General features: G+C 39.1%; 3 protein-coding genes and 1 long non-coding RNA gene across 7 annotated transcripts in view; all 4 read left to right on the top strand.

Annotated features, from left to right (window-relative positions):
- LOC118707933 (mucin-2-like) overlaps positions 1-10,254 on the top strand; it is a 10,920-nt gene extending 666 nt beyond the window's left edge. Inside the window, 2 exon segments of the mRNA XM_045574627.1 lie at positions 3,514-8,642; positions 8,784-10,254. Coding sequence (XP_045430583.1) covers positions 3,514-8,642; positions 8,784-10,254 — 6,600 coding nt within the window.
- Positions 10,255-24,561: 14,307 nt separating this feature from the next.
- Positions 24,562-32,541, top strand: LOC118707932 (dynactin-associated protein-like). Its single transcript, XM_036418780.2, has 3 exons — positions 24,562-24,849; positions 28,066-28,230; positions 32,096-32,541. Exons 1-3 carry the CDS (start codon positions 24,793-24,795, stop codon positions 32,510-32,512), a joined length of 639 nt encoding a protein of 212 aa, XP_036274673.1. The 5' UTR covers positions 24,562-24,792; the 3' UTR covers positions 32,513-32,541.
- Positions 32,542-52,420: 19,879 nt separating this feature from the next.
- On the top strand, positions 52,421-57,535 carry LOC118708112 (vegetative cell wall protein gp1). Of its 4 annotated transcripts, XM_036419129.2 has the most exons (4): positions 52,503-52,894; positions 55,341-55,455; positions 56,293-56,848; positions 56,888-57,535. In XM_036419129.2, exons 1-4 carry the CDS (start codon positions 52,842-52,844, stop codon positions 56,905-56,907), a joined length of 744 nt encoding a protein of 247 aa, XP_036275022.1. In that variant the 5' UTR covers positions 52,503-52,841; the 3' UTR covers positions 56,908-57,535. The 4 variants fall into 4 exon arrangements, with proteins under 4 accessions (XP_045430525.1, XP_036275022.1, XP_045430523.1 ...); XM_045574567.1 differs by having other exon boundaries at positions 52,504-52,894; positions 56,293-57,535; XM_045574568.1 differs by having other exon boundaries at positions 52,520-52,894; positions 55,375-55,455; positions 56,293-57,535.
- A 221-nt stretch (positions 57,536-57,756) lies between these two features.
- On the top strand, positions 57,757-58,789 carry LOC123651525. The gene is made up of 2 exons (XR_006740307.1): positions 57,757-58,239; positions 58,426-58,789. It is a non-coding gene; the product is annotated as an uncharacterized LOC123651525 (long non-coding RNA).
- Positions 58,790-72,089: the final 13,300 nt, after the last annotated feature.

Below are 72,089 nucleotides of genomic sequence, written 5' to 3'. Positions count from 1 at the left end.
CCTCTGAGCCAACTGTAGGCTTTCTGTTAGCCTCCTGGTTCTGACCTCATGTGTTTTCAACCTTGACTTAGAACTATTTAGCTCTATTGGTTTGGTACCCTGAAGCAGATTTCCCGTATTCATTGACCCTTTTTCTTATTATTCTATTTTCTTCACCTTAAGGTCTGATCTCTGAGTCCCTTCCGCTTCCACACCAAGATGAAAACTTGACTCTGATTGATGATGATGCTTGCCAGTTTGGTTCAGTGCTTCAAGCTCTGGACTACACCCCTCCTCCAGTTAATCTTACTAGAGAGACAGGTTGGAGAGACTCTGACAAAATAAAAGAGGATACACTCTCTGTCAGGAGACATTGTGGAAGAATGCTTTTGATAGATAACAGTTATTTAGAGAACACGTCTCTGATAACCTCAAACAAACCAGACCAATCAGAGAGCTGAGAGTTATTTTAGATGCATTTAAGTGACAGGTGGAAAAAAATGTGGTCTGGAAGTGTAGAATGTTTTAAGAATTCACACAGCTAGTTAGCAGCTGTAATAGCATGGACACACATGTCTCAGGTCAGTTTAATGTAAGTTTCTATTAATCTTGCCCTTCTTTTTAAAGATTCAAATAAAAAATGAGGGTAATTATCTCCCTTACATGAGATGTGACTTTGGCCCTTCCTCTCCTACCCCTCTGACTTCCTTCCTAAGACCTGGATGCCCTGGGGCCATTTGTCTTTGGGCTTTCTCAGTTGGTGCCCTAAATCCTTGGCCTTATTGGACTGCTTCTAGTCTCCTAGGGGGACCTCCTTTCAGCACCCACACTGAGGATTACTATCTGAGACCGTTTCTCGTATTTTGTGATTTTTAAGAGCTATTCTATATGCTCCAAAGACATCTGCTTTGTTTTTGTTTCCTTTAGTGATCTGCTCTCAGTTATAGGGAAAGGGATAATAATGAAGTAATTAGTGAATGCAACTGTTTTTTTTGTTTGTTTGTTTTGTTTTTAATACTTAGCAAGTGCAGGGAAATATTACCCATATTGTTTTCTTGTTTACTCTTAACAGAAATCCTGTGCAATAAGTGATAGGACCCACGTGAGGGAATTGCGGCTTTGAAATATAATCCAAATTTCCAAATAGCATTGTGACAGAATTTACCAGGTGACGGAAAAATACATAGGAGTACCGGAGAAACAGGAGAAACCCATTTATTTTCACATGTTTCGCATGAACTAGTAGTGGCTTCAGGGGAGACTTCCTCTCAAATCCTGAACAAACCAATATGGAGGAAGCTCTCCCTTTACACCCTTTGGTTTCTTTGTCCCCTACATATGGAAGGGACTCGTGGACCTTTCGCAGGCTTTGCAAAAAGCCCTGTGTATTGGGATGGGAGCCATAAAACCACACTTAAAGGCATGGCCTGGTGCCAACGCTGATAACCCCATCTGGGGGTTGTGGTTTATGGCCTCTGTAAAATGGGAGTAGTTAGGTAAACCTGTCTTGTAAGACCAGATTGTGGAGAAAGGGGCAGGGACTTAATTGTAGGCTATCAATAAACATTAGGTTACTGGTACAGATTCAGATTGCTAGCAACCCCTCCCCCCCAAATGTCTTATTTTCCCCATCAGCATCATCCATGTAGTGAATGGTGGAATTTAAATTTAAACCTAAATCTGTTAGACTTCATGCTTGTGCTCCTAATTTCTACATGAACTGTCTTCTGCAAGAATAAAAGGAGGATATTTTTTATTTTAATTTTCTCAGCAACACTTTGAGGTAGATATAATTATCCCCACTTTTGATATAAGGCAAATTGAGAATTAGACAAGTTAATAAACTTGCTTAGAATATTAATGGTATGGGACTAAATTCAAGACTTCTGATCTGAAGACTTACATGTTCTACACTATGCAGTGTTTCCTGTATAATAACAAATTATATATATATGTAAGTCTATATATTATATATATTAAATTACATATATATTTATATATACAGTCAAACCTTGGTTCTCAAATGTCTCCCATCTCAAACAATTTGGTTCTCCAAGTTGTTCACCAAACAAATATCTTGGTCTTTGGACAAAACTTGCATGCTAGTACTTTAGCATGACAAAAAGTGCCTCATTGCCACAAACAAAAGAGAGAATTCTGGTCTGTTTACCTAGAAACTTAGGGTTTGTGAACATCTCAGGAAATCATGCTGTGGATATTTTTGTGGGTTTTCTTTTCTCTTGTTGCTGACAAATGGGTGATTAGCCCAACTTTACTACCGTGTTTCCCCGAAAATAAGACATCCTCCGAAAATTAGACCTAGTGCATGGAAAGATAAGACATCCCCTGAAAATAAGACCTAGTGCAATTTTGGGAGCAAAAATTAATATAAGACACTGTCTTATTTTCGGGGAATCAGGGTAGTAAACACTAAAGAGGCCATCAACAGTGCTTATGTTGCTGTGGGATGTGAAAAGAAACAATGATCACAGAGGCAGAAAAACTGCTATTGATTTGGATAAAGGAAAAAGCAGTTAGCCCGTGACAGTGTCAGCATTTTGGAGGCAGTGATATGTGAAAAAACAAAATGCCCCAAGCTGACTTCCTAAAATACACCCCTGGAAGGAGTGCTGAAAGAGATTCCTTTAAGGCTAGTAATGGGATTTGATAAATTTAAGAAAAGAAGTGTTTGCTTATAGATTACATTAGACTTGTACTGTATATAAGAAAGGTTAAAACAGGTAATCCTTTTGGGGGGTTTGGAACTAATTAATGCAATTCACATGATGTCTTATGCAAAAAAAAAAGTTTGGTTTTCGAAGAAATCGCTTCTCGAACAGCTTACTGGAATGAATGAAGTTCAAGAACCGAGGTTCCACTGTAATTTGTTATATATAAGTAGTATTTTAAAATTTATAAAGTAATTTTATGGACATTAATTCTTATTCTAATTTTATCACATCCATTTTTATGGATGAAAGGATTCCATCAAAGGGATAAGTATCTTACCCAATGGAAATAACTGGTGGCAACAGATGTGGGATTTCAACAAATGTTTCAGATTTTAAATTTCATCCTGCCAAATGCTAATTTGTATGAAAAATTAGCTAGGAAATTTGACAAGCCATTAATCAATGCACCTAAAATCAAAGACTTCAAAGTAGCTAAATTTCTGATAGATGACAAGCCAGAAGGGGAGAAGATTTAATCAGGTGATCTTTTGGGGCCCTCAAATCACTGTGAACAGGCATGTATAGAAACTTTTGATAGTGGCAGGAATATAAAGTTTCCAAGAAGACATTAATAACCTTTAAAAAAAAAGTTTGATATACAGATATATGAAAAAAAATCATGAGAAATTGGGAGAAGTTTATTTGTTCTTATGAGTCATTCTTTATTATTAGAAGCTATTAATAGTGTTTTATGTATATATCATCTTTCAGTAAGGTAATATATAAAAAAGGATTTTCAATGGTATTAATTTTTTGGATCATTCGATTTGATCTTCATTAATTTTGTATGCATCTTTTCCAGGTGACACGAAATTTCTTTAGGGATTGGTCTCTGTGGAAAATCTTCCTGGTTTGTCTCTTAGCCTGTGCGATAACAACAGCAATTGGAGTACTCATAATGTCTTTGGTGTATAATGGGAAAAAGAATAATGCCTCCATTGTTATCCACTTTCCTTCAAACCATGAGACAACTTCATCTGCAACTGAAACTAGTTCTGAGCCTATAATTCCCACTACCGTAATAGATTCTACCACACCATCCACTTCAACTACCATCACTAGAACCACTGGTCGTTCTTCAACAGAATCTACTAGTACAGCAACCATTGCTCAAACAGAAACAACAACAGAAGGCAACACTTTATCTGAAACCACTACAACAATGACTTCAGGCACTGCAACTGAGGCTACAACCATAAAAATCACTACTGCTTCTATAGAATCTAGAACTACCACAACAGCAGACACAACTTCAGCTAAATCGACTATTACCACGGCAGCCATTACTTCAACAGAACTACCTACCACAGCTGCCAGCACTACCACGAAGGTTAAAACCACATCTGTCACCACTACTGCTTCTACTGAACCTACAACCACGAAAGCAACAGATACCACTTCAACTCAACCTACAACTGAAGCAACAACCACAACTACTGCCAGTACTACTACAGAGGCTATAACCACACCAGCCACCAGTACCACTTCCATCACATCTATAACCACCAAAAAAGCAGAAACCTCTTCAAGTGAACCAACTACCATAATTATTGCTAGCACTACTGACACTACAACAAGATCAGACACCACTACAGCTTCTACTGAACCTATAACCACCACAGCAACAGATACCCCTTCAACTGAAACAACAACTGAAGCAATGAACACTGAGGCTACCACCACAAGAGCCACCACTACAACTTCTATTGAACCGGCAACCACAACAACAGCCACCTTCTCAAGTGAATCAACTGCCACCAAGACTTCAAGCACAACTCCTGACGCTACAACAACATCAGACACCAACACTGCTTCTGTAAAACCCATGACCACCACAGCAACCGATGCTACTTCAACTAAACATACAACTCCAACAGAAGTCCCTACTACAACTAAAAAGACTAACACAACTACTGCGAGCAGTATCCCTGTGGCTACAACCACACAGGCCACCAGTACCACTTCTACCACATCTGCAACAACGATGGCAACAGAAACCACTTCAAGTGAACCAACTACCACAAACACGGCCAGCACTGCCACTGAGTCTGCCTCCATATCTGACACCACTGCTACTTCTACTGAACCTACAACCACCACAGCAATACCTACCACTTCAACTGAACCTACAACCGAAGCAACCACCCCGATTGCAACCACAACAGCCACCACCACCAGTTCTACAGAATCTACAACCACCACAGTAGCAGACACCACTTCAGCTGAGCCTCCTGCCACTACATCTGCCACCACATCAATAGAACCACCTACAACCACTGCCAGCAGTACCACTGCAGCTATCACTACAACAGCCACCACGACGGCTTCTACTGCACCAGCAGCCACCACAACAGCTACCACTTCAACTGAACCAGCTCTCTCAACCACTGCCAGCACTACTGAGGCTACAAGCACCACTATCTCTACTGCTTCTACAGAACCTACAGCTGCCACATCAGTAGAAACCACTTCAACTCACGCTACAAGCAGCACAGCTGCCACTACTTCAACAGGACCAACTACCAGTACTGCCAGTGCTACCACTGAGGCTGCAACCACAACTGCCACCACTACAACTTCTACTGAACCTGCAACCACAACAACAGCCACCTCCTCAAGTGAACCAACTGCCACCACAACTTCCAGCACTACCCCTGAGGCTACAACCACATCAGACACCACCTCTGCTTCTACAGAACCTATGACCAGCACACCAACCGATGCTACTTCAACTGAACCTACAACTGCAACAGCAGCCCCCACTACAACTGAAACAACTACCACAACTACTGCTAGTAGCACCCCTGTGGCTACAACCACACAGGCCACCAGTACCACTTCTACCACATCTGCAACCACGATGGCAACAGAAACCACTTCAAGTGAACCAACTACCACAAACACGGCCAGCACTGCCACTGAGTCTGCCTCCATATCTGACACCACTGCTACTTCTACTGAACCTACAACCACCACAGCAATACCTACCACTTCAACTGAACCTACAACCGAAGCAACCACCCCAACGACTGCCAGCACTACCCCTGAGGATGCAACCACAACAGCCACCACCACCACTTCTACAGAATCTACAACCACCACAGTAGCAGACACCACTTCAGCTGAGCCTCCTGCCACTACATCTGCCACCACATCAATAGAACCACCTACAACAACTGCCAGCAGTACCACTGCAGCTATCACTACAACAGCCACCACGACGGCTTCTACTGCACCAACAGCCACAACAGCTACCACTTCAACTGAACCAGCTCTCTCAACCACTGCCAGCACTACTGAGGCTACAAGCACCACTATCTCTACTGCTTCTACAGAACCTACAGCTGCCACATCAGTAGAAACTACTTCAACTCATGCTACAAGCAGCACAGCTGCCACTACTTCAACAGGACCAACTACCAGTACTGCCAGTGCTACCACTGAGGCTGCAACCACAACTGCCACCACTACAACTTCTACTGAACCTGCAACTACAACAACAGCCACCTCCTCAAGTGAACCAACTGCCACCACAACTTCCAGCACTACCCCTGAGGCTACAACCACATCAGACACCACCTCTGCTTCTACAGAACCTATGACCAGCACACCAACCGATGCTACTTCAACTGAACCTACAACTGCAACAGCAGCCCCCACTACAACTGAAACTACTACCTCAACTACTGCTAGTAGCACCCCTGTGGCTACAACCACACAGGCCACCAGTACCACTTCTACCACATCTGCAACCACGATGGCAACAGAAACCACTTCAAGTGAACCAACTACCACAAACACGGCCAGCACTGGCACTGAGTCTGCCTCCATATCTGACACCACTGTTACTTCTACTGAACCTACAACCACCACAGCAATACCTACCACTTCAACTAAACCTACAACTGAAGCAACCAGCCTGACAACTGCCAGCACTACCCCTGAGGATGCAACCACAACAGCCACCACCACCACTTCTACAGAATCTACAACCACCACAGTAGCAGACACCACTTCAGCTGAGCCTCCTGCCACTACATCTGCCACCACATCAATAGAACCACCTACAACCACTGCCAGCAGTACCACTGCAGCTATCACTACAACAGCCACCACGACGGCTTCTACTGCACCAGCAGCCACCACAACAGCTACCACTTCAACTGAACCAGCTCTCTCAACCACTGCCAGCACTACTGAGGCTACAAGCACCACTATCTCTACTGCTTCTACAGAACCTACAGCTGCCACATCAGTAGAATCCACTTCAACTCACGCTACAAGCAGCACAGCTGCCACTACTTCAACAGGACCAACTACCAGTACTGCCAGTGCTACCACTGAGGCTGCAACCACAACTGCCACCACTACAACTTCTACTGAACCTGCAACCACAACAACAGCCACCTCCTCAAGTGCACCAACTGACACTACAACTTCCAGCACTACCCCTGAGGCTACAACCACATCAGACACCACCTCTGCTTCTACAGAACCTATGACCAGCACACCAACCGATGCTACTTCAACTGAACCTACAACTGCAACAGCAGCCCCCTCTACAACTGAAACAACTACCACAACTACTGCTAGTAGCACCCCTGTGGCTACAACCACACAGGCCACCAGTACCACCTCTACCACATCTGCAACCACGATGGCAACAGAAACCACTTCAAGTGAACCAACTACCACAAACACGGCCAGCACTGCCACTGAGTCTGCCTCCATATCTGACACCACTGCTACTTCTACTGAACCTACAACCACCACAGCAATACCTACCACTTCAACTGAACCTACAACCGAAGCAACCACCCCAACGACTGCCAGCACTACCCCTGAGGATGCAACCACAACAGCCACCACCACCACTTCTACAGAATCTACAGCCACCACAGTAGCAGACACCACTTCAGCTGAGCCTCCTGCCACTACATCTGCCACCACATCAATAGAACCACCTACAACAACTGCCAGCAGTACCACTGCAGCTATCACTACAACAGCCACCATGACGGCTTCTACTGCACCAACAGACACCACAACAGCTACCACTTCAACTGAACCAGCTCTCTCAACCACTGCCAGCACTACTGAGGCTACAAGCACCACTATCTCTACTGCTTCTACAGAATCTACAGCTGCCACATCAGTAGAAACCACTTCAACTCAAGCTACAAGCAGCACAGCTGCCACTACTTCAACAGGTCCAACTAGCAGTACTGCCAGTGCTACCACTGAGGCTGCAACCACAACTGCCACCACTACAACTTCTACTGAACCTGCAACCACAACAACAGCCACCTCCTCAAGTGCACCAACTTCCACCACAACTTCCAGCACTACCCCTGAGGCTACAACCACATCAGACACCACCTCTGCTTCTACAGAACCTATGACCAGCACAGCAACCGATGCTACTTCAACTGAACCTACAACTGCAACAGCAGTCCCCTCTACAACTGAAACAACTACCACAACTACTGCTAGTAGCACCCCTGTGGCTACAACCACACAGGCCACCAGTACCACCTCTACCACATCTGCAACCACGATGGCAACAGAAACCACTTCAAGTGAACCAACTACCACAAACACGGCCAGCACTGCCACTGAGTCTGCCTCCATATCTGACACCACTGCTACTTCTACTGAACCTACAACCACCACAGCAATACCTACCACTTCAACTGAACCTACAACCGAAGCAACCACCCCAACGACTGCCAGCACTACCCCTGAGGATGCAACCACAACAGCCACCACCACCACTTCTACAGAATCTACAACCACCACAGTAGCAGACACCACTTCAGCTGAGCCTCCTGCCACTACATCTGCCACCACATCAATAGAACCACCTACAACAACTGCCAGCAGTACCACTGCAGCTATCACTACAACAGCCACCACGACGGCTTCTACTGCACCAACAGCCACAACAGTTACCACTTCAACTGAACCAGCTCTCTCAACCACTGCCAGCACTACTGAGGCTACAAGCACCACTATCTCTACTGCTTCTACAGAACCTACAGCTGCCACATCAGTAGAATCCACTTCAACTCACGCTACAAGCAGCACAGCTGCCACTACTTCAACAGGACCAACTACCAGTACTGCCAGTGCTACCACTGAGGCTGCAACCACAACTGCCACCACTACAACTTCTACTGAACCTGCAACCACAACAACAGCCACCTCCTCAAGTGAACCAACTGCCACCACAACTTCCAGCACTACCCCTGAGGCTACAACCACATCAGACACCACCTCTGCTTCTACAGAACCTATGACCAGCACAGCAACTGATGCTACTTCAACTGAACCTACAACTGCAACAGCAGCCCCCTCTACAACTGAAACAACTACCACAACTACTGCTAGTAGCACCCCTGTGGCTACAACCACACAGGCCACCAGTACCACCTCTACCACATCGGCAACCACGATGGCAACAGAAACCACTTCAAGTGAACCAACTACCACAAACACGGCCAGCACTGCCACTGAGTCTGCCTCCATATCTGACACCACTGCTACTTCTACTGAACCTACAACCACCACAGCAATACCTACCACTTCAACTAAACCTACAACTGAAGCAACCAGCCTGACAACTGCCAGCACTACCCCTGAGGATGCAACCACAACAGCCACCACCACCGCTTCTACAGAATCTACAACCACCACAGTAGCAGACACCACTTCAGCTGAGCCTCCTGCCACTACATCTGCCACCACATCAATAGAACCACCTACAACCACTGCCAGCAGTACCACTGCAGCTATCACTACAACAGCCACCACGACGGCTTCTACTGCACCAGCAGCCACCACAACAGCTACCACTTCAACTGAACCAGCTCTCTCAACCACTGCCAGCACTACTGAGGCTACAAGCACCACTATCTCTACTGCTTCTACAGAACCTACAGCTGCCACATCAGTAGAATCCACTTCAACTCACGCTACAAGCAGCACAGCTGCCACTACTTCAACAGGACCAACTAGCAGTACTGCCAGTGCTACCACTGAGGCTGCAACCACAACTGCCACCACTACAACTTCTACTGAACCTGCAACCACAACAACAGCCACCTCCTCAAGTGAACCAACTGCCACCACAACTTCCAGTACTACCCCTGAGGCTACAACCACATCAGACACCACCTCTGCTTCTACAGAACCTATGACCAGCACACCAACCGATGCTACTTCAACTGAACCTACAACTGCAACAGCAGCCCCCTCTACAACTGAAACTACTACCTCAACTACTGCTAGTAGCACCCCTGTGGCTACAACCACACAGGCCACCAGTACCACTTCTACCACATCTGCAACCACGATGGCAACAGAAACCACTTCAAGTGAACCAACTACCACAAACGCGGCCAGCACTGCCACTGAGTCTGCCTCCATATCTGACACCACTGCTACTTCTACTGAACTTGTAACCACACCAGTAGCCACCTCATCAAATGAACCACCTGCCACCACAACTTCCAGCACTACCCCTGAGGGTACATACCCGTAAGACACCACTACTGCTTCTACAGAACTTATGACCATCACAGCAACAGGTACCTCTTCAACTGAACTTATAGTCACAATGGCAGTCCATGTTACAACTGAAAGAATTACTGAAACTACTGCCAGCACTACTATTGAGGCTACAACCACCGCAGCTAAGGTACTGCTTCTATTCCATCTACAACCACTTTATCAGCAGAAATCACTTCAAGTAAATCAAAGACCATACCCACTTCCAGCACTTCTACTGAGGCTACAAACACAATAGCCATCAGTTGGTCTTCTACTGAACCTTCAGCCACCATTTCAAGTTAATCAACTGTCACAATAATTTCCAGTAAGACTGCAAGATGTGGGACAATACTACTGCTTCTACTAAATGTATATCCACTAGTCAATGATATCATTTCCAATAAATCCACACTACAGCAGCAGCCCCAGTTCAACAACTTATTTCCACAAAGACTGCCAGTGCTACCACTGTGGCCATAATCACAATTACCCTTAGCTCCTCTATTGAACTTATAATCACCGCAGTAGGCACCTACCACAACAACTACCCACACCACTACTCAGACCACCACCCAATGGTTACCACTACTTCTATCTAATCTACAGCCACTATGCAGCCACCACCTTGTCACAAGTATGAGTACCCTGTTTTAATTTGAACCTATTGCCATAATTGCAAGCATTTGTTCCTTCAACTGAATGCACTATAAGTACAATTATCTTTTCTATTGCACCTATAGACATGAGTACCAGGTGTTTATTAACTAGGCCTGTGATCACAACTTTTACTGAATCTACTGTTATAAGATTACTGTACCATTTCAACGTTTTCTTATCCATTCTGATAACCTCTGTCACTCCAGGTTAAGGTATAACTATAGACCTTTCTACAAATTCAACTCAAATATGAAAAATTTCCATTTCAATGAACCTGTAATTAGCATCAGTTTAACAGAATATCCAGGCACCAATACTTGTTCTTCAACTGAATGTACATTGCCCACAGTAGGTATGTGAATCTAGTGACTCAGTTACTGAATCTAGTTTGCTTTCTTATTCAACTAAAACATAATTTTCTATCTCCACTGCCACAACTTTAATAAGAATAAAATCAACGCAAATGCTACTAACTCAATTGACTTTACAAACACAATAGCATGATTTCAGCTGAATTTATAATCTCCATAACCAATATTACCTGTTAATAGAAAATGATCGTCACATTCTAAGTAACCTATTACAGTTTAATTAGCAACTCCACTGCCCCTTCAAATGAATGTATAGTATGACAACATTAACAAAATATGCTAGTACCAAAACTTCCCATATTTCGCAGTAGGTATCACCACATTTATTGATCACACTGTCATGCTACCATTTCTATGCACCATCATTTCTATTTTACTTATTACTACAATAACTACCACTAAATCCTTCACCTGAATTTATAAGCACTGTAACTTCTGTTGACATGTTATTCAAAGCCATCCATTACTTATTCATCAGAACCAAACATTGCCCCTATTAACAATAAATACAGTAGGTCACATTATTACTCCCACTTGACAAAAATGACAAATTCATAATGACATTTTAATCGCAGCTATAGTTAGGATGCCTGCGAATTGAGTCTTAACATCCACTCTCATCACTTCCATAGCAGAACCTATATCTACTATTGTTAATTATAGATTATTCCATGGCCACCAACCACCAACATATAACCACAAATATCTGCTCTAAAGTAGAATTTACTTAATGACCGGTTCAACTGTCATCATAATGATAATGAATTTCACCCCTAAAACAGCATTAAGATTTAACAATAACATTAATTTGACCTAACCATTTAATATGAAGAGTCTATTTTGTGAAGTTTTAAATAATGCATTTTCATACAAAATAAATCCAATCAATTTATTATGTTGGAAACTTGTTAGGTTTTAATAAAATGTTTCCAATGAAATAGGAATACAATCATTTATTATTCTAAAGTTTTAGTCTTTAATATACAAATTCCATATGTAATAGGAAATGGATATTCTATTTGGTGAGAGTATGTTAAAGACATGTATGTACTACCACAATTTTTAAAGATTGTGTAAATTTATTTTTATTTCATTTTCTCTTTAAATAATTTTTAATTTGAAGTAATATTTATAGGTGTGTTATTTTCAAGTTAATAAACTTATTTTCTATTTTTTTATAGTGATCTTAAAAACCTACTCAATTAAATACATTGATTAAATGTTTATGTGTACCTGCTATCTGCTGAAATGGTAGAGACTATTCAGAAAAAGAAACTAGCAATGCAGATAGTAATAAACTTACCAATTTCTATTATTTAGAATTTTTGACAATTGACAAGTTTAAGTTAGTGTTATAGTAGGTACTTGTCTTCCACTGAAGTGAAAAGCAGTCCCAGTGAATCAGAATCATTGAGGATAAGCCATAAATCGATATTTTTCAAAAAGTATGCAGATGGGACTGATAACCAATAGTTGAAGCAGTAAACCCAGGTGGGCATTGTGACTTGTTACATCTCTTGGGTGGGGTTAATGAGGTTGATAGAAATCATAAAGTATTTTTTTTTAAATCAATCTTTATTGTTCATATTGTTACAAAGGTTCCTCATTTCTTCCCCCCTCCACCAGGTTCCCACCCCACCCTCTGCCCCCTCCCCATCCCCCATTGTCCTCATCCATAGGTGCAGTTTATGTTCAGTCTCTTCCTCTCTCCCTTTCCCCGAAAGTAAATCCCTTTTCAGATAGTAAATCAGTTACTTAGCATTTTCTCATATCAATAATACCACCACATGCCCAATGATACATTTCACACAAAAGACATTTCCAAATAGGTCAACCAGCCTCATCCAGGCCATACCCAAGGCACTCACAGATCAACACCCCAGCCCTATACTAACTCAACACATCCAGATCTAAGCCTTCATCACTTGATTCAGCAAACCCTCAAGTTCCCACAAAAGTTTCCAGCCATGTCTGAGAGGCAGCCGTGGGGCAGGGGCAGGCGAGGAGCGAGCTGTTCCGGGCCTGGCTGCTCCGGGCCTGGCATCTGTTGCTCTGGTTTGTTCCACAACCAGCTGTTCCGGGTCTGGTCACCGTCGCTCCCGACCTAGTTGCTCTGGGCCTGGCTGCTGCTGCTCCGGGCCTGGCCGCACCCGACCTGGCTGCTCTGGGCCCGGCTGCTTTGGGCCCGGCTGCTCCAGGCCTGGCCGCTCCCAGCCTGGCAGCTGCTGCTCTGGGCCTGGCTGCACCAGACCCGAGAAAGTATTTTTTTAAGCATTAACAAAAGTCAGTTGCCATATGTTGGTGTTAATTGTACCTAAAACAAAGAATGGCTGTATAGTGTATGGGCACATGAGCACATGGTGGGGAGTCAGCAGAAAGTGCTTTTCTTACTTAAAAGGAAACATGTATTTTCAGCAACTTAAAACAAATATTTTAATAGTCATATGCTAATTAGAAATAATTTTTAGCTTTTCCTTCAAGTCAGTTCTATAGAGGTACTGTCCTTCTATTTTGGTAGATTACTTAACTGTAATTACATGAAATTAATATATTAACATTTTATTAAGATTGTTTAATTTTATATTTTTCACCCATTATTTTTTCCAATTAAGGATACTTTATATTTTTTATTAAATATATCACTGCTGGACTATTATTTTTTTTGTTATAGAAGACAAAACTTTCTATTTTCTAGTTCCACATCTGTACAGAGATGTGGCTTCTGCTTAACCAGGGAGTGTATCTGGCAACTAGAAGATAACAAACATTTGTTCAATAAATGAAAATAGCAACAATTACAAGAATTTATTACCAAGTACTATTTTTAGAGTTAAATAATCTTTCAATATACTTTAAAAAAATGTAAACATATTCTAATTAGCATTTTTCTAAAAGTTTTTAGTTGAGTACAACATATGTACAGAAAATGCACCAAATTTATACTCAATGAATTATCACCAAGTGTACATACTCACACCCAAATTAAAAAAAAGGGAACATTACCAGCATTCCCTATGTCCACACCTCCTTTTTGTCCCCCAAAGTGAAACTATTCTGATCTTCAACAGCATGAATTACTCTGATTGTGAACATAGTAGAAATTGAATGGCACTCCTTTGTGTCAGATATCTTTAGCTCAGACTTTTATTAGTGACTAGAGGCCTGGTGCATGAATTCATGCACCAGTGGGGTCCCTCGGCTTGGCCTGCGGGATTGGGCTGAAACCGACGCTCCAACATCCCTCATGGGGTCCTGGATTATGAGAGGGTGCAGGCCAGCCCAAGGGACACCACCAGTGCATGATTGGGGCTGGGGAGGGACAAGGGAGAGGATGAGAGAGGGCTCCAGGGCTTGTCTGGCCCATCTAGCTCATTCCTGATTGGCCAGACCCCAGCAGCAAGGTAACCTACTGGTTGGAGCATCTGTCCCCCTAGTGGTCAGTGCACCTCATAGCAAGCAGTTGAGTGGCCTTAGCATATCATAAGCATATTACACTTTGATTGGTTGAATGGATGACTGGACACTTAGCATATTAGGCTTTTATTATATAGGATAGTCATGAATATTTTACTCCTAATGATTGCTTTACTATCATTGTGACATACTAATTTATTGTATTACCACTGCCATGATTTATTTATCTATTATTTTGTTGGTAGACACTCAGGTTATTTCTGGTTTTGTATACTACTACAGTGCTCTGTGAAAAAATTGTTGTATATATATCTTTTGGTATGCACAATCTGCTTCAGGCTTTTACTAGAAAATAATAGCTGAGACATAGAGTAAGAAATTGTTCAATGTTAGAAGATACTTCCAAACAGTTTCTCAAATGAATTGTAAACTACCTATTTTCTCATGGGCATTATATGGAGTTCTGATTATAGCACATTCTCACCAACGTGACTTTGGCAGCCTTTTAAACTAGCCATTCTGGTGCATGTGTAGCAATGTGTATTCATTTGGGTGTTCATACCCTCTGAGGAGGCTGCAGTGACATTTGTTAGCATAGATGGTCCTACAGTGCTATTCTCTCTCCTTTTTCTTTTTTTAAATCTCACCCATTAAAAATAATTACTAGACTTAATTAAAAGTCTAATGACTAACTTTTGTCTTTTAAGAAGTGGATTTAAAAATAAATAAATAATGAAGAACATGATAGTGGTGCCAAAAATAATTATTGTAAGACTTATTTGATTTATTTTTGTGTATCTCTCTAGAAAACAGAATCAGGTCAAAATTACTGAGAGGAAAACTTTGATTCAATATAGAGAAGAATGACTTAGCAGAGAGTCAACCCAGAGAGGAATGTTAGACCCTAGAAAATGGATGAACTCCTGCTCACTGTAAGTGTACACACAGGATGGAGTAAAGAGAGTTCACTTTTATTTATTGGAGTTTGACCTAAATGTATACGATCCTTTGAGTTTGAATGTAATAATATCCATTAATAAAAGCAGAATATTATCCACAATAAAACACAATTATTATTTAAATGAATTTTGAAGTACGTAATCAATAGTCAAATAGTACATGTACTACAAATTACAATAAACTAGATGCCTGATGCACAAAATTCTGCAAGGGCTTGGCCCTCACAGCCCCAGCTGCCTTGTCCAGACCTCACAGCCCCTCGCAGCCCTGGCCAGCTCTCACAGCTTTGGCTGGCCCTTGCAGCCCTGGCTTCATCCAGAAGGTCATCAGGACATTCTGCTGTTCAGTCTAATAAGTATATTAGCACTTTATTATATAGGATTAGAATGTAAACTCCAATAAAACAAATGCTTGTCTGTTTTATGTATTGCTGTATAAATCCTCATTGCCCAGAAAAATGTGTGGCATATATTGTATTCTCTATAAATGAATTAAAAAAATTCTATCAATAAAAAAACATTTGACATTTTAAAATAACTCAGAATGGAATCTAGTGCAATTGAAATTAGAAAAAAAATCACTGAGTCTTGGCTGGTTTGGTCCAGTGGATAAAGCGTTGGCCTGTGGACTGAAGGGTCCCGGGTTTGATTCTGGTCAGGGGCACATACTTGGGCTGCGGGTTTGATCCTCAGCATGGGGCATGCGGGAGGCGGCCAATCAGTGATAATTTATCATCATTGATGTTTCTATCTCTCCCTCCCCTTTCCTCTCTGAAATTAATAAAAACATATTTTTAAAAAATCACTGATATGGGTCAAACAGTGGCTTTTTTCCCATTTTGAGTTTTAATGTTGGTCCAAAATATTATCTAAACAATCTTTCATTAATTCTAAATATTCTTCAATTTTAATAATTCTTTATTAATTTTAATTTTTGAAATGACATCTTTTATAGATACTAGGGATTAAATTGGGTAAAAAAAAAACTTAACTTTTATGATAAATATAAGAGATTGTGTGAAATTTTCCTAGTTTTAAACTTCTGCACTTAATGATTTTATGCAAAACACTAAGTGAATTAATACCAATTATGATGGAGTTTTGAAATATTTGCACCTTCTGTGTATTTTTAATGATTTTTATACATATAAATTAATTGGAATAATATTAGAAGAAATATAATCATCACTAACTGCATTATATTTTTTAATTTCTTGTCTTGTTAGTTACTATGTCAATGAAACAATAAAAATACCTTTGCCTAAGAATTGCTAAAAAACAAAGGAGGGACGCTCAATTAGTAATTATACTGAGTAATTATACTGAGCTCAGTCAATTAGTGAACTATGGCTACTTTAATCGTCATCAGACCATAGTAAAATTTAAGTCATGGAGGTTTTTGTTTATTGGGGAGGGAGGAGGAAGAGTGGGGAGTTAAAAATAAAGCGGTTTGGGCACGTGCCTGACTCAGGACCCACTTCTTCAGACCAGGCAGCACACGAGGCACTGTACACACCTGCCCCTATACAACTGACCTGCCCAAACTGTCAAACACACAGTCTTCACGGAGACCACTTTTTCAAGACTGGGAGAAAGAGCTATTTCATCTAACTAACAGAAATGAACACAGAGAGTTAAGCAAAATGGAGAGACAGAAGATTACGCTTTGAATGAAGGAACAAGAAAAAACCCTGGATAAGAACCATATAAAAATGAAATAAGTAGCCGAAACTGGTTTGGCTCAGTGGCAGAGTGTCGGTCTGTGGACTGAAAGGTCCCGGGCTCGATTCCGGTCAAGGGCATGTATCTTGGTTGCGGGCACATATCCGATAGGGGGTGTGCAAGAGGCAGCTGGTTGATGTTTCTCTCTCATCGACGTTTCTAGCTCTCTATCTCTCTCCCTTCCTCTCTGTAAAAAATCAATAAAATATATTTTAAAAAAAATGAAATAAGTAATCCTATATAATAAAAGCATAATATGCAAACCAACCAAATGGCAGAACAACGGGTCAGTGGGGGCGGAGCAGGTGAGCAGGTAGTTCCAGGCCAGCCAAGGCACATGCCAGTGAGTAGAGGGAGGGGACAGCACTGGGGGGAGGGAAGGGTGGGGACCAGCCAGTGGCAGAGGGGTGATGGGGGTGTGGAGCAAGCTGATCACCATCTGCTGATTGGCCTGCCACTTGCCTCCCACAGAGGGAGGCCAGACTGCAGCTTAGGCCTGCTCTAAGCCATTAGTGGGACATCACCGGAGAGCTCCCAGACTGTGAGAAGGCAAAGGCCAGGCTGAGGGACCCCTAAGTGCATGCATTTTTGTGCACTGGGCCTCTAGTTGCATAATAAAGATTCAAGGAGACAGTATGAAGGATGCTGAACAACTTGAGAGTAGAATAGAGGAACTCAGAGAGCACTGCAACAAATAAATAGAAAATGTAATAAAAAACAGTGATAGCCCTAATCGGTTTGGCTTAGTGGACAGAACATCGGCCTGCAAACTGAAGGGTCCCAGGTTCAATTCTGGTCAAGGAAGGGCATGTACTTTGGTTGCGGGCACATCACCAGTAGGAGGTGTGCAGGAGGTAGCTTGATCAATGTTTCTAACTCTCCATCCTTATCCCTTCTTCTCTGTAAAAATTCAATAAAATCTATTTAAAAAAAAAACCCGTGATAAAGAGTATAATAATTGAAATGAAGAATGTATTAAAAGGAATTGACACTGGATTAGTTAATATAGAAGAACAGATTAGTGTGACCTAAAAAGAAGAATAGCTAAAAGACCCGACACAATAGCAAAATGAAAAAAAAAATATGTTTTTTAAATGAGGATAGAATAAGAGATATCTGGGATAACATTAGACACTCTAACACAGTGTTTCCCAACCTTCTCTCATGATGAGAATCATCTGGTGGAGTTGTTAAAACACAGATTCCCGGATCCCAACTAAGAAGTGCTAAACTAGAATTTTTGGGAACATATAGGTAAAATTGTATACTTAACTAGTGCTCTAAGACAGATTTTATATACAGAGCACTAAGTTAGGTATACAATTTTACCTATATGTTCTCAAAAATTCTAGTTTAGCACTTCTTCGTTGGGATCCGGGAATCTGTGTTTTAACAACTCCACCAGGTGATTCTCATCATGAGAGAAGGTTGGGAAACACTGCTCTAACATTTGCATTGTAGGGTTACAGAAGAAGAGAGAGAAAGGGACAGAAAGAATATTTGATGAAATAATGACTGAGAACTTTTCTAATTTGAGGTAGAAAACATATCCAGGTTTAGGAAGTGCAGAGAAATTCAATAAAATGAATCCAATGGGGCCCATACCAACACATATTATAGCCCTAACTGGTTTGGCTCAGTGGATAGAGCATTGGTCTGTGGATTGAAGGGTCCCAAGTTCAATTTTGGTCAAGGGCATGTACCTTGGTTGTAGGCATATCATCAGTAGGGATTGTACAGGAGGCAGCTTATTGATGCTTCTAATCTCTATCCCTCTCCCTTCCTCTCTGTAAAAAAAATCAATAATATATTATTGATATAAAAAGACATATTCTAATTAAAATGGCAAAAGTTAAGGATAAAGAGACAATCTATAAGGCAGCAAGAATGAAACAGCAAGCCACATAAAAGGGATATCCCATAACTCTATCAGCTGATTTCTCAGAAGCAACTTTACAGACCAGAAGAAAGTGGCAGGAATTACTTAAAGTGCTACAAACTTTATCTATTATCTGGCAAAGTTATTGTTCACAATTGAAGGAGAGACAAAGTGTTTTTCAGACAAGCAAGAAATGTGAAAGGGTTTTTATGCAGAAAAAAATGGGCCATAACCAGAAATAAGAATATACAGGAAAGAAAATAATCTTACTGGTAAAGGCAAATGTACAATAAACATTGACTCAACCACTTATAAATATAATATGAAGATTAAAAGACAAAGGTAACAAAATTAGCTATAATTATAATAAATAAACAGGTGATGCACAAATCAAAAATATGTAATACATGTCAAAATATGATCTAAGAATGAATTAAATTTAAATGCCTATCAGCTAGAAATAGACTGTTATAAAGATGAATATATAAGAAATTGTAACCATAAAGCAAAACATACAAAAATACATAAAAAATAAAGAGAAAGGTACCCAATCAAAATATTAAATAAAATAAAAAATTAAGAGGTCAAGAGAAGGAAGGAATAAAAAAGAATGAGGCAACCAAAAAACAAAAAAACAAAAAAAGAAGAAAATAGCATTAAACACCTATCAATAATAATTTAAATGCAAGTTGACTAAATGCTGGAATCAAAACACATAGGGTGACAAAATGGATAAAAAGCAAGATTCATCTATAGACTGCCTACAAGAGACTCATATTAGAGCAAAAGACACATACCCTGAAAGGGGAGCAATAGAAAAAACAGAAACAAAAAAAGTTGGAGTAGCCAATACTCTTAGGCAAAATAGACTTTAAAATAAAGAATGTAGAAAGAGACAAAGAAAAATATTACATAGTTTTAAAGGGATTAATCCAAGAAGAGGATATGACAGTTGTAAATATCTATGCACCCAACATAGATTTTAATACTATTAACTCAATGGATAGATCATCCACACAGAAAACTGATAAGGAAATAATGTCTTTAAATGCCACATTAGGTCATTTTGACTTAGTAGACATTTATAGAGCATTTCATCCAAAAACTGAAGATTACATAATTTTTCAAGTGCACATGAAACATTTTCCAGGATACCCTGTTTCCCCGAAAATATTAATTTTCGCTTCTTTCGTGTCTTATATTAATTTTTGCTCCCAAAGATGCGCAAGGTCTTATTTTCAAGGGATGTCTTATTTTTCCATGAAGAAGAATACGGTTCACATTTATTGTTAAATGAAAATAAAGGAAATTTATTACCTGTATACGGTACGGTAGTATGGTAGTTGTCAACACAAACCAGACAAACTGTGAATCCTACAGTATCAAGAATTTACTCATTTATTCAATGACAATCATGTCATCATCTTCTGGAACATCATCATAACAATCCAATTTCTGAATTTCCTGGTGAATATCTTGTGACTCCATTTCTTTCAGAATCAGTGGACCAAATCTCTCATGTTTAGCCAAGGGGGGCCTTATTTTCGGGGGGATGCCTTATATTTCACTCAGAAGGAAACCTGTAAGTAGGTCTTATTTTCGGGAAACATGGTAGAAACATATTAGGCCACAAAATAAGCCTCAGTACATTCAAGAAGATTGAAATTGTTTCAAGCATATTTGACCACAATGGCATGAAACTAGAAATCAACTATAGGAAGAAAACTGGAAATAATACAAATATGTGGAGATTAAACACATGCTTCTAGACAACCAATGGATCAAAGAGGATATCAAATAGAAAAAAACACACACACAAACTACTTTGAGACAAATGAAAACACAACTTTACAAATATATGGAATGCAGCAAAAGCAGTTTTTAGAGGAAAGTTCATAGCTGTACAGGCTTACCACAAGAAACAGCAAAATCCCAAATAAACAATCTATGTTTACTCAAAAAGGAACTAGAAAAAAAGAGGAGCAAACAAAACCCAAAGTAAGTAAAAGGAATGGATTAATAGAGTGGAAATAAGCAAAATAGAGAATAGAAAATGTCCATGGGAATAAGAGCAGGTTCTTTGAAAGGATAAATAAGCCTGAAGCAAGACTAATGAGGGGGGCCTCCCGTGTGTGTGTGTGTGTGTGTGTGTGTGTGTGTGTGTGTGTGAGAGAGAGAGAGAGAGAGAGAGAGAGAGAGAGAGAGAGAGAGATCAACCAAAGGACTTGTATGCAAATGTCCTTTGGTTGATATAACCATAACCTGTGGACACAGCCAGTAAAGGGGTGGGTGTGTGTGAGCGCATGTGCTGAGGTATTGAGTGGGGAAGAGATCAATGGGGGGGGGGGGGGGAGGGAAGAAGGATTTCATATAAACAATAAAGAATTTACAAAAATAATTGTAAAAATGATTTCACTGATATGTGGAATCTAATAAACAAAATAGAAACAGATTCATAGATACAGAGGACAGAGTGACAGCCGTCAGAGGGTCGAGGGGAAGGGGGAGGGTGATGACCAGAGGGGAAGGGTGGTGGGAGCAGGTAGAAGAAGGCAAGGGAGGGATAAACGGTGATGGAAGGAGACTAGACTGTGGGTGGTCTAGGCCTAGAGCTTTCCAGGGATTGTGCTGCTGCCCTCGTGGATCCTATTTTTCACTACACGATGAAGGGCTTGTCCTCTGGATCCTATAATGGGATTGGCAAGAAACACATGACAAATTCAGTGCTACACCTCCATTCCTAAGCCTTGAATTTTTAATTTATTCATTAAAAAAAAAAGTTCTTTATTGTTGAAAGTATCACATTTGTCCTTCTGCCCCCCACCCCCTTGATCCCCTCCAGCCCACCCCATCCTCCCACCCCTAGGCCTTCAGCACCTTATTGTCTGTGTCCATGGATTATGCATATATACATACAATGTCTTTGGTTGATTACTTCCCACCCACTCCCCCCTCCCCCCTTTCCTCTGAGATTCCACACTCTGTTCCCTGCTTCCATGAAGTTGTGTCTTTTCAGTTTCATTAAACACCACCCCCCACTGTTCTTGTTTTATGCAACCAAATGAACAAACTATTAGTGCTTCCAAGTCTCCCAAGCAAGCATGTTGAATCCAGAACCTAGGATGGGTATACCTGTATCATTACATTTGTGACCCTCTCTCTCTGGACCATCGCCCTCTGAATATATTCACTCGTGTATTTCATGACCTTCTGTCAGCATTATTCAGCTTTGTAATCCCACTTTCTGGGCATTGGTCCCTAGAAAATAGCTTGAGATATAGATAATAACACCTTCCAGTATTACTCATAATTGAAGACACACAACAACTTAAGCGGTAGCTCAGGTAATTCACACCTGACCTAATTTCACACCTGTCATTGACATTAAATGTAATTTTTAAAAAGGATTTTAAATTAGTGGGGCAAATGCATCTGCTAAAATGTTAAATGAGGAAAAGATACTGTATATGTGTATATGCATAATGTGATCACAATTCAAAATATGTGTGACAAAAAAGAAGCTTTTTAATTCCTATAGCATGCAAACAGCCGATTAGTTCTGAATCTCTCCACATTTATTTCTAAAAGAAAATAAAAGTAAACATCTCAAAACATTTTTAATAAATGTTCCCAAGAAGGTATATTCTAGAGCAGGGATGGGGAACATCCAGTCTGCGGGCTGTATAAGGCCCGTGAAACCATTTGGTCTGGCCCTGCCAAGGCATTAGGGGTGAGTTTGACCAAATATAGCAGGCTAATTTTTAAGTTGGTAGTTTTATGATGTTATAAATATCCAAATGGCCCTTGGCAGAGGAAAAGTTCCCCACCTCTGTACTAGAACATTATAGTAAAAAATGGTACCAAATTCAACTTCTATCAACAGAATAGATTAATTTTTGCTCCCAAAAATTAATTGATTGTGATGTAGACAATCAATGGAAATGAATAAAATAGAATTACAGTTGTGAGTGTAGTTGAAATGTAATATGGGCCCTCAAAAAAACCTATATTATGTATAATAGTCTTTATATAAGTTTTAAAACATGCACACAATTTTGTATATTTTTGGAACGTATTAAAATTACATGAGAAATATAAACATCAAAGGAGAGGGAGGAGAATATGATTAGGAATAAGGATAGAGGTGGCTCTTTTGCATGTGAAAATACTTTATCTCTGTGATATCATAGAAAGATATTTGGTCTTTTTCTCCAGTCCCTGACGTGGAGCTGCTAAATCCCTAGTAGTTCCCTGAGTGACAGTTTTGACAGAATGTCTTTTGCTTTAATAAGGAGATTCTTGGCAGGCTCCTACCTAACTTCAGGATGGAGGCCGGTCATCAGAAAGACCAAACCTTGATCAGAAGCCTGAAACTATCATCCCCACACCCCAAACTCCAGGGAGGTAAGATGGGTTGGAGATTGAGCTAATAACCAATCATGCCTATGTGATGAAATCTCCATAAAATGGGGTTTAGATAACTTCTGAGTTGGTGACCACATCTCATGTGCTGGGAGAGTGGCACACCCTGCTCCAGAGGACAGACCTCCTGCACTTGTGTCTTTCACACCCCTCCTTCCACCCAATACGAAGTTGATGAACTAAGCGAAGTCCCACCTTTGGACTAGGATTGCTGGCTCCCGCACTGTCCACTGTACCCCTAGCAGGGCTACGACGTTCCACGCTGAGCACTTGAGTTTTATTCTAATCCCATATTTAGGATTGACCCCAATTCCCCATAAGGCCCCCTTTCTGATGACGTAGTTATGATTCTGGACCGCATAAGCCCTGATTTCTCTCTTTGCCCCATGTTGTAGGCCTGAGGCTTTCTTAAATTTCCATTCTGAGTTCCCATTCTAGTAGCCAGTCTATTTTCTTCAAGTTCTTAATGAAGCCTGGAGCCCTGGCTCTTTTTGCGCCCACCCCTGTGGACTGTGGTCCCTTCAATGAATCTGAGCTTCCAGACCCAGGGCTGTGCTGTTCTCAGGGAGAGAGAGAGACATAGGCTGCCCGATTCACTGTTGTTGCATGCTCTGTGACCCTCTCAGAGGCGCTGGCCAACCATTTGCCTGATATGCGGGATCAGCAAGGATGATGAAACAGACTCCACCCTGGGAGCCGCCAGGTCCGTGCTCTTACTTGGAGCCTGACTTCTGGCAGTCTCTGTCCTTGGGGGCAAGCCTAATTCTAGGTGCTAGCCCCACCCAGTCTCGCCGAAGGATTGGAAAGAAAACTTATATAAGATTTTCAGAGTTCCTTTCTGTTGAGGGTGGTAGTCATAGGACCTCTCAGAGGAAGTATGGGTTTTCTTGTGTCTTTCTGTAATTAATTCATTTCCTTCTCTAAGGTGGATCCTGTTTTATTGGGTAATTATTTGTTATTTTTTTAATCCACACCTGCCCTGATGCATCAGAGTTGATTTTTCATCAGTCATTTTAATTATTTCTCAGGGTTATAAAGGCATAAGGGGCAATGCATGTGTTGAAAAACATTCTTGGAGTTAAGCTTGTAGTATTGCAAACTCAAAAATGGACAGGAAACATGGAAAATACGTAGTAAATGTTGAACAGTCTGAAAATCAACCGGTGAGTATTGTTGCTCTATTTTAAAAGTTTGCTTATGTGACAGTATTGTTTTCAGCATTTAAGAGCAATCTAGTCTCTTTACTACTATGCAGTCAATGTCATAATTTTGCATTCTTCTCTGAAAGGAAGAGTAGCCATGTATTATATATATTTGCCTCAACTTTTCATGCTATATCCTACTATTTATACTTTAGAAATTATTTTATATAGTTACTGATATAAAGCATTAGAAATATTTCTATGATCACACAATATGTGAATAAGTCTATTTAACTTTCTATATTTATCCTCTTCATTCAACAACTTTGGTTTCGTTTTGAGATTGTATTTTATGTATAATTTATAAATCCGTCAGAACTCAGATTTGTAGGTGTGTTGGAAATCCTGCTATGAATCCTGGATATTGTCTTTAGACCTAAGAAAGAAATCCTCTAAACATTTCTACTTTGTACAAAAGTATAATCTTTTGTCTGTTTTAAAATGTCTTCCACCTGGAATCGAGCCTTCACTATACTATAGTTAAGTGCTTTTTATGTAGCTGGTTATGTCTCAACCAATAATCTTCGATGTATATTTGCTAAAAATTAAAATGGAAAGTTAAAATTCACTGCCTGAAGCATAAGTGAAATGTTTTGCCTTTGTAATTTGGAGCGGTGTCTCTCAGCCTGTATTCATGGCCTGCAATATAAGCCAAAGAAGAAAGTGCTGTTGCTCAGTGTTAAGGGACTAAAAGGATTCCCATAGTGATTCCTGGCTCACCAGAAGAGAAGGGATTTGTCTTGAATCATTGAACAAAGATTGTTCTCTTTGTCTCTTCTGAGTTTGAGATACTAAGATTGGGTCTTCAGGATGCTGGAACATGCAAATGGAAAAAAAATCCCTTTAGCCAAATATTCATCATTTTCTTAATAGTTTCTCTAGATAGCAACAAACTTGAAGATCTTTATAGATATTTTCTTAAGTTGTTTTTATAGTATGTATCTGGACAGCTGACTTTCACTTTACTATGGACATTTAGAGCATAGCTATAAATATATTTTTCTCTGAAGACTAAATTTAATAATGAACTTTAAGGATTATTTGAAGATTATAAATCAAAAGAAAATAAACTTTGGTGTTTTGTTTCTCTGTTGGGATGTAGGAGATCATAAATTAATCCTTATAAAGTTACTGGAAAAACATATAGAACATTCTTTGGTAACTACAGCTAATGCACTTCAGTTGCCTCTGGCTATTATTAACGAAGGCTGAATATTGGATTAAATGTTATTCCCAGTTCTCCAACTATTCCAATTTTGTATAGAAACTCTACCTGTACTAAGACTCAGAGAAACCTAACACAGTAAAAATATTACTCAGAAGCCAAGCCTAGATTATAGGTTCTGCACCCTTAGTGTATATGTGCTGCCAAAGCGAGTACCACTTATCATCTTCCTTTTCTGAAAGGGATGGGATTTTAACAGGGCCAGTACATTCTAGAAAACGGGCCTGGTGAGTGAGTTTTACTTTGTTTACAAAGTGTGCTAAAATATCACCAGCCTTTGGCAAATTGGGTAATAACTAAAGCAACAGAACCAGCACTTAGGCAAGGTTGTTATTAAAGGAAAGTCCAACTTTGCTCAAATTTACGTAGTGAATAACATGGGCTTGGTTAAATCTTAATAAAGCATAGAGCTGTTTTCTTTATTTCCTTGATATATAGCATTTAGAAAAAGCTAACCTAGCAAACACTACTGCCGAGAGCACCTCATCTTATCTGTATTAAATAACAATGATTTTTTTTTGCATTGTTCATGACAGCTCCTAATAGACAAATGGCCACATACAATCCAGTTTGACAATATTATGAAACTTACTGGTGGTTGGAGTAGCCATTTTATAGCTATCTAGTAATGTTCAAATCAACATGATTGAAGACAAGTAGTAGTCGTAACAGTAGGAATGAAAACATGAATACTAATACTAACAACAGCAATAGCTAACAGTTATTGAGTGCATACTCTATGTCTGACTGCTTTAACCCTTTGGAAGTTATTTACTCATAAATCCTCACAGCAAATCTCTGAGTGGGTATGTTAGTGTCCTCCGTTTGCAGACAGGCCAGGAGAGGTAAAGATGCCTTTGACTTATAGCTAGAAAGTGTTATTATTCCATGAGTTGAAGAGCCCCGGATGATTCCACAGTATTTTTGAGATGTAACAAAACTTTTGATCAAAATCCATAAATTCCTGAACCTATTTCTCTCTCATTTTCACTTTATCTTGTTCTTCTGCTTCTTTTAGCACACCTCTTCCCCCAAATATTTGCCACTGAACTCACCCATGTTTAACTTGTATCACACCTTTTTCTCAACAACATTTTGCATTTATTGTATTATTTGTTAATGATGCACAAATCTCTTTTCTCTCCCTGTTATAGGAGCATATAAATTCCCAGAGTAGAGACCTTTTTACCCTTTATGCCCAAGGGGAAGCCAGCAAAGCCATATTACAAACTGGACAAATGGTTTGTCATCTGTGTCCCTGTCCTGGGCTTGCAAGTTCTATTGTGTAGAGCATGGCATGGGTCATGCAAAGTTTCTTTGTATGATCATTTTTATTAGTATAGTGTAGTATAGAACATGTTATATTAATCTATTATCATACTTTAGTAAAACAATATACTATATGTAGTTAGTGGAATGAAAAGTACACTGACCTTAACCCTTGGAGGCATGGACCCCAGTGCTTGCTATTATGTTTATTATGGGGTAATAATAATAATAATAATAACAACAATAATAAATTCAACACTTTTTGCTTCAAAATCTCATTACCAAAAATGACCATTAATAGGTTTTACCTGATAAGCTTCAAGCAGTTCTTTTTTTAAATTCTAACATTTATTCCTTGTATAAAGAGAAGCTTCCTCATATATGCTCCACCTACAGTAACTTGCAACATGAGGGTATCTAACACATGCTTGTAATATGACGGAGAAGAGGAGATGATACACATTTCTGATGTAGAACATCAGTCGCTTACAAAAATTGGCTAAAATGTGATGTTTAGTAATCTGTCTAGATTTTTTTATTTTCATAGAATAATAAGAAAAAGTTTATTTATTTTGGAAGTCTTTATTCCCTTTAAAAGTCACATTATTGTTTATTTTTAATATAGTTTAATTTGATAAATATATCACCATATCTTCATATTCACTTATGCTTTATCTCCACAGTCAATCACATGTCCAAATGACCAAGAGGTTCATAACTCTGCATGCTGGCATCCACATTCAAGTGACATAACCTGTGATATCTCTCCCAACTCAACTGGGGTCTGTGTGGGCCCAGGAGTCGTTGGACATTCAGGATACCAACACACAGAATCAGCCCAAACTCAGGTAATGTTGTATGTGTTTCAGCTTTTACTCAGGTTGGGACGTGCCCTATATGGGAATGTATTTGTTTTATTCTTTCCCAGGAAATGTATTTAATCATTTAATTCACCCACATTCATGGTAAGCCTTTACTATATTAGCTGTAAAAATTATAAGTCATTGTTAGGCAGATCATAAGAAGGAAAATACCTTGTAGTCACTGTTTTCAAAAGGCCAGTGTCCTAGTTGGGGACTGAAGTATTCCCATATATAGAGAATATATGTGAAATTCAAAGGAATAAATATAAAGTACAAATGCAGGGTTGAGGAGGAGAAGAGGAGCACATATGTTGGCAGTGTGCAGCTTAATTCACCAAGTAGTCTTCGATGGGAGAGTGGTTCATGGTTAAAGCGTCAAGGGTCCTACTCTATTGGTGAGTGCTCACTTTTCTTACATTGTTACAGCTTCTGAACATGTTGGTGGCACTTTCTTTTTGTCTCCTTTCTCTGGCACGTATGACCTTGATATAGAAACCTGGCTCTGTTCTGCAGATTTTTTCCACTATTTTTGGAAACTGGACTCAGCTCTCCTTGGTATGTGACCCTATTGGTTGGCTGAATGAACTCCACCTCAGGACTATACCAGTATCTCTCAATCTTCACCCCTAGCTTAGAAACTTGACCTTCACTATAAATTGCTTATTCTGCTTGGAAGTTTGGCTGGGTTCCCCTGACTCTAGAATTCCTACCCTCTGTTGCTTAATCTTGTTGTAAATGAGCAGTAGAAGGAGTCTGAATCTTGTTTGTCGATCTTAGGTTTAGAGTGAAAAGAGACAAGGGCCTGAGAATGTCAACAATAAAGCCCCTAAGAGCCTTCAAAAGAAACCGAGAAGAAGATTCTAGGGGTTTCGGAGGAAATCAATGAGAATGGAATATCACAGAAGCAAAGGAAAGAGACTATTCAATAGAGAGAAAGAGAAATGGCCTCCAGTGGCAAATGTTACTGAGGGTGTAAATAAGAGAAGAGCTAAAATAGATACTTCTATTTTAATGAATGGATGTCCCTGATGACTTTATTAGGAAGCATTTCATGGCATGACAGAAGCAGAAGCCAGACTGACTTGGATTGAAGAGTATGCAGACGGAGACATTGCATTTAGACAACTGTTAGGAAATTTCATTTTCCAGAGAAAGAGAAGTAGCTAGATAGAATTTGGAATCAAATGATGCATTTTTTGTTTGTTTAAGATGGGGAGAGATTTGAGTGTGTTTAAATGTTAAAAAGAAGAATCCAACGAAGAGGAAAGTGGTGAAGTAGTCGGTCCAATAGAAAGGGGGAATCAAAAGAAAAGCAAGCGTAGAGCGGGTGGGACCGAATGACAGATTGGCAGATCTGTGTAAGGCAGGAGGAGGGGTTGCTACTCTTGTGTAAATCAGGGAAGAAAGAGAGGTGGAGCCCAGGCATGTTTGGGTTTGCAGGTTTGGGACTTAAGGGGTTTTGAAAGACTTTCAGTTTGAGGCCCTGGCTGGGAAGTTCAGTTGGTTAGAGCAATGTCCCAACAAGTGAAGGTTATGGGTTTGATCTCCAGTCAGTGCACATGACAAGGAGCAACCAATAAATTCATAAATAAAAGTATAACAGCAAATCAATGTTTCTTTCTCTTTCTCCCTTCCTCTTTCTAAAATGAATCAATTTAAAAAAGGTTTTCATTTGGTAGTTTCAAGTTTCCTAATGAAGTAGGAAGGATGTGAAGTCATTTCATGGGAATGAGAAGGGAAAATATTGATAACCAGAATGGTGAGCCGAAAAGTTTCCCAAGGGTCGTGCCTTGTAACACCAAAAAAATGAGCTCTAGGGACCAGAAGATTTAAGCAAAAGTGTGGAAAATTTATTACAAGCAGATTCAGACTCCCCTCATGGGAGTGGGGAACAATAATGGGCTGCCCCCCCCCCTCAAGCCTTGTAGTCCAGGAGTATATATTTGCAACAAGCCTACTCTATGTCTATCTATGTTAATTCCCTCAATTGTTCTTGTCCAGCAATGGACCTGAACTCTCTCTGTTTATGTGTGCCAGTTTACTTTATTGTTGCAGACCCTCCCTTGGTTTTCCAAGCCTCCCTCTTTGAGTCCAGAAATATTTTATTATTTCTTCTTGGTTGGTTTCTGTGATTAGGCTTGCTCAAACTGCCATGTCTGTCCCTGCCTGTGTTCCCCCTGTCTTTGTTTCCCACTGGACCCCTGCCCTGTCTGCCTGCATTTCAAGTTAACCCTCTCAAAGTATGTGTGAAGGCTGGAGGGTGAAGATTACAAGTTTGAGGAGAAAGAAGATTGAGAAATATAATCTGAGAACTACACAGTGTATATCCTATATAATAAAAGGATAATATGTAAATTGTCCCCTCCACTAGGAATTTGGCCAGCAGGCAGGCTGGCCAACTGCCCATCTCCTCTCCTCCTGGCCAGGCTGGCTGGACCCCACCCATGCACGAATTCATGCATCAAGCCTCTAATATATATACACTGAGTGGCCAGATTATTATGATCTCTGAACACTGGGTTGAAATTTAAAAAATGAAAAGAAGAAGCTGTGTAAATATATATACTGAGTGGCCAGATTATTATGTGTTCAGAGATCATAATAATCTAGCCACTCAGTGTATATATATATATTAGTAAAGCAGCCTATATATATATATATATATATATATATATATATATATATATATATATATAGGCCCAGTGCATGAATTTGTGCATGAGTGGAGTCTGGACAGCTTGGCCAGGGGGAGGAGACATGGGCGGTTGGCTGGCCTGCCTGCTGGCTGAACTCCTGGTGGAGGGGACAATTTGCATATTAGCCTTTTATTATATAGGCTATACACTGAGTGGCCAGATTATTATGCATTCAGAGATCATAATAATCTGGCCATACAGAGTATAATAGGATGGCAGAGCAGTATAGAAAATCCATTCAAGAATGGTGATCATACATTTATCCTGACTCTGCCCAGCCCAGGTGCTTGACTTTCCCCAAAGTGTGACTGCTCAAGGGCAGGTCCAGAGAAAGTAGAATGTCACGTGCTTGCCAGATAAAAGAAATGAAAAGAAGAAGCTGTGGGAGGTTTTGGGGAATTAGTAAGTGCTATTGAAATAATGGAACATAGAACAAAAGGTGGATAAGGAGGGATATAAGTGAAGCAAGGGCTGCTGAGCTGAAATTAAAAAAACACACCACACAATCTTTATTGTTGAAGGTATTACATATGTTCCCTTTTGTCTCCCACTGACCTCCTATAGCTCACCCTCACCCCTTGCTCCTCACCCCTTATCTCTCACCCCTCACCCCAGGCTTCCACCACTCTATTATCTATGTCCATGAGTTATGCTTATATGCATACAAATCCTTTGGTTGATCTCTTCCTACCCATCCTGGGCTGAATATTTTAATAAAAGTAAAGAAAGGTTATTATACGAATAACTGAACAAACAAGATAGAAGGAGAGGAGATGGTGGTTAGATTCTTGAGGAAATGATGTTGGAAATGGAGCAGTCGGGGTAATGACAATGTCCAGTGGAGAATCAGGAGTATGGCAGAGAATTTCTTAAAATGCCATTCTGCTTACATGAAAAGGTGAAGAACCCCCTACCCATTAATGAAAAATAGAATAAGAGAAGATGAGATATTAGCAGATTTTGATTTCTTCCAAAGTTAGAGAATGCATGCAATTAATTCCACCTGGATAAAACTTGGACTTTAAGCCTAAATATCTTCAGAGACTATAAGGATTCAAATAATGTTAAAGCATTGAATTGTATTCAATACAAAGGGGATGATAAATCAAAAGACTTTTTGCTTTTATTACTAATATTTTCATTGACACTCTTAGGTGAAAGAAAATTGCTGCTGTAATTGGACTCTGTGGAACATCTTTTTGGCTTGTTTCTTAGCCTGTGTGATAACAACAGCAATTGGAGTACTCATAATCTGCCTGGTGAATAACAGAGGAAATGATAACTCTTCCATTATTATCAAGCTGTCCCCAGACAATGGAGAGCCTGTAACTGCTATCCATGGAAAAACCTCTGCTGGTCCTCAACCTATAGTGACCACCATGTCAACTGAATCTACAACTGTAGCCACTTCAACAGACTCTACAACCATTTCAACATCTACTGAATCTACAGCCACAATAGCCACAACCCCCACTTCAACTGCACCCACAACCTCCACACATTTAACTGAACTTTCTACTACAACAGCCATCACTCCTACTTCCACTAAAACCACAGGTACCTCCATTTAAATGGAATCTACAACAGTTGCAATTGTAACATAAAATTAAAAAAATATATACATATACATACATATATATATATATATGTATGTATATTGATTTCAGAGAAGAAGGGAGAGGGAGAGACAGAAACATCAATGATGAGAGGGAATTATTGATCAGCTGCCTCCTGCATGCCCCCTACTGGGGTTTGAGCCCGCAACCCAGGCATGTGCCCTTGACCAGAATCAAACCTGGAACCCTTCAGTCTGCAGGCCAACATTCTATCTACTGAGCCAAACCAGCTAAGGCTGTAACATAAAATTTTGATAAAACTTTATCTTGGCAGACAACCAAAACTATCATCACTTTCACCATCTCTTTTAATGTACAACTATATTTACTTTAGTTGAATCTACAACCACTACCATGTCCATTCAACCTACAATGACTGTAATTTCTACTTAGCCTACAATAACAGTAGTCATTAGTCTCCTTCATCAACCTGTAACCTACAACTATAAATGCCATATGATCACTTTACATAATAGAACTACCATCAGGCATCAAAATGTTCTCTTTTGTGGCAAGTTAACCTTTAGTTATCTTTACAGATTAACCTACAACTGTCTTCTCCCACTAGCTTTTCCCTCAAACTGTAGCTACTGCTTCTGCAATTGCTGAGTAGATATTTACTGCTATTTATATACCTCCAGTAACTTAAAGACATCATGGTAGCTACAATATTCACAAGACACTTGAAGACATCATGGTAGCTACATTATTCACAAGAATGTAGACAGTGAATAATAGAATAATTACTTCAATCTTCACCAAATCAACACTGAGGATTTCTAAATGTATTAAAACTGTTTTTAAAGAACTGCTATTGGTGCTATCATTCAAAATAACATAATTTCATATAGAAAAACTAACCCAAATTGTTCATCTAAGAAATATTAAAGAAGTTTTATAAAAAACCTTATGATAAAATTATCCATTTAGATTTTAATATGTATTATTTTTAGTTCAGAACATTGCTCTGTACACAAATTATATACATAATAAACATTATGTTACAAGAAATTCACCAGGAAATTCAGGAATTGGATTGTTATGATGATGTTCCAGAAGATGATGACATGATTGTCATTAATTAAATTAGTAAATTCTTGATACTGTAGGATTCACAGTTTGTCTGGTTTGTGTTGACAACTATCGTACTACCGTACTACCGTACCGTATACAGGTAATAAATTTCCTTTATTTTCATTTAACAATAAATGTGAACCGTATTCTTCTTCATGGAAAAATAAGACATCCCCTGAAAATAAGACCTTGCGCATCTTTGGGAGCAAAAATTAATATAAGACACTGTCTTATTTTCGGGGAAACAGGATAGGTGCAAAATAAATCTACTTAACTGATTACATATATGATCAAGACCAGAATGTTTCATTTATCAAATAGTAAACAATATTTCCAAGAAGAACTTTAAAATTAAAGCTTCTGCACAAATTTTAAATCATTTAAAATCTTTGAAAGTTGAACCTAAAAGGATACTCATTGTTAATTTTAACTAGCTGAGTTATTTTAATTACTAGAGGCCTGGTGCATGGATTCATGCACTGGCGGGGACCCTTGGTTTGGCCTGCAGAGATTGGGCTGAAACTGGCTGTCTGACATCCCCTGAAGGGTCCCAGAGGGTGATAGGTCACTCTGTAAAGTTGCTGTTGCTCAGCAGCTCCTGCATAGAGCTTCTGCCCCTAGTGGTCAGTGCACATCATAGCTACCAGGTGATCTGTGGGTCAGCTGGTTGCCTAAGCTTTTACATATTAGATATGTACTTAGAAGTGGTGACATTTTAGTACATACGTTGCTAATTTAGATTTCTTATAATGAAAATTGATCTTCACTTCCCTCCTTGTTGCTCTGGTTAAGAATATTTTATGAGATGTTTAAAAAACATCACTGATTAGACCATTACATTTCTGATTTTGAGTTATCATTTTCCAATTCTTTCAGAGATCAATTAATCATCAGAATGATAAATGATCTGAAGCTTACTTGTAAATAAATACATATACTACTTATTTTATAAAGATTAAGATTTCCTCAGCCTGTAACAAAATTAGTCTTTAAAAATATACATTGAGGTGGCGGTCACTCACGGATCGTTTCATTGCGTCTGAGGCTTGTGGAACGGTGGGCCCAGAAGGCCCCACTGGCACCGGGGAGGTGCCGAAGTCCCAGTTTCCGCCGGGGAAATGCGGGGGGTGAGGCCAGCGGCTCCTCTGGGGACTGACCGAGACCGAGGCTGCCCATCCGGGCCGCCCCCCACCCGTAGAGCCCTATGGGGGCAGCCGCTTTGCCAAGGCGCCCGGTTGAGAACTATAGTAATCAGAGAAAGGATCCAAGATGGCTGCACAGGTAAACATCTAACCGCAGCTGCACACAACAATTTCAATAAAATACAACTAAAATATAAAATGGACATTGCCCAGAGCTACAGGAAGTCGACTGACTGAAAATTCTACAACAAGAAGGAAAGAGAAAACCAGAAGGAAAAGCAGAGGAGCTGTGAAAGCCTAAGGTACAGAGACATGCTGCATGCGTACGGAGAGGACAGAGCTGGAGAGGAGGGGGAGGCTGAGTACCTTGCTGGCGTTCCCTAGCAGGAAGGAAATAAAAGTCACGGACTGGTCTGAACCCCAGAACCGACAGCGCTGAACCCCAGTTCTAGGCCAGACTCTGGGGACCCAGACTCAAACAGAGGGAGACAGGGCTGTGAGGCGGAATCCCAGGGGAGTGGTGAAAAGCAGAGCCCCCAGAGTAGTGCACATTGCGCACAGAGGACGGAATGTTGTCTCTGATGCTAGACTGCCCTAGCGGGAAGGAGACAAAAGCTCCAGTCTGGGAAGAACGCGATGAGGAGCGGGAGCTGCTGCCGGGCACCAGCAAGCTGGGTGCCAGCAAGGAGCCGGGCGACATGCCCCCGGGGGGGGGGGGGGGGAATGCCTCTGGGCCCTCGACCGCTGATCGTGGGCCATGGAGCCAAGGCCTGAGGGCTGCTTTCTGGGAGGTGCTGACCCCGGCAACAGGCTGAAGCCACGCAGGAGGCTGCTGAGAACAAAGGGGCACCACAGGCCAGCCTGCTGAGCTTCCAGGACGAGGAGGAAGAAACCGAAAAAGTTTTCAATGTGAAGAAATCAAGTTATAGCAAAAGATAGTAAAATTACTTAAGAAAGAATACAAAGAAGATCTTGAAAAATCAAAGATTAAGACAGAACTCAACTCAGCAGCCAACATTGCAACATAAATGTGTTTTTTTTTTAAAAGGACAGAATGTTGGAAAGGCGGCGGCCAGGCCTAGAATGGCCAGGCCCAGGGCAGTGGCAGCCTGGCCCGGAGCAGCAGCAGCCAGGCCTGGGGCAGTGGCAGCCAGGACTGGGGCGGAGGCGGCCAAGCCCTGGGTGGCCAGGCCCAGAGCAGCCAGACCCGGAGCAGCTGGGCCCAGAGCAGCTGGGTCGGGAGCAGCCAGGCCCAGAGAGGCAATAGCTGGGCCAGGAACAGCCATGTTCGAAGCAGCAGCTGCCAGGCCCAGAGCAGCCGGGCCCAGAGCAGCCAGGTCTGGAGCAGCCCGGCACGGAACAACCAGGTTGGGAGCAGCCAGGCTCAGAGCAGCAGCATCCAGGCCTGGAGCGGCAGCGGCCAGAACTGGAGCAGCTGGTTGTGGAGCGGACCAGAGCAACAGAGGCCAGGCCCGAAGCAGTCGGACCCTCACTTGCCCATGCCCCAGGGCTGTTTCTCAGACATAGCTGGAAACTTTTGGGGGAAACTTGAAGGTCTGCTGAATCAAGTGATGAAGGCTTAGATCTGGATGTGTTGAGTTATTATAGCGCTGGGGTGTTGATCTGTGAGTGCCTTGTGTGGGGTCTGGATGAGGTTGGTTGATCTATTTGGAAATGTCTTTTGTGTGAAGTGTATCCTTGGGCATGTGGAGGTATTATTGATATGAGAAAATGCTAAGTAACTGATTTACTACCTGAAAAATGTAAAGTTCTGAAAGTTTGAGGTCTCTTGCCAAAAAGAGGTTTTAAAGCTAACACCTTAATTTCAATGGAGAAAGGGAAGGACAAGCCCTTCCCACCCAGAACAGATAATCCAATTCCAACCAGCAGCTATGTTTAAACACTGTGTCCATTTACACTTGAATGGCTACACCTTTTGATAGCCTAAGGGCAAGTTTACATGTAAACAAGTTTGCTTCTCAGTTCCCAGGGCAGAAAAAACAAGGTTTAATATTATTAGATTTTAAAATTTATTCTTAAAAATATAAAAGTTTATTAATTCAAAAAACACAAGGAAATTAAAAAACCTGATGAACAATATTAACTGTTGATTATAATAGAATCAGAGATACGGGAGGGGAGTGGACTGACAATTCTCGGGGAAAAGCTGAGTGAGGGTTCGGGAAGAGACTGAACCTAAACTGTGCACCTATGGATGAGGACAATGGGGGGTGGGGAAAGGGCAGAGGGTCGGGTGGGAACCTGGTGAAGGGGGGAAGAAATGAGGAACCTTTGTAATAATATGAACAATAAAGATTGATTAAAAAAAATATACATTGAACAAATGAGTAAGTGGTAGCTGATTTGTGTTATGTAAGATCCATGACAATAGACCTTCTGTATTACCTATTATTGTATCCACCTGGCATATAGTGGACTCCAATAAAATTTTATTTGAAATGTTTATATTTGAAGATAATTTTTAAGGCATGAATCTGCAAGAAAAGAACATTTAACCCTAAAAATGTTACTATTAAGAAAATACTTTAGACAATTTTTGTTTAAATTGAGTCGTTTTGATTCTTTTAATTTTTTTATAAGACTTATTTCCTACCCTTAAATAATGTACTTAATTATTTTCTGAATGCTTAAAGTTTCCATAAATCTGGAGTTCATAAATTCTCTTACTTCCTAGTGAAGATTTTAGGTCACTGTTGATCATTGGAAGAGGAGTGTTAGTGGTGGCAGGTGGGGAAAACAGCACTAATTTTTAATAAATAAAAGCACAATATGTTAATTAGACTGGAGGTTCTTCTGGAAAACCTTCTGGATGAAGCCAGGGCTACAAGGGCAGAGGCAAGCCACTGTGGCTGCGAGGGCCGACCTTCTTGCATGAATTTCATGCATCAGGCCTCTAGTTTTTAATAAATTCTTAGCAATTTCTTCCCTAGAAGGCAGATGTAGTTCCTAGCCTAAGCATCCTTTTGGAATGTTCTCTCACTCTACCTGCTGAAATTTTATACACCTTACTTGCTCTCTGTATTTCTTAATTTTTTTTTGTCACTTATTTTCAGATCTCAGCATTTGCTACTTTGAAACATTATAGTATTATATACTAGAGGCCCAGTGCATGAAATTCAATGTGGGGAGGGGGTGTCCCTCAGCCTGGCCTGCATCCTCTCCAATCTGGAACCCCTTAGGGGATGATAGACTGCCTGTGGGATCGGTCCTAAATTGGCAGCGGGACATCCCTCTCACAACCTGGGACTACTGGCTCCTAACCACTCCTCTGCCAGCCTGATTGATGCCTAACTGCTCCCCTGCTGGCCTGATCACACCCAACTGCCTTCCCCTTGGTCTGGTCACATCCAATTGCCCTCCCCTGCAGGCCTTGTTGCCCCCATCTTCTCCCCCACCCCCAACCGACCTGGACCTGGTCACTCCCAACTGCCTCCCCTTCCGGCCTGGTCACCCCACAGAGCGTGCTGTTCAATTGCTTGTTCCTCTTTCACTAACCGCCCCTGCCGGCCTGGTTGCCCCACATAGCCTGCTGTTCAGTCATTTGGTCCTCCCTCACTAACTCCCCTGCCAGCCTGGTCGTCCCATGCAGCCTGCTGTTCAGTCGTTTGGTTGTCACTCACTAACCCCCCTGCTGGCTTGGTCTCCCCAAGCAGCCTGCTGTTTGGTCATTACTGTTTCTGTGATGGCATCCCGGACAATTTGCGTATTCCTCTGTTATTAGTATAGATTTTCCCTTCCTAACAATATCATCAAAATTTTTAAACTGCTGAAACTGGTTTGGCTCAGTGGTAGAGCGTCGGTCTGAGGACTGAAAGGTCCCAGGTTCGATTCCTGTCAAGGGCATGTACATTGGTTGCAGGCACATCCCCGGTAGGAGGTGTGCAAGAGGCAGCTGGTTGATGTTTCTCTCTCATCGACGTTTCTAGCTCTCTATCTCTCTCCTTTCTTCCTCTCTGTAAAATATCAATAAAATATATTTTTTAAAAAAGAAAGAAAAATACCACTGTGTCTTCTAATAAAGTGTTCTTTCTTTTTTTAGTAAGTAAGTAAGTAAGTAAATAAATAAATAAATAAATAAATAAATAAAATTTTAAACTTTTTTGTGGGTGCATCACAGACAATACCTGGTATGATTTTTAGCTCGCTTCCAGGAAGCTCTTCTGAGTACAATTGCTATAAGACAAAATGAAACTCTGATTGCTATGTGTAAGATTGGAGTTTCTGAAGGAAATAGGCTGACACAGTGAGCAAGAGGGGAGTTTATTAGACTGAATGGGGGATGAAGCCACAACCGGGGAAGGTTAGGACTTAGCCTCCTCTGTCCTGAGGGTTGAATTATATGTGCAAAACCCACAAGAGGCAGAGGAGGCTGGGAGTGTAAGTGTTCTAGCCTGATTAGATGGAGTTTGTTGTCCAGACCAATTAGTGCTGGCCATTGAGGCTGAGGGCTGTAAGCGGCCATTGTCATTGTTGGCCAGCTGTCTTGCCCTCCTTGCAGCTGCCTCCTGTTGTGCTGGATAAGGTCCAGCAGCTTGATCCACAAAATGAGGCTGGGGCCACTTTTTCAATCAGGACTTTCTAGTCCTCTTGAGCCAAATGTCCTCTGTGGCCTGTCACTGGGTAAATGGAACATAGATATCTAATACTAAGCCAGTCAGAGAACGATAAATCTCATATGATCTCACTCATATGTGGAATCTAGTGAGCCCAATAAAATGATGTTCAAAAATAGACCCAGAAACATAGAAGCATGAACAGACTGTTGAATCTCAGAGGGAAGGCAGGGGAGGGTGGGTGGGAAGAGATTAACCAATGATATGCATAGATTTATGATCACAGACAATGGGGTGGTGAGGGACTAGTGGGAAGATAAACAAAGGGGCAGGATCAGGCTAGAAGAGGTTACTGAGGGGAAAAGGAGTACCTGTGTATTGCTTTCAACAATAAAGATTAAAAAATATTACTACTTTCAAAAACAAACAAACAAACAAAAAACTGTGGCAAACTCTCTCTACTTGACTTTGTTTCAAGATCACACCTGGTAGACTCTGATCCTTAGCTCCATTTTTCCTGGATGCTTCTGCTAACTCTTTCCTCTTTAACTGCCTTAGCATGGTATTCTGTTTTTCTCATGTGGGTTAATATTTCTGGCAACTGTGATATTCTTGGAGTATCTTTTTTATTTTCCCTTCAGACCTGCAATGACTTCTGTCTCTTATTGGCCCACACATTCAAGTCCTTTTTATTTACTGATCTATGATGACTTCTCAGACGTTTGACCATGAAGAGGCAGAATGTCATCAGAACTGGACACTCTAGGGTTCTGTTTCAGTCAGCACTTCTGTTCCACCTCTAGGGTAAAAGGCGGGGCGGGGCGACTTTCAATGAAGCTAAGTTATAATACAATTTATTTAGGATTGCTATTACGTTACTGCTTGATTCATGGCCACTTAATCTACATCAGGACAAAAGATGGCTCTGTGAATTTCTTTCTCAAAGCTAATACTTGCAGAAAGTTGATGTTCAAGATAGTTTCAAGTGACAATACAAGCAGTCACTTCCAGGGCCATTGCCAAAGCTGGCTCACAGGCAGAGATGTTCTGAAACAGCTGAGTGTAGCCAAGGGAGTCTTTCCAAAAGGCTCAGATTTCATCCCAGTTAAAAAAAAAAAAAAAAAAAAAAAAAAAAGACAACTATTAAGACCTTTTGGGGTTATATTTTCATCAATTCAGCATTGTGTTGGGATTAAGTCACTTTAGGAAGACCAAGAAAACCCCTTACAACTCTGATTTTCCCTGAGGGAACTAGATTTTTGAACGATTCACTTGTTCCTGCAACAAATAGCAGCATTTTGGTTCAACTCTGAACTGCCAGCAAGGAAGAGCATTGTCCTCCTATAGTTGTGATTCCTTGGAATTTGAGGGACAATCCATAGTCTTTCGAGTAGGCTGAGATCTTTTTCCTGAAGAGAAACCAATTATAAAAGATTAACGAGAATTCTACTATTAGAAAATCACTGAGGTCTCTTCAATTACATATACGAAGCACATTAACCGAGAATATGAGGAAACATAACTCAGTAACAAAAAATCTTCACGTGAATAGTCTGTATGCGTAAAAGCCTAAGCGACCATTATGACTGAACAACTGGAATGACAGGTCGCTATGAAGAGTACCACACACTTGCCAGAGGTGATGAGTTGCACCATGCTGCAAGGGCAAAGGAGCAGGCATCCCACCAGTATTCCCCTTCCATAAGGCCCACAGCGACCCGCACCACTGACTTGGGCCAGTACGTGGTGAGCTCCAGTGGCATGGGAAGGCTCCAGTTGAGCGTGCCTGCCAGCCCCAGCACTGCCACCACTGCCTGCTAGTCAGTGGCTCCAGAGCTCTCGGAGAAGGGGCTACATCTGTACTATTTTTTTCTTTTTAAATATTTATTGTTTAGATTATTACAGATGTTCCTCTTTCTCTCCCCTCCCCCCCCAAGCTCCCCTCCACCTGATTCCCTTCCCCACCTCCAACACATACACCCCATGCCCTTACCCCTGGCCACTCTCCCATACGACTGACAGCTGATTTCTCAACATAAATTATGCAGGCCAGAAGGGAGTGGCAAGAAATATTCAAAGTGATGAACAGCAAGAACCTACAACCAAGATTACTCTACACAGTAAAACTATCATTCAGAATTGAAGATAAAGAGCTTCACAGACAAGAAAAAGCTAAAGGAGTTCATCACCACCAAACCAGGATTATATGAAATGCTGAAGGGTATTATTTAAGAAGAGGAAGAAAAAGAAAAAGGTAAATATAAAAATCATGAATACCAAAGTGACAACAAATACATACCTATCAACAAGTGTATCTAAAAATCAAGTGAATAAAAAATCTGATGAACAGAATGAACTGGTGAATATAATAGAATCAGGGGCATAGAAAGGGAGTGGACTGACAATTTTCAGGGGGAAGCGGTATGGGAAGAGATTGTACTAGTATTAAAATCTATTCTTTCAACTTTTAACCTGGGCTTCCTCTCTCCCCCTCTTGCCCTTTCAATGCATTCTCCATGCTTTAGTGAGAGGAATCTTTTGAAAATACAAATCCTACTTTGTCACTTAAGTGAATCCTCTGATTTCCAATAGCCTTCAGAATAGCATCTAGTTTCCTACATAAGATCTGCTGTTTTCCTTTCTAGCCTGTGCCTAATGCATTTTACCTGGAATCCACCAGTCTTTCCCTAAATCGCTGGCTCTTCCTGGAACTTTCACTCTTCTTTACCTGGCTTACCTCTTACCCATCCTTAAACCTAGTTTAGTTGTTGAATCCTATTAAATGACTTCCTTAATATCACCAGCTGGGTTATATGGTTTGGCACCATTCCCTGAGTGCTCAAAGAAGCAAGTTCCTTTATCAAAGCACAAACCACACTTAATGTAATCTCCATAGTCACTGAGCTCACTGTCTTTTATGTCCTGAACCTATAGCACTTAGCATAGGACTACACCAGGCACAAAGTTGATGTTAATAAGTGTTGGTTGAATGAATGAATGATTATTTTTTCAGTAATGAACTGAGTTTTGCCAACTACATTAGCTCTGGTGAAAGGTATGATAAACTAGAAGGTAAAGTTGTCGGAGAATGATGTCCTGATTATAGATTCTTTATCAGCTCACCAGGCTAGGTTTAGTGGAGAATGTGGGTCTTGAGCAGGATATCCAATTCAAAGAATAATTCAAAGGATTTTCCAGATAGAAAAAGAGAAAGACACTAATGTGACTCACCTATCAGAATATATTTACACACTATACACCATCCAACTTCCCACACCTGCCTACTTCTAATTAGGAAGAGGATCTTTTAAAAAATTTTAAAAATATGTTTTTATTGATTTTAGAGAGGAAAGGAGAGGGAGATAGAAACATCAAAGATGCGAGAGAATCATTGATTCACTGACTCATGTATGCCCTAAACTGGGGATCAAGCCCACAATCTGGGCATGTGCCCTGACTGGGAATTGAACCACAACCTCCTGGTTCATAGGTCAACACTTAACCACTGATCCATGCTAAGTGGGCAGGAAAAGGATCTTCTTGTTCCATCATTGTAGCTAAGCTGGCTTCAATTCACTCTGATCAATTTTTTTCCAGTTTGGTTATTTACCTGTGACTTCCCAAAGAAATATTAACTTCTGCCCTAGTCAAAGTTTAAAACTAAGCTAAAAGGACAGAAATGGTGAACAGTGAAGTTGGTTGTCAGGGAATCTCACTTCACCACAACTTGGCAAATCTGTTAAGTGAGGAATCGAGACTAGATAATTTCTATGATCCCTTTAAGTTTCACGTTTTAGTTAAGAAAACAGGTGAGTAATTACATAAGTCAAGACAATAGGCTGGAGGCATGGTTTTAAGTAGGAGATGACAGGCAAAGTAATTTTTTGCTTTCTTTTTTGTTAATAGGAGGTAATTGACACCCACATACAAGCAATGTTTGAAGTTATTCAAGTCGAGAATTTAAAGTGGTTTGGGCAGTTGCCAATAGAATTTCCTAGTAACTTATATAAGGAGTTTGGAGCTTTTACAAAGACAAATGGTCTTTGTCATTTTAGATATTTTAACATAAACTAGTAGGTTGGTGGAACAAATTTTATACTGGATTTCAGATTCATTGTCTTGCTAGAAAAGCTCATAGAAAAGGTAGTTATATATGGTTTCTGTCAAATGGTGGCATGGTCATATTACTGTTTCACAGAACACATATGCTCCAAACATCCTATTCCAAAAGGTGTAGCCTATAATATGAAATCATAATTGTTGAACTGTTTCCACCCTGAGGTAAATGTCTCATAGTTAACTTAGCCTTAATTAAGTCCAGTATTTCCTGAAATCTGCAACTACAAAAGACATTAAACAAAGTGAGAAATATTTCTAGATCTGGGATTGTGAAATTGGTTGACATGAAATGGGAGGAAAATACAAGACAAGCCTATAGATGTTGACAAGTCGAAATCCAGTGAATAGTAGAAATATTTTTTCTTTTTAAAAAAAAAATATATTTTATTGATTTTTTACAGAGAGGAAGGGAGAGAAATAGAGAGCTAGAAACGTCGATGAGAGAGAAACATCGACCAGCTGCCTCTTGCACAACCCCTACTGGGGATGTGCCCGCAACCAATGTACATGCCCTTGACCGGAATCGAACCCAGGACCTTTCAGTCCGCAGACCGATGCTCTACCACTGAGCCAAACCGGTTTCGGCATAGTAGAAATATTTTTAGCTCTTCCATTTTACTTATATTTTGAACTCCTTACCCGTCATAAATATCTAGTTGTCTATTGGTAAATCAATATGTTTGACAACAGTATTTGTTTCACATATATTAAGATTAAATAGGCATGATTTCATAAAGGCATTTGTAATATGCAGACTTCTCATGGTGTGACCCAATGGTAATCACATATTAGATATTGAATTAAATTGCTTTTTGATTTCAACCATCAGAGAAACCAATTTCTGCAGATACAGAATCAGTTACTTTTCCACATGATTAACTATGCAAACAGCCAGGTAGAAGACAGAATGCATAATTTCAGAGAACAATTTCTTTATGGTTCTTTAGGACTTAGCAAAGTTCTTTGAACATCCTCTCAAATTAAACATAGTTTCTGCAGCCTAAACCTAAAATTTACACTCATATGTAGAATCCAATTGACAAGATAAACAAACTAGAAACAGATTCATAGACAGAGAATAGACTGACTGCTGTGAGTGGGGAGGGAAGTTGCCGCAATGGGTGAAAAAGGTAAAGGGATTAAGCAAAAACCCCACAACAACTCATAGATACAGACAGCAGGATAGTGATCACCAGCGGGAAAGTGGGCAGGGGAAGTGGAAGAAGATATAGGGGGTATAAATGGTTGTGGAAGGACACTTGGCTTGGGATGGTGAATACACAATACAATACACAATGTATTATAGAACTGTACATCTGAAACCTGTATAAATTTATTAACCAATGTCACCCCAATAAATTCAATAAAAAAGAAAAAGGAAACAATGGATTTGTTATCAGTTTATTGCAAATAATGTCACATGCAATGTATACTCTAAAAGACTACTACTTTTTCTAGAAGGTTTCCCTCTGCAGAAGTAGCAGAGTAGATTTGTATTTGCAGTTCCCACATAAACCACTTAGGAAAGATTGGGAGTTGAGGTGGAAGTAGTTTTATTCTCTAAGAGTTGAAATAAGATGATGTGAGATAGCCAAGAGACATATGAGAAAATGCTCAAGATCATCAGAAAGATGCAAGTTAAAAAGACAATGAGATAAAGATAAAAAACAAAACATGACAATGATGTACCATCTCACACCTGTCAGAGTGGCTGCCGTCAACAAATTTAACAAACAAATGAGGTTGTGAATAAAAGGGAACCCTGGTACACTGCTGGTAGGAATGTAGACCTCTGCAGCTACTATGGAAAACAGTATGGAGTTTCCTCAAAAACTTAAAAATGGAACTGCCATTTGATCCAGTGATCCCACTTCTAGGAATATATCCTAAGAATCCCCAAACACCAATCAGAAAGAATATTTGCATCCATATGTTTATAGTGGTACAATTTACAATAGCTAAGATCTGGAAACAGCCCAAGTGTCCATCAGATAAAAAGCTGTGGTACATTTACCCAATGGAATACTATGCAACTATAAAAAAGAAGGATCTCTTATCCTTTGAAAAAACAATGGAGGGCCCTGGAGAGTATTACCCTAACAAAATAAGCCAGTCAGAGAAAGACAAGTATGACATAATCTCACTCATATGTGGAATCTAGTGAACAAAATAAACTGATTAACAAAGTAGATCCAGAGGCATAGAAGCATAAACAGGGTGACAAATCTCAGAGGGAAGGAAGGAGTGGGAGGGTAGGGGATGGGGAGAGATTAACCAAAAAACTTATATGCATATATGCATAACCCATGGACACAGACAGTGCAGTGAAGGGCTGGGAGAGGGGAAGGAGGGAGGGGACCAATGGGAAAACAGGAGGACATCTGTAATACTTTCAACAATAAAGATAAATTTTAAAAAAGATGATATGAGGAAAGCAGTTCACTCAATGTATTAATAATGAATGTCCCATACTCTTCTTTTTTGGACCCTTTTCTACTGTCTACTTATGAGAAATAGACTTCCAACAGTGCGGGGAGAATCTTCAAACCAGGCAAGCTCTGAGGTTCTGAAGGTTTTAAAAAATTTACTTAAGACACTTTAAACTTGTTTTTCAGAGATTCCACCCCTGGACAAATAGAACAACCTCTCAAGGTTGGGAATAAAACCAAATTTAAGGATCAGCAATTGTTTTTACTGAGCATGCTGGGACTATAAATTAATTGCGCCTACAGTTCCAAAGCCGAGCTGTACAAATGTTTAATCCCCAGTGCTTAGTCTTGTGCCAACCTCATAATACATGGTTCAGAAATGTTTGCTCAAAGTGTTGGATTAGACCTTGACTCATTCTGTCAATGTCTCACAGTTTGGAACCCTGAGTCTTCAGGCCTTGGCTTGTGTTGCACTAAAACCGCTTGAACCAAGGTGCCCCTTGAATAATGAGATCTGTGGATTCCACCTGGCCCTACGGCTCAACTGGAGATAACCCCTTCTCATCACCAATGCTTGACTTGACTTTCATACCTATCTTGCTCTCTACTTCCGCTCTCCTAGTTCACCTTTTAATTCATCCCTTTCTTCTTAACCTCTCCCACTGTGTCCTATGAGATACCTGTTACAAACCCTCCTACCTTTTTGGTTTCTCTCAACAGCGATTCCACCATCTTTTTTTGCCTTGAATAACACTGTCTCTTTCCATAGGATAGCATTTCCCTTTGTCTTTAGTGACTATGACTCATTACTTATTTGAAGCATATTTTGATAACATTGGGGATGTCAGTGGGGGTGAAGGGAAAGCAAACATTCTAGTTGCTCATCATTGCTGGCAAACCATTACTTATTTTTTCTCACTAAAACACATTATTTGAGGCCTGTGCCATTTGGCTATCCTACTTTCTAACCTCCCTGTGACCATCATGATTCAGTTCCTGGTCATTTTCATTTTCTCTACCATCACTTTAGGTAAAGAGTGGTCATTTAGCCTCCAATAACCCATAGACCCTGTCCCCTCTGCAAGAACAACTCCCCCACTAAAAGTTTAAACTTAAATTTTATACTCTAACCACAAACAACTTCCTTTTCTGGCTCTCGCACTTTCTGAATCCCATTATATGTGTTCTTGGACTTCCTGTGACCACTAATGCCCTTTTTCATGAGCCCTAGTCCAATCCAAGTCCATCAGTGCATGCTGAAGTGTCTTGGGGACATATAAGAGAGGGCATCTAATAGAGGGCAGATGTCTGACTCCAGAGAAAGGTCTAGGTAGCAGGTAGTGGTTTTGGAATTGCATTCTCCATTAGATTTACTCTGGGGTCATTTATATCCACTAGATTGGAAAGTACTTTTTAAAAGTTTGAAAATCTCAAGTATTGACAATGATAAAGAAAAATGCTCACTCTCATATACTGCTTATAGGGATCAGATTAGTACAAACAGGAAAATATTTTTTGCATTTTCCAATAAATTTGACATGTGCAGGCTCTGAAACATAGCAACTCCTATTTCTCTTTCTCTAGTAATAGCTATATCATTTCAAACATAGGTTCCAACTCTTGAGTCACTTATACGTGGATTTGTAAAAATAAATACTATAAATGCATTTTCTCTCCTTTATTATTTAATGAACAACATTGTCTTTCTCAAGCTTATTTCACTGTAAAATTCAGTATATAATACATATAACATAAAATATGTATTAACTGACTATTTATGTTACAATAAAGCTTCCAATCAATGGTAGACTATCAGTAGTTTAGTTGGGGGAGTGAAAAGCCATACTTAGGTTTTGGAGTACACAGTAGGTCAGTGCCCCTAGCCCTGAGGCCCTTGCCCCCTCCAACCCTTGGTGTTCAAGGGTCAACTGTACTAGTGTATCTCTTAGTTCCAGAGACATGGATGAGATGCTTATAGCTGCATGGTTTGAAGTAGAAATACCAAAATAGAAATAAAATAAATAAATAAATGCAAGTCTAGAAGCATACAGCTAAATACCTTTACCACCTATGTTTCTAAAAATCAGGAGTATGTAATCCATCTTTAAAGAAATACAAGGGAATGATAACTACATAATTTAAAATTCTGGCTATATCTGGAGATAGAGGATATTAATGTATCAATATAAGGGGCTTCAATTGTATTAGTGATTTCTATATATTATTATGAACAGTAGATACAGAGGTACGTTGTTTCCCCGAAAATAAGACATCCTCTGAAAATCAAACCTAGCCCAACTTTGGGAGAAAAAAATTAATATAAGACACTGTCTTATTTTCAGGGAAACAGGGTAGGTGTCTGTATTACCATTCTGTGTATTTTTATTGTTATATATTTTTTGATGAATGTCAGGAAATATCTCACAATGATAACAAATGTAACCACTCTTCTATAATACTTTCCTAACTCCTGCCATTCTGTCAGCATGGGCTGCCTGAGTCACTCTAGAGGGGTAGTTTTAGCAGGTCATTGTAACAATGATCACAAAGGCTCTAGGCTTCATTTCAGAGCAGATTCGGTCTCCATCTCTATTTTCTGTTGATCAGGACAAAGCAAGAGATATACTGAAGTATAGCCATCCAGAAGGACACAAGATTGAAAGGTTAAAGTTGGCTGAAATGAGAACTTGGGAAACCTTCATTGTAATGAAACGTTTTGCAGAGTAGATAGAATTCTCAGACCACAAAATGACGCCTAATACTTGGATGTACCAATTAACTCAAGTGCTCCAAGTCTGTTTGGCGTCATGTAGTCCCAAACGAAATTCTTCAATAATTACCATACATCACGAATTTATGGAACTTTGTAACCAGTAATTTATCAGTCAGTCACCCAGTATTGATTAAGTTCTTATAAATTATGCTGTTGGGTACTAACCACTCAGGAAATACATTTCAGAAATTGGCTTGGTCTCTGCCCTATTAAAATATATTTAATTACAATAGGTCATGTTCAGCGCCATAGCAGAGGTTAGCTGGGACTACAATATCTTCAGAAAGAGAATTATAGTCACAGGATTAAAATGCAGAAATCCATAGGTAATTAAAGGGAGGGAATATTTTCAGAAAAAGGTGTTGCCAAAAGAAAGGACATGTGTCAAATGTCAATTGTCCATATTAGTTGGTGAGAATTAGGAAAATGATTGTGGCGAATAGACAGCAGGAAGTCATCTACTAGATGTATAACCAAAGATGAATTTATTACAATATACAATATATGTAGACCAAATATAAAAGTTTGGATGTTCATGTCATATTTGTCAAAATATTTATGCCCTGTATGTCATAACAAGAATGTTCAACAAGCTTCCTTTACCTGTACTAAGCTCTTAATTAAATAATTGTAATAATTGTTTGTTTGAAATTAGGTTAGGTTGTTTATAAGAACTTGAAAAAATAATCTATAATGTAAAAACATATATTACAAATTAAAAGAGAAAGAAATATATATTAAATGTTCTGAAAAAATTGGTTAAATATTTGGGAAAAAAGAAATCAAAATTAATTGTAAATGTACTAAAAAGTTAATTGTTGAAAATGAGAACATATAAATCAGAGATAATTAGCTTAACCTTCTAAGTTTTAAAAACTTCTGTAAATAAAGATAAATGTCTTTAAAAAACAGGAAAAAAACTGCAGAAAAAATAACTGCAACACATAGGCGAGGAAAGTAATTAGTATCTTTAACATAAAATGTTTACTAGAAAAAAGAACACTGAACCACAACAGTTAATGACATAAAACATAAACATGAGCATGCATAAACATACAGATATATACATATGAATATTCTGTAAAGTGAATGTCGAATAATATGTAAATGGCTATTACATTGTTTAATTTCCTAGTAGAAAACAAAGGACATAACTACACACACACACACACACACACACACACACACACACAACACACACACAACGTTTTTCTTGACCCAGTTAGCAAAGACTAAAAACATAGTCAAAGCAAGGAAAACGCAGTAAAGAGGGCAGTCTTGTTACATTGTTAGTGACAGTGTCATCCACTGCATATTAATGTCATATATATATAAGTGAAGTGCCAGAATTGTTACTATTTTGCATATATGTGCACTTATATGCATATACATTGTATATATAGTAAAATTTGTCATTAACATTTATTATATATTATTGTATATGTACATATACATAATATAATAAAAATTCATTTAGCTAGAGTCTTTTAACTTCTAATATTTTAGTCTATCAACTTTTTTTCTTACTCTGTTGAGCTTCTGGATAACTTTCTTAGAATTCTACATTTTCTTATTTGGGGATCCATAAGCAAGTCAACTAGCAATGGGAGAGAAGCGGAAACTGATATTTTCTTTTGATTTTTAGCTGATTTTCGTCACCAAGAAGAAGCACATATGATCCCAATAGCCATGCTCTCTGGACAACAAATTTAATTTCTCTGCACTGTTATCAACTGCTTTGAAAAGCTGACATTTCTGGGATTTAAAATTGGCACCATAATTTTGACCGATAGGTAAACTTTCCATTTCAGAGTTATTTTCAACAGAACCCAGAAACATACTCTTTTCAGGTTTTCTAAGGATTCCGAACAATTACATTTTGTGTGTGTGTGTGTGTGCGTGTGTGTACACATGTGCATACATCTGTGTATTTCCATTGGGAATATACCAGAAGTGGAATTACTAGATCACAGTATATGAATATCTTTCAATTTACTAGATAGTGTCAAGTGTTTTCTAAATGGTCTTGCCAATTTAAACTGTTGCCAACAGTATATTTATTTGGAACTTCAATATCCTCCTTAATGACTTAATAAAGTTTTAGAATATTTCCAGTAAAAGTATTACATGTCTATGGTTAGGTTTATTTCTAAATACTTGAAAGTTTCAAGTAATATTTCTTTAAGTTTTAGTTTTCTGAACATTATTGTTGGTATACAAAAATACAATTGATTTCTTAAATTATTTTTGTATGGATTTTGCATCTACTAATCTTGCTAAACTCTGACTCATTCTAATAGTTTGCTTGTCTTCTTATTTCTATGTTTATATTCATATGCAAATAGGAACAGTCTAACTTCTTCATATTACTATTTTGCTGCCCTGTTTAAGAATTTCTGTACAATATTGCATAGCAGGTGTCATAGTGGATATTCTTATCTTGTCACCTTTCCTTTTTACATCTCAACCCTTCCAACTGAGATTTCTTCCCTTGTGCTCTTTTGCATTTCTTTTAGTGTCTGTTGATGATAACTTTAAATAATCTGATTTAAACTTTTTACTTGTGGATATTTTTGTTGAGCATAGACTTCTAGCTCACCAATAATTTTTTTTCCCAGGGCATTGAAGACTATTGTCACTGTTTTCTGACTTTCCCTTTGCTTTATAGAGGGCATGTCTTTCTAATAAAATGTAGTAGCCTACATTGAAAAAAAAAGATGGGGAACCAGACCTCTGATGCTAACTTTATCAGATATTTGCTACTCTAAGATTTAGACCACCACTGAGAAGTTTAGAATTATAATTTGAAGATCTCAAGTTATTCAACCATTACATAAGCATGGGCTCAGATACCATCAGATGACACTGGATTAATGAGGCAGGATTTATTTTAGCCACAAGGGAATGAAAGAAAGAGAAGGGAAGGAAGGAAGAAGGAATAAATGAATGAAAATAGGAAGGAAGGAAGGAAGGAAGAAAAGGACTGACTTAGCAACTAACAATGACTTAAAGCATATTTATTGTTTGCTCAATTAGTACAGAGATTTGGAATTTATTTACATAAATTTCATGAACATACCTGTTACATACAAGGAGACATATCTGCTCTTAAATTAGGATGTGTGTAAGTCTATTGAGGTTTTGGAAATTTCTGTCACTAAGCATCTCCCAACCAAAGTTGTTTGTTTATAGGAAATGAGTAACTAAGAACTTTAAAGTCATTTTTTTTTTGTCTAGTCTGTACTGCATGCCATTTGCCAAAGGGTCAGAGAGCATCGTCTTCAGGCTAATTAGAAACACCACCACAATATTGCATGCTGTATCATATACAGTATACTTCTCTCTGTGAGAAATGGGAAAGAACCAAAGACATTCTTTTCCAGTTCTGCTCATCTAAAAGATTAGGAGTCATCAGCAACAGTGACAATTACCACCTAATCTAAATCAACATACAATGTGCTAAGAAGCAGCAAGGTTTACTGGGGATAATCCTTGAGGTACATAATCAAGAGCTACCGAAGTGTACTTATCCCTTATTTTTATTTTTAACTGTAGATAAAGCCATTGTAATGTGTTTTTCTCTGTCCATCTCAATGTAGTCACTGACTTATAAATAGTGCAGTAGGTTTTAGTCACCATTTATTCAAAATTACCACGACCCAGTAATATCAATATTGTCTTTTTTTTTTTTTTTGGAAAGTTTTAAAATTAGTCATCATCATAATCCCTCTGCTTAGCCACAGAATTCTGCAATCTTTATAATTAAGGAGTGGCTTTGAGAGCTTTTCCTTAGAAGCAAAACTGAATTCCTAACCTGTTAGAAATCAAATTTATGGGATTTCAAATAAGTTTTGTGAAATAAGGAGGGTAAGGGTTTATATCTGCTCAGTCATTCTTACAGTTGAGATAACATTCTACGTGTCATTTCTAAAGGGAGCAATTTTTTTTCTGTTTATTTTTCTCCAACTAGTATCAATTTGTACTTTGGGATTGAAATTTGGATTTGTTTTTTGTTTTTTTTTGTTTTTAGGAAATAGATGTCTATTAGTTTACATAATCCAGACTGAATAAATACACAGTTATTTAACATAAATCCAGTGTTCCCTAACTTCTAACCCAGAGAGTACAGACATCGTTAGCATTGCATCTGGGATACCAGCACTCTCAGGATGGATGAAAAACAAGGACAGTATTCTGGGGATACTGAACAAAATGCAACTGAGCTGGTGAGTATTGCAAATAGTCTTTAATCTTTCATGTCTAATATTCTTGCTTTTGACCTTTAACATTTAATCCTTCAAGAAAATTAAGTTGCATATCTCTGATGTTTGCTATTACAGGAAGAATAGAATCTGAGATTTTATTATCACTGATCACAAGTGTTGAGAGAGTTATTCAGTATGCCAAATAGTACTCTCACATCACTTGGGAATTTTGCATTAGACTTTTTGCTTAAATTTTGATATTAATATCAGAAGACACCAGAAGACAAAATTTAAGTAGATGGTTTGAAATATATTTATAGCAAATATTAACAACATGATTTATATTTCTTAATATTTTAATCCAATGAAAATTTCTATTCTCATTGACCTACTTGTACTTAAAGTGGTAATTTATGAAAAATGTCTTATGGCAGAAGAATGTATGCTTAATATTCTAGTAATGTAAAAATTTTATTTCTTAGAACATATTATATAAAGGGTCTTATTCACCATTCAAACAAATCCCTTCATTTTACAAATGAGGAAAGTGAAACATTAGAAGTCCAGCTAGCCAAGGGCAGAACCAGAAATCAAACTCAAATTTCTCACATATAATCTACTCATTGTAATAGGCTACTTTTCAAATAGACCGAACTACTATGTTCCAACAAAGAAAAATAAATTTTATAATTAACTTGAGGTTACAGAGCCAAGCCACAAGTGAAACAAAATAAATACAAAGCTAGGATTTGACATCGAATTGCTTTTCAACTTGAAGGCTGTATCTGGGGATTCACTAACGGTACCACCTTAGCATTAATGGTTAGCATGCCTTATGTGTGAAGGAAGCTGAAAAATGTCACTGCTTTAGTATTTCTTTATGTATTTAGTGTACATCATTTTGTTTCTATCTCCTTTTCATAATATATTAAATGAGTTATAGTTATGTTCCCATATGCCAAAACACTTATACAATTTATTCCATTAAGCTAGATAATTAGTTAATTATGCTAAAAAACACGAACAGTAAAATCAACTTCTGAGACTATGAAATAGTTAGAATTTCCCATTTTTAAGTAACCTAATGACAATCTCTTACATTCCCCCAAAACAAGGAGCAGAAGACTTTTTTTTTTTTTTACAATTATTCTATGATTTTAGAACATTTGAAAAATTACAAAGAAAAAAGAGTCACTCATGATTCATCCCAGAGGAAAACCACTGCTAATATTTTGCTTTCTGTCTCCTCTCACCCCAATCAAATGTAATTTGATTGTTGGTTTATTTATTTTCCCACATTAAATTTCTGTCTATTTTTTTTCTTGTAAAATTTTCATAAAGCTCTTAATTAAAATTTAGAGAATTGAGAGCTTATGCTACTGAAACCTTCTATAAGAGGACATTTATTTAAGCTGTATTTTTGTTCCTCTGTAAAGTTCCATGGTATTCTTTATATAAGCCCTATGGTATTTTATATGCTTAACCATTTCATGTTTTATTACTATTGTAGTTGCTAACACACACACACACACACACACACACACACACACACAAACAACAAGGACTGTTACATATATTTTGATATATGGGATCCTGTTTGTACACAATTATATTATGTGGAAATAATGCTAGTTTTATCTTCACATTTTTCATTATTGCTACATGTGGATGAGAACGTCTAATAAAACAAAATAAATGGACAAACAGAACAGAAGCAGACCCATAGATGCAGAGAACATTTTGATGTTTGCCATATGGGAAGGGGATTGGGACCTAGGTGAAAGAGGTGAAGTGATTAAGAAGTACAAATTGATAGTTACAGCATAAGAATTTAAAGCATAGCATACGGAATAGAGCCAATAATATTTTAATAACTATGTATGGTGTCAGATGGGCGCAAGACTTATCTGGATGATCACTTAGGAAGTTACAAAATGTCTAATCACTGTGGTATACACCTGAAACTAATATAATATTGCATGTGAACTGTAATTGAAAAATAAAAAATGATTTGCAGTCTTAATAATGGAAAAAAATACCCTAATATTGGTGGTAGGAGATATTCTTCATTCCTGGCTTAAAGGAAGGTGCCTGGCATTACACTGTTATACATGATGTTGGTCATTGGTATGAGGTCAATATTCCTCACCACAATTAGAAATTATTCTTTTATTTTTATTTCTTTGAGATTTATATAGTTTGTCTGCTTGTGTCACAACTGACTACTGAAATTTGTTAAATGACCCTTGGCCATCTACTGAAATGATCATTTATTTTTCTTCTTTGATCATTTGATATGAAAAATGTATTTTTATACCTTATGTCATTAAATCATTTCTAGAGTTTCAGATTCTCCTAGATTGGTTAGTTCTTCATTTGATACATGTAAGAGTCACATAATTTTTAAATATATTTTATATGTCTATGTTTCTGGTTCAAATAAACTTTCTTTACCCTTAAAAATCAGGGTTGGTTATCTGTTTAAAATTCTTTCTCTGCAGTTACCCAGAAATCCATACTGTTCAAATTGCAGAACACACTGTTGCTGTAGATCGTCTCCTGCGACCTTCCAGCCGCAATGGGTAAGGTTTGAAAACTGGGGTACGTGGGAAGTTTTCAGTAGTCTGTTAGCACAATGGAAAAATGGAAAAATGGGACAGGCAGGCCCTGACTCAGACCCCCTCTGCAGGGCTCTCCTCTCCTTTAATTCTTCATTTGCTGCTGTCTTTTGGCTCTTCAACCCTTCTTCAGAGCTTCCCTCCACAATCTCTGGGCAAAACCTAGAACCCGCAGCCCCCAACCTTTTATCAGTGCTGTAGTCTGTTCCTTTAAGATCCCCTCCATACTAGAGATTTCCCATTTTAATGTCTTTCTAGGCTCAATGAAATTTCTTTCATTTATGTTTAACAGATGAAATGTATTTAATAAGTAATTCTCTAATTATAAACTTTCAGATAATGCGAAAATAGGAAATAATGATGGGAAAAAAAAGAATACTTGTAAATTTTTCTCATCCAAACATAACCAAATCTAAATGTTTTAATATGCCTATACATTACTTTTCTACCCATGAGGACTAATTCGATAACTTAATTTATACTGCAATGTTAATAGCAGATAATCACTTAATGTCATATATTCCTGAGGCAATCTACTTACATTTGAGATGACACCGTATTGCTTTACTGTGAAAGGGCAACTAAGAAGGAATATTTTGTTCTCATGGGCTAGTGGACAAGGAGTGTGTGTGTATGTGGGTGTTTTTGTGCTTACTTGAAAGAGAGATAGAGTGAAGGTTGATACGTTGTGCTTTAAATTATATAATGTGGAAAAGGTTAGCCTTATTCTGATTGCAATCACTTACCTAAGCTGCTCCTATGTAATTTGCTGAAATATCCACTTACTGTAATCCTTTGCAGGTTATAGCAAAACCATGGTCACTCTGGAAAACATTTCTGGTGTGTCTGCTGGCCTGTCTGATTGCTACAACCCTCGTTGTTCTGGTCTTATATTTTGTTCACTTTGGCAAGCACACCACGAGTACAACCATCGTCATTCACACAGATGGAAAGTCCAGTCATGTGATCTGTGATCCTGGTTCTACCTCATCTCCTGCGCCCACCACTAATGCTACTCCCTCTCCTGCCCCCACCACTAGTGCTACTCCTTCTCCTGCCCCCACCACTAGTGCTACTCCTTCTCCTGCCCCCACCACTAGTGCTACTCCTTCTCCTGCCCCCACCACTAGTGCTACTCCTTCTCCTGCCCCCACCACTAGTGCTACTCCTTCTCCTGCCCCCACCACTAGTGCTACTCCTTCTCCTGCCCCCACCCCTGGTTCTACCCCATCTCCTACCACATCTTCTGCCTCATCGAAGCAGCCTGAATCTCAGAGCACCCCACCACCTGCCACGGTGCCTGCATCTACCATGCAGCCAACTGAAACCACCACGGATCACAAAGTCGAAATTGAAGATAATGACAACTCGGATCACGAAGTTGTAATTGAGGATTATGGCGAAGGACATTTTTGAGCCCTCAGCCCTCCTTCAACCAGGCCAGCACTCTTACTCTGAAAGAGACATGTCTAAGCTGCCCTGTCTTCTCTGCCAAGAGATTCCACAGCATCTGTCTTCCCGAGGTCCTGCCCCTCTTGCTCAGTCATTTGCTGGAATTCCCACATGGTGATGACTCAGTCTTGGGACCGCCAATGTTCAAATGATTGGAAAAGAAAAACTTCCACTGAGCCTGGTTGACTCATCCAGCTAGGGACCCAGAGTTTTCTCTTCACCCCTTTCTGTACAACCACCTTGGTTATCGCTCATGAAGATTCCAGCTGCTGAAGAGGCCTCCAAGTGGACCTGCTCTACTTCACTCCCTACATGCTGGGTCTTAAGCCAGTGTTTGCCATCTGTTATTGATTATTTCCCAGTCTATTGTCAGCATTTGTATTCCAGTAGGGAAAGAAAGAAATGTCCAATCAAAGTGGCTAGTGAGCATGGATTATTAAGTACCTACTGATCATTACAGAAGTGTTCCTCCTATGGGGAGTGCAGAAAAAAGGGGTTGGTCAGTAAAGATAGGAATAATTAAGGAGGACTTCAGAGAAGGGCTTAGAGTTGAAAAGGGGGAACATTTGGACTTAAATAGATAAAATTTAAACAGAAAATGAGAGGGCTAAGGGGGTTTAAAAGATTTGAAATCAAAAGCACACTTAGAATGTAACAGGTGATGGATTTTCTTTCTTTCTTTCTTTCTTTCTTTCTTTCTTTCTTTCTTTTTTTTTTTTTTTTTTTTTTTTTTTTTTTTACAGAGAGGATGGGAGAAGGATAGAGAGTTAGAATCATTGATCAGTTGCCTCCTGCACTCTCCCTACTGGGGATGTTCCTGCAACCAAGGTACATGTACTTGACTGGAATTGAACCTAGGTCCCTTCAGTCTGCAGGCCGATGCTCTATCCACGGAGCCAAACTAGTTAGGGCAGTGATGTATTTTCTATATCGGCATCTTTTCACTAATATTGTCAATATTATTTTTCATATTTAACATTCTGCTTAATCTCTAAACCACTATAAACACTACTTAGAAAATTTGAATGTTTAAATTGTTTTATACTTGGCACTATAACTTTGAGAGTACATGGCTTATAATTTGCCATGAAACACAGACTCTTGCTCAATGTTACTTATATTCTAAATGTTTGATACTTAGTAAAAGCATAGAAAGATTTCAATCTGGAAAAGACTAAAGTAAAGCAGTCTTCCCATTCCACCCCCAACCTCAAAACTCTACAAAAGGAAATAAGAGTGTATGTTTCTCTCCCTCCCCACACTATAGTATTAAATCAATTCATTTCTATTGTACTTGTGAAGATTCAATTTACTATCCTGTTTCCCCCGAAAATAAGACAGTGTCTTATATTAATTTTTTCTCCCAAAGTTGTGCTAGGTCTTATTTTCAGGGGATGCCTTATCTTTCCATGCGCTAGGTCTTATTTTCGGAGGATGTCTTATTTTCAGGGAAACACCGTAGGTTAAGATGTGCTTCCTTAGATGATTTAAACTTTGCTTTGTGATTTAAAAGTAAGAAGAGCTTTCAAAAAAAAAAAAAAAAAAAGACAAATTAACAGCTAAAAATGTTAAACTTTTGTAGAAGCTGTTCTAAGTAACTAGATGTTTAATAAGAGCTGCTGTTTTCTTTCTTTACTTTTAGATAATATAGAATGCAGTGTGATTATACAAATATGATCTCTTAACAATGAAATTCCTACATTAAATATTTGATTGGAGGATATTGTAATTAAGGGCATGTGAGATTATCAAGGTTCTGTGCTTTGTAAAATAGAGATGTAAATGAGCTCCCAGATACTCTTTTGCTTTAGACTTTTATGGTTTAATAAAGTATGAAAATAGTAAACAGTGGTGGAAAATATTTTTACAAGTTAAAATATGTAACAAAAATTTTACAAAGTACTATAAAAATGCTGTGAAGTGTGCATATTCAATTAAAAAGTACCCAGTTTTATTGCTTTATTTAGCAAACATTTTTAAAAATATATATTTTATTGATTTTTTACAGAGAGGAAGAGAGGGACAGAGAGTTAGAAACATTGACTAGAGAGAATCATCCATCAGCTGTCTCTTGCACACCCCCTACTGGGGATGTGCCTGCAACCAAGGTACATGTCCTTGACTGGAATCAAACCCGGGACCTTTCAGTCCACAGACCGACGGTCTATCCACTGAGCCAAACCGGTTTCGGCTTATTTAGCCAATATTAAAGCCACACATGTTCTAATATTCATTTTAAAAACTTATTCACCATACTCACATGACAGAAATCTATTTTAAATTGAGAAGCTTCTCTATTTAAAACATATCTACAAGCACTTTTATGAGTCCATTATTTATTATTAAATGCAAAGTAATTCATGTGGGATTAAAATGTTAAGTTTTCAAATATATTTTACCAAATAAGTGTCTAATTCACTTCTTTGGATGCCTTACTAATTGACGTATTTGGGCAGCTGGTACCCAAATATGTCAATTTATCTATATAGAAAATCTGCTGTAATAGGTAGCTGCCCATGATGATATTAAAAAATGTTTTAGGGAACCCTTTCAGAACATTTATTATTTAAGTCACTCACTTTGAGATATATATATATATATATATATATATCTCAAAATTACTATATATATATATGTATATATATATATATATATATATATAGTAATTTCAAAAAGCTTTTGAACTTTGGAAGCATCTCTACTTTGTAATAAATTATTTGTACATTATTATCTATTCAGTCCTTAACTTCTTCAATAACCCCCTAAGCTTTCTTACTAATTGTCAATATCACCCAAATGTGATATTGTAGGCTTTGATATCAGTGCTACAAACAAGACTAACATGTTTCTAGATTGTCACTTCTGTAGCTGATTTTAGTCATAGCCTCGTGAGAGCACTTAAAAATATATATTTTTAATGATTTTAGAGAGGAAGGGATAGTGAGAGAGAGAGAGAGAGAGAAACATTAATGATGAGAGAGAATCATTGATGGGCTGCCTCCTGCACACCCCCTTCTGGGGATAGAGCCCATAATCTGCGCATGTGCCTTCTACTGGAATTGAACCTGGAAGGTTCTGCAGGCTAATGCTCTATTCACTAAGCCAAACCAGCTAGGACCATGAGAGCATTTTTGAAATTTTGTTAAAGTCTCTCTTTTCCCTCCAAAATGGGCCCTACCATCCAATGGTTTCTTCCTCAAATCAAATGCAACACTCATCATTTCCCCCCACCAGTTTCAATTTTTAAAAATTATTTTTTTCCTATTTACCCCGGCTTCAAATGAGGCTTCCTCCTCATTGCTTTCACACTTACCACACAGGATGAGTTTTTAAATGTCCATAATATGCCTGGCTGGTGTGGGTCAGTGGTTGAGCATCGACCCATGAACCAGGAGGTCACAGTTTGATTCCTGGTCAGGGCATGTGCTGGGGTTGTGGGCTCAACCCCCAGTAGGGGGTGTGCAGGAGGCAGCTGATCAATGATTTTCTCTCATCATTGATGTCTCTATCTCTCTCACCTTCTCTCCTCTCTGAAATCAATAAAATATATATTATAAAAAATTTTAAATGTCCATAATGTACCTCAAGGCAAAGCACAAACAAAACAAAAACATGGCAGATTAACAACAAAAAGGAGAATCCGACATCATTGTGCACAGAGGGAGAACACCACTAAGGGAAAGGTCACCCGTTAGCCAGCTCCTCATGAAGGAAAACAGCTCTGGAAGAGCAAGGGCGTCCACCGAAGAAACTTCAGCCACTCAGCAGAGCAACAACAAAAAAACAGAATAATTGTAAACACAGAGGAGGAAGACAGTTTAATTTTGCCTGAATCATCCCATCTCCCACGGAGGCATTGTGTAGCGCCCAAGGGAATTCCCCAGCTAGAAAACGTTTCCCTTGCCAGGAAAAGATGAGCAGGGTGAGCAGTCAGCTTCCCCAGCCCTTCCAGGCATCGCTGGAAGATCAGGCTTAGGTCTTGCCCCACCCAGACTGCAAAGCCGAGGCATGTAGAGATGGCTAAGAACACAAAGAAAAGCACTGGGTACCATGCAGCTTAATCATCACGGCTCGCATCGATCTGTTCTGCAGGTAAATCCAGTGGTTTTTGCCTCTGAAGAAGGAATCATTGAGCAACGCGGCTCAGAGGACCACCTACAGATTTCACCAGTGTTTGCTCCTCAACTACTCAAGCCACCCGAGTGCCTCCTCACTCCCTCAAATCCCTGCTCCCACTGGAGCCTGGTGATTGCACCAGCAGCCAGCCCGTGCCACTGTGGCTGTGGGAGTGCAAGATACCAGTCGGACCTTCACAGCGGATGCCCAGCCTCGTGCGCACGTGACACTCTGCAGGCCTGATGCCAGTCACAGGCCTCACTGCTGTGTCCGTCGCTGGGGGGAGACTGTGTAGCCATGGGAGAGCACAGCGACAGTCTAGGCCCCACAGCTGCTTATAGGCTCAACTCAGGCCCTGTCTTCTGTCACTGGCCCGCACCACTGTGCTTACCTCTAGCTAGTCATTCCAGCGGTGCATCTCCCCAGCCCAACCCCTGACACTGCAGTGCACCTAGTGAAATACAGCAGCCTGAGTAGTATGTGTACACGGCCAATCAGGACCCCTGCAGCTACTCATGTGCCTGCAGTTAGCTGCAGCCAGGCTGCCCTCCCTGTGGGTCTGCAAAAGGCCTCTGCCACGACACAGGCACCTGAAGCTGGCCCCTGCAGGCAAGCGTGCATACAGAATTATCTTTGGCCACAACGGCCGCTTCTGTGGAACATAGTCGCTGGACCTGGAGATGCCACTGAAGACCCCAACAGCCCTGAATCCATTGCAGACTCCTGGCTCTGCTTCCCAGGAACCACGTGGTTGTTAATGTTGTGGACTATTAGCCTCAGCCCAGAGACAGCATGTCCTCCTGACCCCCTTGCCACCACACACTTGAGCCCTACACCACTAGACTTGGTTCTCATGTGCTGAAATATGTCCCCACCCACACATAATAGTCCTTCCATACTGAAGTCAGTTCTTAAAGTCTGAAGAGGTAGCTCCTTCTTCAAATGTTGCAGACACCTATACAAGGCTACTGAAATCATGGAGAATTAGAGAAACATGAATCTGCCAAAAGAATACAGTAAACTTCCAGTAGCTTGCTTGAAAGAAATTGATTTCCAGGAATTACTCAACAAAAAAAATTCCAACTACTTGTTTTGATGATTCTCAGAGAGCTACACGCTACACAGATAAACACTTTAACAACATCAGAAAAACAATGTGACAGTAAACATAAAATAAGAACCAAATAGAAATTTTGGAGGTGAAGGACTTAGTGATTGAACTAAAGCAGTGGTCGGCAAACAGCGGCTCAAGAGCCTCATGCGACACTTTGGCCCCTTGAGTTTTTAGCAAAGGCCAGCTTAAGAGTACCCTTATTAAGTACCCCTATATAGGTTAGGTTTAAAACATTTGGCTCTCAAAAGAAATTTCAATCATTGTACTTTTGATATTTGGCTCTGTTGACTAATGAGTTTGCCAACCATTGAACTAACTAAAGGATTCAATAGAGAGCTTCAACAGTAGACTTGACCAACCAGAAAAAGGAATTGGGAACCTTGAAGACAGATTATTTGACATTATGCAATAAGAGGAGAAAAAGAGTGAAAAAAAAAAATCTATGTGATCTATATGGGATACATCAAAACAATAAACTTAAAAATTATTAGAGTTCTAGAAAGAAAAGAGAGGAAAAAATGAACAGAAAGCTTATTTAAAGAAATAATGCTGAGATCATGAGTAGGGGGAATGGTGAGGTAATGGGGGAATAAGGACACATATGTAATACCTTAATAAATAAAGAAATTTAAAAAAAAGAAATAATGCTGAGAACTTCCCAAATCTGGAAAGATATTTGGGCATCCAAGTCCATGAAACTCATAGGTCACTAAAGAAACTCAAATAAAAAAGATCCTCTTCAAGACATATAATACAACTGTCAAAGCAAAAAGAGCTTTTTAATAAAAAGACAAATAAATTTCACTTCATATTCTTAATCCTTCTATGAGCCCCAGGTACTCTTTTATAAACATTCTTACAGTTGTAAAGTTCTAACAGTGTCTACTAACCATGAGTCAGCTATAGTTAATTACAGGGTTAAAGGGAGCTAACTTCAGGCGCCAACCACAGCAGCTGAGGATTCCGGTCTCCAGGAGTTTCACCTGGCACAGGTGAGCAACAAAACTCCTCCTATGGAGGAAAACCAGGTCATATGCCTGTGGGTAACCCCACAGAGCCCAGCCCTATTCCTGGAATGGAAAACCTTACAAAGCAAGATGTTATGGTACTGACTATATCCCAGAAACCTCAACCAGGAAGAGATCATGGAGATTATCTCATCCAAACTCCTCACTTTTGAGATGAAGATTCCGAAGCTAAAATAAAGTGTAAGTGCTGGCACAGTGCAAAGGACTTTAACTCTGTTAGCTTTCCAGACAGAGTATTGGTGGTAACGCTGAAATGACATGATTTATCTCGGGCTCTGCACTAACATGAAACCTTTTCTGATTTCCATTTTACTTTCATCCTGTATTTACTAATGTGTTTGACTCAGTTTTTATTAATACCTCATTTTAATGTATTTTTTTGAGTTTGAAGAAAGAAAATCATATACTCCAATGGAATTTTATTTTTCATATTTAAAAAATATATATTTTTATTGATTTTTTACAGAGAGGAAGAGAGAGAGATAGAAAGCCAGAAACATCAATGAAAGAGAAGCATCAATCAGCTGCTTCCTGTACACATCCCTGGGATGTGCCTGCAACCAGGGTACATGTCCTTGACCGGAATCGAACCTGGGACCTTTCAGTCTGCAGGCTGATGCTCTATCCACTGAGCCAAACCGGTTAGGGCAATTCTTCATATTTTTTAATCATATCTTCAATTTTTTCCCCCCTAGAACCAGGTTTTCTTCTTTTCAGTTCTCAAAAGGTTTTATTTGTCTCTAAATATAATACATAGAGTAGTTAAAGTGTACAAGGTCTAAAACCAGGAAGTCAGCGACTTGAAACCTGGCTCTCTGTGTGACCTTCTGTAAATTACCTGACCTCTCTGTGCCTCAGTTTTCTCATCCAGAAAGTGGACATTAAAAAGACCACTTACTTCACATGTCCATTGTGAATAGTGAATAGATTATTATATTAGCCTGGTACCTGGCAAGTATTCAATAAATGTTACTGAGGCTAATGGTGAATTCTTATGTCAAGAATGGTGTTACCCTTGCCAGCTAGCATTTTTCTGGCTATTGTTCCTCCTTGAATGAATAATTTATAAATATTTAGAAAATTACAACCAATATGGACATTCAACAAAGAAAAATGTCACAAGATTGTTGTAGCTTCTGAGAAAGTATAACTTTGTCTAAAGCTGAATGGAAATTAGGGATTGGGTGGGATAAAATTAAAGCACACATAGCAAGACCCTGCAATGATGGGAGGTGAAGGTCAAGTGGGAGATAAAAGGATTCACCTTCCCTCCTGAAAGTGCATTGGAGTGAGTGTGCTAATAGCTGGCTAAGCCACATTAAGATACACAAATCTCATGTAAAAAAAAAAAAAAAAAGTTTTACCACAAATTTAGCTATTAAAAATTTGGGAACCAATTAGGACCATTTTAGTATAGAAAATTAAGATTTAAATTAAAAAATATAAAGTAAAGGTATCAAATATATGGTGGTGACAGAAGACTTGACTTTGTGTGGTGGGCACACAATGCAATATACAGAGGATGCATCATGGAACTGTACTTTTGAAAGCCATGTAATCTCATTAACCAATGTCACCCCAATAAAGTTAATTAATAAGAAGGTTTTAGTGAATGAATACATTTTTGTATATTTTAGTTTATATGGTACTTCAGATTCTCATAGACTCTTTCCCCCAAGGCCATCTTTATAACATATATGCGTTTAAACCAATTGCTTTTGACAATTGAGCTATTATCCTAGTCATGGGGGTGATTCAGGGCAGGAGGGCAAATTCAAATACTTCCACAGGTCTCTCTCCTCTCTGTAAAGTGTTCTTATCACACCAGGGTACCACCTGAGGAAATGAAAGCATCTGGCAAAAAACATGGCCCTAGAACAGCATCATGGGTTCAGAACCCACACTGCACATGGAACCACTAAGACAGGATGGGGCCTTGCTTCTAGACTCAGCAGTTATGTACCTTTGGAAGAATCTTTCCCACTTATGGGACAATAGCTTCTTCATCTATAAAATGGAAATAATCACACTGGTTGCTAAGGTTTGTTGTCAAGATAATCTGACATCATGGGCATGAAAGCATTTTGCAGCTATAAAAATCATAACTGTAGAGAGTGGCATTATTATTTTTATTTCTTTTTGGGAATGAAAAAATACTTGATTTTCAACTTTAGGCGCAATGTGGTTCTATTATTCTAGATGAATGAGACTGATCCAGTGTGGGACTTTTTGAAGAGAGACTTGGGTTTGAACATCAGTTCTATGTGTAAATTGTAATCTTGTCAAGGCCTTTCAACAAATCTTGGAGTTGGAGATAGTTGCCAATAAAGTATAAACTTTATAAGATTAAAAAGAATAGTATTTTTCAGTTGAATAATTTATCATGTGTCAGTAGTAATGAAATATTCTTATGATTTCCGCTTCAAATGGGTGGAGGGGCTGATTATTAGAGAGCACCTTTCAGATACTTGCAAGTTAACAGGGTTGATCATCTTATCCTCCAAGACCCGTGTTGGATTGGAAAGGAACCATTTACTAGGAAGGAGTGCACAGGTCTGCTGTGGCTTCTACCATCACAGGTTGATAGGCCTCCCCCAGCACCTCACCTGAATTTGGTTATTTCCCAGTCCAAGGGGTATTTTTTTTTTTTTAAGTGAAAAGATGTCTGTCTTTATGACAGTAATCTATGTTTTGGAGTGTGAGGGGTTATAGTGCTTCAGGGCAGATGTTCTCAGTCAGAGGGCTGGCTTCAGTGGGAAGGTTTGCTCTCATGGCTAAGTCATCTTCTGCTTGCTTTTCTGCACTGCACAATGGTTCTAGATATTTATGGCACAGAATCGGGACATCCGTTATTTTCACTTGTCATTATCGAATAATTCCACAGATAAACAGTATGCATGCTTGCAAAAACATATCAACTCTGCTTTCTTAGGATCTTCTCTCCAGCTGACTTAATGATGAGTGAGCAACTCTCTACAATAGCCTCATAATTATGCTAAACCCGGTAGATTCAAAGACTGTACTAACTCATCCTCCCCCATTGCTAGTGTCTCTCCTCTTTCCAGGCTCAAATCTAAGTTTTCACCCTGATTTGTTTGTGAAGAGAATCTTAATTAGTTTCCTGTTGCCACTGTGAAAACTACCACAAAGTTAGTAGTTTAAGAAACAAAAATTTATTCTCTTACAATTCTGAAGGCCAGAAATTAAAAATAAATAAATAAATAAATAAATAAATAAATAAATAAATAAATAAAGTATATCAGGCTAAAAAATTCAGGTGTTGGCAGGGGAAAATCTATTCCTTGCCCTTTGCACCAGCATATGGCTGCATCTTGCTTCTGTTGTAACATCACCATCTCCTCTCTCATCTCCTGTGATTACATCAGCCCATCCCTCAAATCCAGAATCACCTCCTCATCACAAGATCCTTAACTTAATCATGGCTACAGCCCTTTTTACCATGGTAGGTAACATATTCACAGGTCTTGGGGAAGTAGGACATAGACATCTTTGGGGGCCATTGTTCAGTCTCCCACAGCACCGAGAGCACTTTGTGCACTAAACTATAATCCAGTCTGAACAATCCTTTGTTTCCGGCTCTTGCAGGAGGTAGGTGGAGGAATAATCTCTCCCAAGGCCCTCCTTGGATTTTTGCATTTTAACTGTAGCTGAAGTTTCCCTCCACTCTGGTTAGCAGACGCACAGACAAGTATTAGAGTCAGCAGGGCCTTGAAATCACATACCTGAGGGGTGTGTGTGTGTGTGTGTGTGTGTCTGTTTTGTGTGTTCGCTGGCCCAGCAGTGTCCTGTCTTGAGCTCTACCTACCCCCATTTCCACCATCAAAACTGGGCCAGCCAGACCCGATTTCCCTAAAGAGTTCAACATCATGTTGTAGCAGCCTTGGGCCATGCATCGCTGCTGAGTGTGGGTGAGGTCACCTTTCACTCGCTTAGATACAAACCCTCCGAGGGTTTCCTCAGCCCAATATTCACTCTTAGAGCAGGGGAGAAAGAAGAAAGGCTGGGGGAAGAAATAGAAAAAGGAATCATGAATTTCCCTTGTTACAGTGAACACTGAGAAGACTCATCCATTCAAACACCTTGTACCATGAGCACTATTCTCCAATTCAGGAATTAAGGGCAGTTGAGGTCTAGGGAGGTTTTATGCTGTTATTTACCCAACAGGTAGATCAAATCTATGGGGTTAATGCAAACATTCAAAACATACTCAACACAGGTATTTTGTAAACTGACCAGAATTTTTGAAAGAACAATGTGGAGGGATAGCTTATTTTTATAAATTTTATGGTTGTATCTTCTGAAAAGACAGTGGGAAATGTTTGAGTGTTCACCATGAGGACACCACTGAGCTGAGATTTGGAATGAATGTCACCAAATAATCTTCAGGTGGCCCCGAGGTTTCAGGCCAGGTAGTGGAAGCAACTATCAGCAGCTTCTCCTGTGAGATATGACCATCCACAAGAGGACAGTTGATTAATTTTGAGCTGAAATGTTTAGAAAATGTTAAAAGAACATATGTACTAAGTTGATAGTGACACAGCTTTGAAGACTGTACGAAAGTTGAGTGCTTTCTTTGGAGGCACCAGGTTTCAGCCAGTGCAAACTCATTGCAGACTTTCCCAGTCACTTCAGAGCTGGCAATGCATCCACAATCCAGGAGTTCCCCCAAAGAGACTTCAGTGAAATACCAACTGTAAAAGGAACCTGAAGAAAAGGAATAATCCTTCTGAGCAACACGGGTAACCCAATCACAAACTTGTAAACAGAACAGTTTTTCTAAAAACATAGAAAACAATGCTAACCAATCTGAGCAGTACACATTTCAAATTTGGTAACAGGCTGATGATTGCTACACATTTATAATGTGTGTGTGTTACCAAAAAAGATCTGCCCCAATTGGAATATATTTGTCAAAATTTTCTGAGGAATGAAACAATTTTTAAACAACAAATCATAAACTAAAGAACCAAAAGGTAGAGACATTAAAGGATTTACTGGCTCTTCCTGGATATGTCTTCCAACCTCCTATTAGGAGAAGATTGCTAGTTCATCTTTTTCCTTTTTCTTCCCCCTACCCCCACCCACAATTATATATTATCCATAATCATTGGCTTCTTTTTAAAGTATAATTTATTTCTTAAAGACAAATAGTTTCTGCAATAAAACTTTACACAGCATGTTGAGAAAACATACACATATCTGTCTCTGTGTTATTTAAAATATATATATATATATATATATATATATATATATATATATATATTTTATTGACTTTTTTACAGAGAGAAAGAGAGAGGGATAGAGAGTTAGAAACATTGATGAGAGAGAAATATCGATCAGCTGCCTCCTGCACACCCGCTACTGGGGATGTGCCCGCAACCAAGGTACATGCCCTTGACCAGAATTGAACCTGGGACCTTTCAATCTGCAGACTGACGCTTTATCCACTGAGCCAAACTGGTTTCAGCTGCCTCTGTGTGATTTTTATTTGCAACCCCTGATTTCAGTCTGGATGTGACATCATGCTAATCCTTTTATTTCCCCTGAGCAAAGTTGACAGAAGAGTTAATCAGTTGCTTCATATATCTTTCAACACTAATGTCATGTTTTCCCCTAAAGTTAAAAGGTTAATGTCAGAAAATACTAAAATGTGGGACAGCCTGAAATGAACTAGTTGAAGCCAAAGCCGTGTCTGGTGGAGAAAGTGAGGAAGGCAGGAGGCATCCATTCTGGCTCTGAGGAACAAAAAGAGTGAGTGCACCTCCTAGCCAGGTCCTGCCAGTGGTGTTTCCTAGGAGTTTCTCAGCGGCTTCCAGGAGTCAGGAGGTCTCCTTAAGGACTCTCCTCTGTCACTCCCATCCTCCCAGCTGTCCTCCACACCTGGACCCCAGAGAGCCTTGGGGCTTCTGGGAAATGGAAAGTAGCTCTTGCTAAATTGCTCAAGGTTTTGATGTTGCAATCACTTTCTTTAATAACCCTGAATGACCACAGAAATAATTGAAGCATTTTCTTCCCATTTGAATATGCTGGCTCAGCAGTAATCCTACCTAAGACTTTCACAGAGACACTTTGATTTGAAGATTTATAGACTGCTCACTAAGCACCTCTTGACAAGTGAGAATGATTGCAGATCCCGGCCCAACCCTATTTGTGGAAATAGCAGTATTATACATCACTCTGTGTAAAGAACCTCTCTGCATGTGATAAAGGGACCAATGAGAGCTGTAAAGTCCTTCCCCTGGAGCTACTTTTCTGCCCTTTGGGGAGTAAGGGAAATCTTAACCCCAAATATGTCTGTTCCCTCCAAAGCCTTCCTGACCAACCTTAGGCTGAAGTTACTTGGGCTTAACATAAGTAAACTCAAGTGTTTGTTATGTTTAGCACTTCTATACTTTAATAGTATTTTCGTAATTTGAAAAATAAAATTTGTTGACAGCAAAAGACTATTTGGGAAAATTTTAAAATTTAAATTTATCCTGATTGTTAATAGTATTAAAGATATCTCCTTTGCCCCTATTTGCCCCTTCCCTACTCCTGCCCCTCCCCAGGCCTTCAACTTCATTCAGAGCATCAGCATGCATACAATGGCGAGCACTATAAACATTTTGATGTATTGTTCTTTAGACTTCTTTTATTGTACGGAGGTGTTGTGTTTTCCCTCAGAACACAAAATAAAGTACCTCACTTATTGAGATGAATTTCTCTTTTTATCTAGCAATATGGTATGTTCAGCCCAGGTCAAAATAATATGATTCTACAACATGGATTTTTAAATGGCTTTACAATATTCTATTTAAAAATCCATTTTAGCTTAACCATTTCCCTATGGTTGGATATTTAGGTTGATTTCAATTTTTATGATGTTTTTAAACATGTACTATAACAAACATCTTTGAAACAGGAGTAATTTTTTAACATAAGATAAATCTCTGTATCTAAAATTTCTGGTTAAAACATGTACACTTTTAAGAATTTCAAACATTTTATCTAGTTGTTCTGCATAAAGATCATACAAATTTTATTTCATACCAAAAATATATGAGTGTCTAGTTTCTTGACACTATTACCAAATTAAATAATATTTTTAAATTTTGCCCAAATTGACATAAGAAGATTAGCTGAATGACAAAGTGCTTTATTTCATTACTGGTGAGATTGGATATGCTTTCATGCTTGCTTGTGCTATTTCATGTCTACTTATTAGAAAGTACGTTTAATAAAACTGTCCTGTTCATGTCTTTTGCCCATTTTCTCTCCTTACTGACTTATAAGTGATATTTAAACATCGAAAAGCTAAATAACTTGCCACACTGTTGTAAATTTGACTTAGCTATGATTCTTTAAATTTAGAAGCATAGAATTGTTCTTATCTGAAGAGCTCTCTCTATTTTTTTTTCCTGTAGTGCTATGCCTTTGAAGTTTTTATCCAGCACTAAAGATTATATCAATATTCAAATACAGTTTCTTTTTTTTAAAATACAGTTTCTTATTGAATGTGTTTTTTTAAGTTATAACATTAATCCATTAGAGTTTGATTTGATGGGTTTCATATAAGGTTTAATTATCTTTATTTTTATTTTTTATTTATTTTACTTATTTATTTATTTATTAATATATTTTATTGATTTTGTACGGAGAGAAAAGGGAGAGAGATAGAGAGTTAGAAACATTGATGAGTCATCAATCAGCTGCCTCTTGCACACCCCCTGCTGGGGAGATGCCTGCCACCAAGGTACATGCCCTTGACCGGAATCGAACCCGGGACCCTTCCGTCTCCAAGCCGATGCTCTATCCATTGAGCCAAACCAGTTTCGGCCAATTGTCTTTATTTTTAAAGGGCTGGAAGTTTACGTACATGGAGGTACTAAAAGGGGAAGGCACCACAGAGAGAACAGATGGCTACCTGGTGAAAATACCTACGAGTTCTGTTCTCTTTTCTCCCCGCAAGTGTGTGTGGCAGGCAGTTCCTTCTCTGCTCTCTCTAAGTTTCAATGTCTATAAAGTTGCTATGGGGTGAAAGGAAGTACAACTTTGAAAAAAAGGAGTACCTATATTATACCCTGTTTCCCCGAAAATAAGACAGTGTCTTATATTAATTTTTGCTCCCAAAGATGCACTAGGTCTTATTTTCAGGGGATGTCTTATTTTTCCATGAAGAAGAATATGGTACACATTTATTGTTAAATGAAAATAAAGGAAATTTATTACCTGTATATGGTACGGTAGTACGGTAGTTGTTAACACAAAACAGACAAACTGTGAATCCTACAGCATCAAGAATTTACTCATTTATTCAATGACAATCATGTCATCATCTTCTGGAACATCATCATAACAATCCAATTCCTGAATTTCCTGGTGAATTTTTTGTGACTCCATTTCTTTCAGAATCAGTGGACCAAATCTCTCATGTTTAGCCTAGGGAGGGCCTTATTTTCAGGGGGATGCCTTATATTTCATTCAGAAGGAAACCTGTAAGTAGGTCTTATTTTCGGAGGATGTCTTATTTTTGGGGAAACACAGTATATATTACATTAGAGGATTTGGAGTGGTGGGGATTGTGGGGTATAGAATTACAATTTTTATTGTTTTTTTAAATTATTTAATGTATTTAATTACTTTGTTTTTTAAAAATAGCTTAATTTTTAAAATTACTTTATTTTTTAATTTATTATTTTTATTCCTCCCATCATCATTTAACACCCCCTACAGCCTCCTCCACTTCCTCCCTCCAATAGTTAGTACACTGTTGTCCATGTCCGTGAGTTCTTTTTTCCTTTTTGCTCAAAACCCCCTCTAACCTTCCCTCCCCCAGAGCTGTCTGCCTGCTCTCTATCTATAAGACTATCTCTAATTTTGCTGATTAG

The sequence above is a fragment of the Pipistrellus kuhlii genome, unplaced genomic scaffold (assembly GCF_014108245.1).
Source record: "Pipistrellus kuhlii isolate mPipKuh1 unplaced genomic scaffold, mPipKuh1.p scaffold_m20_p_6, whole genome shotgun sequence".
Classification (NCBI taxonomy): domain Eukaryota; kingdom Metazoa; phylum Chordata; class Mammalia; order Chiroptera; family Vespertilionidae; genus Pipistrellus; species Pipistrellus kuhlii.
Note: the sequence above shows the minus strand (reverse complement) of the source record. Positions and strands in the feature narration are given on the sequence as shown.

Bases quoted from the DNA above. Each gene is read 5' to 3' on its own strand.
- LOC118707932 (XM_036418780.2), top strand. From the start codon at position 24,793: ATGGACAGGAAACATGGAAAATACGTAGTAAATGTTGAACAGTCTGAA. The intron at 24,850-28,065 runs GTGAGTATTGTT...TTATCTCCACAG, and splicing joins AACAGTCTGAAAATCAACCG to TCAATCACATGTCCAAATGA. The intron at 28,231-32,095 runs GTAATGTTGTAT...TGACACTCTTAG, and splicing joins CAGAATCAGCCCAAACTCAG to GTGAAAGAAAATTGCTGCTG.
- LOC118708112 (XM_045574567.1), top strand. From the start codon at position 52,842: ATGAAAAACAAGGACAGTATTCTGGGGATACTGAACAAAATGCAACTG. The intron at 52,895-55,340 runs GTGAGTATTGCA...CTTAAAAATCAG, and splicing joins AACAAAATGCAACTGAGCTG to GGTTGGTTATCTGTTTAAAA. The intron at 55,456-56,292 runs GTAAGGTTTGAA...AATCCTTTGCAG, and splicing joins CGACCTTCCAGCCGCAATGG to GTTATAGCAAAACCATGGTC.